The sequence below is a fragment of the Pongo pygmaeus genome, chromosome 5 (genome assembly GCF_028885625.2).
Source record: "Pongo pygmaeus isolate AG05252 chromosome 5, NHGRI_mPonPyg2-v2.0_pri, whole genome shotgun sequence".
NCBI lineage: Eukaryota > Metazoa > Chordata > Mammalia > Primates > Hominidae > Pongo > Pongo pygmaeus.
This window is the reverse complement of record NC_072378.2, coordinates 154,146,391-154,218,479: the sequence shown is the minus strand read 5'-3', so window position 1 is coordinate 154,218,479 and position 72,089 is coordinate 154,146,391. Positions and strand designations below refer to the sequence as shown.

General features: G+C 34.1%; 1 non-coding gene and 1 pseudogene across 1 annotated transcript; both read right to left on the bottom strand.

Annotated features, from left to right (window-relative positions):
• Window positions 1-950: 950 nt before the first annotated feature.
• Window positions 951-1,057, bottom strand: LOC129039674 (U6 spliceosomal RNA). Its single transcript, XR_008503397.1, has one exon. It is a non-coding gene; the product is annotated as a U6 spliceosomal RNA (small nuclear RNA).
• A 14,099-nt stretch (window positions 1,058-15,156) lies between these two features.
• LOC129039140 (ATP synthase subunit a-like) lies at window positions 15,157-65,426 on the bottom strand (annotated as a pseudogene).
• Window positions 65,427-72,089: the final 6,663 nt, after the last annotated feature.

The following is a 72,089-nucleotide window of genomic DNA, read 5'->3' as shown; positions in this document are numbered from 1 at the left end:
ATTTTAGAATAATTTTTTCTAATTCTGCGGAAAATGTCATTGGTAGTTTGATAGGAATAGCATTGAATCTGTAAATTGCTTTGGAAAACATGGTCATTTTAACAATATTGATTCTTATTATTCCTGAGCATGGAATGTTTTTCCATCTGTTTGTGTTGTCTCTGATTTCCTTGAGGAGTATTTTGTAATTCTTATTGTAGAGATCTTCTTTCATGTTAACCTTGAAAAGTCTGATGAGTATATGTCTTGAAGATGCTCATCTTGTATGTTATCTTGCAAGGGCTCTCTGCATTTTCTGAATTTAAATGTTGGCCTTTCTAGCAACGTCAGGGAAATTTTCATGAACAATATCCTCAAATATATTTTCCAAGTTTCTTGCCTTTTCTCTCTCTCTTTCAGGGAAGCCAATGAATTGTAGATTTGGTCTCTTTATATAATCTCATGTTTCTTGGAGGTTTTATTCATTCTTTTTTTTTCTTTGTTTTTGTCTGACCGAAATAATTTGAAGAATTGGTATTCAAGCTCTGAAATTCTTTCCTCAGCTTGGTCTATTCTGCTGTTAATACTTAACAATTGTATTATGAAATGCTTTTGGTGAGTTTCCCAACTTTATCAGATCAGTTTGGTTCTTTCTTGAAATGGCTATTTCATCTTTCAGCTCCTGTATTTTTTTCCTGAATTCCTTAGATTCCTTGCATTAGGTTTTGGATTTCTGCTGAATCATGATGATCTTCATTTCTATCTTGATTCTGAATTTTATGTCTATCATTTCAGCCATTTCAGTTAAGGACTATTGCTGGAGAACTAGTGTGGCCATTTGGAGGTAAAAAGACACTCTGGCTTTTTGAGTTGCCAGAATTCTTGCACTGGTTCTTTCTCATCTGTATGGGCTGATGTTCCTTTAAACTTTGAAGTTGCTATCCTTTGGATGGGTTTTTTACTTTTATATTAAAAATATGGAATGCTTCACAAATTTGCATGTCATCCTCGCACAGGGACCATGCTAATCTTGTCTGTATCCTTCCAATTTTAGTATATGTGCTGCTGAAGTGAGTGCAAACAATTTTTAAATTTTAGTTTTACTTTATGTTTGTGATGCATATGGCTCATTATATTGAGAGAAGTAAGAGGCAATAATATAATTTGTCAAAAATGGAAAATAGACTCAATCATGGTTTGCTATTATCATGTCAGTGTTAAAAATGTGGCATACACCTTTTATTTAATTTGATTCTATTAGATTAGTAAATCAGGTAAAATATTTAAATCTAATTGGGATGCAAGCATTTGTACTTCTAATGAAGAAAAATGTACTGAATATAATCCAGGGTAAACCATTAACTTTTCATATTATTCTATTACAATTTTATATTATTTTTATAGATTTAGAAGCTATAACCACAGTTTTGTTACATGGATATATGACATAGTTGTGTTGTCTGAGCTTTTAGTGTAACATTGAACTCATTAATTTCTTATCCCTAATCAACCTCCCATGTTTCTGAGTCTCTGATGTCTGTTATTCCACTCTCTATGTCCATATGTACACATTATTTAGCTCCAATTTATAAGTAAGAATACCTGATATTTGACTTTCTGTTTCTAAGTTATCTGACTAAAGATGATGGCCTTCAGTTCCATTCATGTTGCTGCAGAAGACATGATTTCATATTTTTATGGCTGAGTAGTATTCCTTGGGGTGTGTGTGTGTGCATGTGTGTGTCTATTACATTTTCTTTTTTTAATCATTCATTCATGGACACTTAGGTTAATTCCATGTATTTGCTATTTTTAATATTGCTACAATAAATATATGAGTGCAGATATCTTTTGGATATAATGATTTCTTTTCCTTTGGGTATATATTCAGTAGTGGGATTGCTGGATTCAATGGTAGTTCTGTTTTTAGTTCTTTGAGAAATTTCCATACTGTTTTTAATAGAGATTATATTAATGTACATTCCTAGCAATGGTGTGTGTTCTGCTTTCTTTGCATCCGCGCCAACATTTTTTTTTTTTTTTACATTTTATTAATAGCCATCTCACTAGTGTAAAATGGTACTTCTTTGTGGTTTTAAGTTACATTTCTCTGATGATAAGTGATGTGGAACATTTTTTCATGTGCTTGTTGCCTTCTTATGTATCTTCCTTTGATAATTGACTGTTCATGTCCTTTGCCCAACTTTTAAGGGGTTATTGGCTTTTTCCTGTTGAGAAGTTCAAGTTCCTTGAAGATTCTGGATATTAGCCTTTTGCTGGATGCGTAGTTTGCAATTATTTTCTCCTATGTTGTAGGCTCTCTGTTCACTGTGTTGATTATTTCTTTCACTGTGCAGAAGCTTTTTAGTTTAAAAATCCCATTTATTTATTTTTGTTTTTGTTATATTTGCTTTTGAGATCTTGGTTATGAATTCTTTGCCTGGGTCAATGTCCAAAAGAGTTTTTCTTAGGTTTTCTTCTAGAATTTTTATAGCTTCAGGCCTTATGTTTAAGTCTTTACTCCATTTTGAGTTAATTTTTGTGTATGGTGAGTGTTACAGGTCCAGTTTCATTCCTCTGCATGGGGCTATCAAATTTTCCCAGCACCGTTTATTGTATAGGGTGTCCTTTCCTCAGTGTATGTTTTTGTTGACTTTGTCAAAGATCAGTTGGCTGTAGGTATGTGGCTTTTTTCTTGGTAATTTTTTATACTAAAAATATTGACTAAATCACATGCAAAAAATCAATGTTTATGGAATGAGTCACATGCAGTTAATATGTAACAGATCTTTTCCATTCAAAGTAATGCTTTTTAAAACTATCTGATAAGTCAAGTTCATGATAACCAGTATTTATTGAGGGCTGAAATAGTATCAAACATTGTTCTAAGCACTTTACGTGAATCAAACTATTTAATCATACCAACCCCAATTTGCCAATGAGAAATTACGGCACACAGAGGTGAAGTGATTTGCTCACAAAGCCAACATTTAACACCTGGCAGTCTAGCTCCAAAGCCAAAGTCTTAAATTATCTAGTCCATAAACATATTTTTAATAGAAAGAATCAAGAAACATCTAATATATCCTTAATAATTACTATTGCACATTGTTTTTGTATTTATCATTATAGTTGATATGGTTTAAAAGACAGGGTGGGTAGTGTGCAATTTGAGAAATCATGTAAGTGGATCTTATAATAAACTAACACATTACTAATAGAGACCTCTTATATTACAAATTTAATGACAAAAAAAAATGTGTGCTGATTTAAATGCAGGTGGAATTCACATACCAGAGCCTCTATCAAGAAATGCTGTTAACACTATTTCAGCAAAACAGTGGAGAACAGACCAACAAACAAACTTATTTAAATGTGATACTTTCCAATATCTTAATCACTGCATCACAAGATGATTTTCCCCAAATCATGCTGCTATAAAGACACATGCACATGTATGTTTATTGCGGCACTATTCGCAATAGCAAAGACTTGGAACCAACCCAAATGTCCAACAATGATAGACTGGATTAAGAAAATGTGGCACATATACACCGTGGAATACTATGCAGCCATAAAAAAGGATGAGTTCATGTCCTTTGTAGGGACATGGATGAAGCTGGAAACCATCATTCTGAGCAAACTATTGCAAGGACAGAAAACCAAACACCACATGTTCTCACTCATAGGTGGAAATTGAACAATGAGAACACTTGGACACAGGGTGGGGAACATCACACACTGCAACCTGTCGTGGGGTGGGGAAAAGGGGGAGGGATAACACTGATGAATTAATGGGTGCAGCACACCAACATGGCACATGTATACATATGTAACAAGCCTGCATGTTGTACACATGTACCCTAGAACTTAAAGTATAATAAAAAAATACAATGCAAATCCAATGAATAATGGAATTTGCATTACAATTTTGGCATACATTCATCTTGTTGGAATGAATGATTTTTCTATTTTTCAAAGTGTGTACAGTCATGTGTCACTTAACAGCCAAGATCTGTTCTGAGAAATGTGTCATTAGGCAATTTTGTCATGTGAATGACATAGAATGCACTTACACAAACCTAGATGGTATAGCCTAATACATACCTAGGCTAAATATTGTAGCCTATTACCCTTAGGCTACAAATTTCTTCAGCATACTGCTACACTGAATACTGTAGGAAATTGTAACACAATGATGAACATTTGTATATCTAAACATATAAAAGGCATAATAAAAATACGGTATTTAAAAAAGAAAAAAAAGAAAGTGTTAATTTTTCCCCAGGGGAAAACAATTCACGAGCTATTACCTAGGAAAATGGGTTAAAACTGAAGCATTCAGCCTTCTGAGATTACCAAGCAGTAAGGTGAACTGGTATACCTGCCCTCCACGAATGATTTCAGCCTCCTAGTCCCTTAACCAATTTTGTTGTAAAGTGTAGCATAGTAATAGTCACTGCAGATGGCTCTTCCAAGGAAAATGGGCAAAGTAACTAGAAATTCAAACAAGTTAATATAGCGTGACTTAATTTATTGCATTTTAATTAGTTTTGTCCAGTGTTTCTTCTTTCTTTTTCATTTTTCAAAGTTTATTTTTTTCTACCTTATAGGGAATGTTCTGTTAGAGACCTACTAATTTTTCCTTCTTTAAATTTGTGGGGCATACTTAGAATTCCTCTTGTAGTTCTAGTTCTTAATCTTAAAGAGAAAAAGATAGTCCAGATGCCAGATGGTCTGTATGCATTATGTGATTCATTGAGTGTCTTCTTTATTCCTCCCTTTAATAAAATCTAAGTTGTTTTACATGATCTCATTTGCATTCTGCAGTCTTATTAGCATTCATCATAATCACCGAGAGAAATCACCAAGATAAATCATCCCTTATTTCTTAGGACTTCATCAGTTCCTTGCTTCATCTCACAGAGCTTTTATAGAACAGGAAAGCTTGTAAAAAGATCATTTTTCTTTTGTGAAATCTCATTATATCTAAAATGTTGTGAGCCTTTTTTTTAAGCTTTTGGGTTTCAAAGAACATGAAGAAATGTCTTTTCCTCATATCTTATTATGGGCCGTCTCACGACATATCATTCTTAGATGTTCTGAATAATCTCAAAGTAAAGGGGGAATTTTGGATATCAAATATTAGCTGAAAAATTAAAAAGTGATTGTTGAAATATGGAGCACAATCAGTAGCACCTTTCTAAGAGAATGCACTGATTTGCTCCTCCTTGCAGAACTGAGATACTGTCTTGATTCCGTCGATAGTTTTTCAAAAGAAGATTTTGTTACATAACTTCTTAAAGTTCCCAACAAGTATGTAGGAATGATATTGAGCATAACTGAATAAACTTTTCTTTTTAAAAATGTTATATTAGTCTCAAGAAAGAACTTATATTTGGAGGTTAGATTAAGTTTAAAATGGAAAAAAAAGTTCGATTAGAATATTGTCTTTATAAAATTCGGTTAGCATACAGGTCTCAAGATTCAGAGCTCAAAATCTGAGCCTACACTTTAAGGAGTATTAAAATAAACTTAGTGTGAGTTTATACAGCCTAATAATGAGAAAACTATTGCTAGAAAGGACAGTGTCATTGAAAGGGTTATGTACTATAGCAAACATTTCTAAAATGAAAACAATCCTAAAATTCATATCCTCAAAGCAGTGGCATCAACCGTTACAGATATTGTAATAGCAACATATGCAATGCAATGTAATACATTATCTGCTCGTGATGTTTCCTCGGTGGCTTTATGAAAGAACCACTTTAAAATTGCATTGTTTTGATTCTCATCTAAGTGGCTGTGGGTTCTAACCTAATTTTTTACCCAATTGACTCTATAGGAAAATGGAGACAGTTCAATTTCAGACCTCTCAACATGGAGTGCTGATGAGAGCCGGTAAATCAAAACAATGCTTGGGCAAAACTGTATACAGCAAACACAGCAAACAATTTCATGTTTTCATTATTTTCATTGTTTTAAATTTTAAACAAGGCAAGATAGAGATAAATGGACTAGGAGAAAATCAAGAGATTACAAGGAACTGCAAATAGAATTCCATTTGACCCAGCAGTCTCATTACTGGGTATATACCCACAGGAAAATAAATCATTTTACCAAAGACACCTGCTCTTGCATGTTTATTGCAGCACTATTCACGATAGAAAAGACATGGAATCCACCTAGGTGCCCATCAGTGGTGTATTGGATAAAGAAAATGTGGTCACCGTGGGACACTACACAGCCATAAAAACGGAAATCATGTCCTTTTCAGCAACATGGATGCAGCTGGAGGCCATTAGCCTAAGTGAATTAACACAGAAACAGAACATCAAATAGTGCATGTTCCCCCTTATAAGTGGAAGCTAAACATTGGATACACATGAACACAAAGATAGGAACAATAGACACGGGGACTCCAAAAACGGGGAGGAAGGGAGGAGAGAAAGGGCTGAAAAACTACCTATTGGGTCTACTTATTGCGTGTTGAAAAGCTACCTATTTGAGTGACAGGTTCAACTGAAGCCCAAACCTCAGCATCATGCAATGTATCCATGTAACAAACCTGCACATGTACCCCCAAATCTAAAATTAATAATATTAAAAATAAAGATGCAAAAAAAAAAGTTTGAAAAATTCCAAAAAAATTAAGCTCGTATAAATCAACTTAAAGGAATCATTGCTAAATTTTTATGATACTTATTTCCAGTCTTCTAGTCTTCTTCTAATTCTTTTAAAAAATCTTAGTAAAATACATATAGATTATTTAGCTTTTTTATGCATTGTTTACTAACAATGATGACATACTTTTTCTAGAGTTGATCTATAATACTGTAATTATCTATAACATAATTACATCTATAACATATAATTAAGTCATAGAACAATTTTTAGAAAAGTGACATCTTCAGTGTTTGATAAGTGCATCAAATCATCTTAGTCAGCGTTCTGTTCCCTACATATATAGTGGGGATGCACATTCGTATCACTCGAAGGAGTATCCTTCTTTTTCTCCACTAGACAATTGTGGATCACCTATGTGAGGGTTTTTTATCTGTGCTGATTCTTAGTGTCATTGTTGTTTTATATGTGGTTCAAGATGTGGGAAAGGCAAATTACTAGGACTGTGTATAAGGTGAAGTTAATGTATTCAGGAGCAAGGCAGGAAGTTCAAGGTCAGAGAAATCCTGATATCAAAAGTGCTTTGTTTCTGAACCCAGATCTGTTACATCACAAGGGTGTCAATAAAATTTGGAAATATCAAAATATATTTGCAGATATGACATATTGCAGAATGAACCATAAAGTAAGCAAAAATAAGTAAATGAGACAAAAGACAGAGATTTTCATTAGCTTTCACATTTTATAATTCTCAAGTCCAAATAGAAAGATATTACAGTCAGCTTTGCCTTAATTCCTATTTTGAAATCAAATTTGGTCCAATGTGACTAATATATTAGGGAACCATTTGAGCATAACTTGAATTTCATGTTTACTTATGCTTGATTTTATCTGCAAGAAATACTCTGAATCAAAAAACTGTACCTGGATGAATCCAAGGGGTAGAAACACATAAGAAACACACATGTACTCACCTCAAACACCTACCAGCTACCTCAGTTCATTGTGCATATTTTGAGCCACGCCCATCCATATCTGGTGCTGGAAATTTCCATCTGATTTCAGATAACCCTCCTCCATCACTTCACAAAAATTCATAACCCGTAATCCCTCAGATACCCACTTCCAATTTTTCACCAAGTAAAATGTTATATTTACTATACTAGTTATGTATTTTTAAACAATCAAATATGTAAAATTATGCTAAAGTTTTTATTACTTTCTTTTCCTATTTTTTATATATCACAGAGTTGTTTGGTGTTATGCTCCAAAGCCCATTTTTCCTTATTCTCTCTAAAATTTTATTATTGATTTTGCCTAGAGCAGAAATTTTTAGGAGTTCATGTCAGGTTGCAGCAGAACTGTTTGGATTTTATGCTGAGGATCTCAATTAGTGTATAAAATCTTGTTTTCTTAGTTGTTAAATGTAAACAGATATTAAAAATAAATTTTAAACTACATAAAAATTGGGATACAGGTCAATTATAGAAACTTTCACTTGTTAAATTTAGAAACATTAAAATACGTTTTAGAAACAATTGGAAAAAGTCTCACTAGATAACTCATCTCAATTTTATTTTTTAAATGCTTAGGAAAAAATGTGAAAAATTATTGGCTTTAGAGAAAACTATTATGGAGACACATTAAAGTCTAGAATAATCATGGCTATGCTAGTATCATGAACTGTACCATAATATCTGAGTCTCATATATAATTTACTTAATATGAATCTTTAAACTTAAAAAAAGGAAATTAACATAAATAAATAGGGACAAATACCATGCCATTTTATTCTGTTGGTAAATTATTTGTAGAGTCACAGAAAATGTTGAAGAAGAAAAGAGAATACAAGGTAAATTGAACCTGCAAGCTTCCAGCAACTTCCAAAATTAGCTGATTTAAACTAAATTAATGCTGATGTCTCTAAAATATGTTTTGCAAAATTTTAGAAAAATGGTAGCGTTTTTATTATTCATTAAGAAACTGGTTAATGTTGATCAAGTTTAAACTGATTAAGTCCTAAAGCATGTATTAGCACCTCATCAACATTTTCTTTATGCAAGGGCTGAAGGTTTGATAGGCAACTTTTATTAGAAAGCTCAGATGCCACAATTTGCATTAATTATAATTTTTTTTTTCTACTTTTAAAGGTATTTTCTACTTTTAAAGGTTTTTCTGCTTTTAAAGGTACCTTGCTTACTGATGTTAAATTGCTTAAAAATAGATCGTGGATATTATTGTCAACCTTAACTGTTAAATATCGAAAGATATTGTTGATACCCATCATCCAAAGACCACCAGGAACAAATCTATAGTCAAATAAATGTGTGCTTCTTGACTCATTGCAATGAGAGAGACAATATACTATGGGCAATGATGTGGTATCTCAGTAATAGGATGTTAGGAGGAGTGTGCTACAGAATTTGAACTTGTATTAATGATTTGTAGAACAATTCAGACAATAGTGGTTTTTCTCAGGATTGCATCATATTAAAAGTGGAGGCAGTTCTATCATTGAATCCTTATATTTTTTATCTAGAAGGCAGGATGAATGGACTGGAGCTAAACACTAATTAGCAAAGCAACAAAAGTTTTTCACACTAGCCAAGAGAGAGGCATGTTTGACCAGTTTTGTGGTTGGTGCATTGCAATCTTGTCTGGTGTGGATATTCTGTGAAATTGTTTATAATCAACAGGAAAACACTGTGGTCCAGCTGTTAGTGCCAGACCAGCTCCCATCTAATAGCTTTCATCTCCCACATGCCACATTTATTAATTTTTGCTTTATATACTTTATACATAATGTTATTTTCTTGCCTATTTTTAGTTTTCAGCAGATTTTTCCTTTTATTATTATTTAGGGTTTACTTTGAAATAAATACATTTTGTATAATATAATACCTGATATGAATATCATACATAGTTTTTTGTTGTTTAGTGTTTTCTAGGTTTAATAGTTGCTATGATTTTTTCCATTCCTTTATTTTCAACAAGTATATTTTTTTCCACAAAACATGACTTCTGTAAGCTTTATATAGCTGGATTCTAATCTCTCTCGTGCATCCTCTCTCAATCTCTTTTGCTCAGTAAATTAGCTTACTCCAGTAACATTTACGTGATTAATGATCTATTTGTATTTTTTCTGCCATCTATTTGTATTTTTAATTACCATGATAGTATTAGTTATCTACTGGCTATACAGCAAATTATGACAAATTTAACAGCTTAAAATAATACATATTTATTAGCTTATGCTATGATATAAATGTTCACATCCCCCCAAATTCAGATGTTGCAATATTAACCCCTAAGGTGGCAATATTAGGAGGTGGAGTCTTTGGGAGGTAATTAGTTCATGATAGTAGAACCTTCAAGAACGGAATTAGTACCCTTATAAAAGAGACCTCAGAGAGCTAGCTAACCCCTCCAACTGTGTATGGACATGGTACATGGTACATGGTACGAAGGCAGTGTCTATGAGGAAGTAGTTCCTCCTCCTGAGACACCAAATCTGTTGCTGCCTTGATCTGGGACATCCTAGTTCCAGAACTGTGAAAAATAAATTTGTTTTTTTAATAAACTACTTAGTTTATGGCAGTTTTTGTAGCAGCCGGAATTAACTAAGATATATTACAACCTGTGGGTCATAAATCCAGGCATATCTTAGTTGAATAAATCTTCTGCTTCAAAAAACTGAATCCAAATGGTGGCTGCAGCTGTCTGAATACTTGACTGGGGAAGGCTTCACTTCCAAGATCACTCATATGGTTTTTAGTAGTTCCTTAATGGTTGTTAGAGTGGGGGCCTCAGTACTTATCTGTCTGTTGGTAAGAAGCCCTCCTTCAGTTTCTTGCTATGTGGACTTCTTCATACAGCAGCTTGCTGTATCGGAGTAACATAACACATCTTGCTTTATCGGAGTAAGCATGAAAGAAGAGCCACAGAGAGAGAGACACAGACTGAGACAGAGACAGAGACTGGAGAAAGGGAATATGCAAGCCAGATGAAAACTACCATCTTTTATTACCTAATCTTGAATGAAACATCCTATCACTTTGCATGTTAGAAGCAAACCACTGAGTGTCAGATAGCTAGCAAATCAATAACAAGATCTTCAGCTGAGTTGAATCTGCCTGATAGCATTTAAAATTTTGTTTAATTGTCACTATGGCTTGAATGTTTGTGTTTCCCTATATTTATATTCTGAAACCTTAATCCTCAATGTGGTGGTGATATTTGGAGATGGGGCCATTGGAAGGCAATTAGATCATGAGAGTTGAGCTCTCATGATGGGATTAGTGCCCTCATAAAGAAAAGTCACAAGATAATTCACTTCCCTCCAATCTCTTCCATGTGAGGACACAAGACTTCCATCTGGAAACTAGGAAGAGGGCCTTCACTAGAAATATAATCAATATTCACCTTGATGTTGAAAGCCTTGAACTTCCCAGCCTCCAGAACTGTGAGAAATAAACATTTGTGGTTTACACCACTCAGTCTATGGTATTTTTGTTATAGCAGCCTGAACTGAATAAGACAGTTTTAAATAAGGTATTTTGAACAATTATTATTTAAAATATATTTTTTAAAATTGATGTATTATGTTATAATTAAAACAATAAATATTCAGAGTAAAAAAGAGACTTAAATATTGATTACTGATTCAAATATTAAGATTTATTTTTAACTAAAAGAATGTTTGATGGTCCAAGGGATTATTTTAAAATATCAGGTCTATTTTTCCAGATTACTGTGGCAACTTGAACATTACTAATCATAGTAGCTGGCATTGACATTATATGAAACTTGATTAATAAGAGTAAGCTAGCATTGTCTGACTCATAGTTCACCAAGAAGATATGCTTGAAAAATGGGGGCACTGCTGAAATAATTTCTTTTGTTTGTAGAAATATCAATCGCAAAATAAGAGTGGCAAGCAATCATCTTTATCATTTGTCTTGGATAAAAAACTCTTCCTTATTCATATTATTTATTGAAAGCCTTTCAAATTGTTTAACTAATCAAATCATTGCTAGAAACATGTGCATTATTTTTAGCTGATAAGCAGTATAAAATGAACTGATTTTCATTTTATCTGGACTTCCTTTAATTGAATGCCTTTAGAATGAATGAGACAATTGTTCATATAATTATGAAAAAAATTTACTTTCCATGGTACTTTCTGTTTATAAGTCTTCCTTTGTTTTTCAAATATGAAGTCAGATGTTGTCTTAATTGATTCTTTCAGTAATCTTTTGAAGTGGGTGAGGTAGCTATTGTATTTAAACCTCAGTTCTTCCTGTGAAATTAAATTAAAATGAAGTCATTCTTTCTGAAGAAAAATAATTCATTTTGCACCATGTATAACATCTTAAAGTTTTCTGCCCTGTAGTTAAGATGCTTCATTTGAAACTAGTAATCTTTATTGTTCAATCATCCCTGGAGGATTAAGAGCATTAACATACAATATTATCCCGATGCAAAGTTCCTATTTGTATATAGACTTCTTGGTGTTGATGATTGCCAGTGTTTCTTTCACATTCTCTAATGACATACACTTGTGAAGGAAAATAAATCTTGGGACCCCAGACTCATTAAGCCAAAGGGAAAAGTTAAGCTGGGAAGTGGGTCACGCAAACCTGCCTCTCCCTTTTTGTTCCTAAATAAGATGGCTACAAGATGAAAAGCTACACACCTTCCTCATATTTTGCCCACAAGGAAATTCTTAGTGACCTCCAAGATATTTACCCTATAGTATTTCTGTTAAAATTCACCATGGCAATGTAAATGGATAGCTTGTCTTTATAGATGCAGTCACTCCTCTGCCCACCTGCCACAAATGCATATCTGATTGTTCCCCTGCCCCACTTATCTTTGTTGGCTTATGTAAAAACACAGAATCCCTGCATTTTCCCCTGTTTGTCTATGCTACCTTATGTGAAAATGCAGATTCACTGAGTCAGACGAAAGCATGAATATGTTCTTTCTAGTCCCCTCTTACATGAAAATTGTATACTTCTCAACATCTAGCATTTTATATAGGCCGTGGTGCCTATAAAACTTCAGGCTGCTTGAATGAGACTAGCTACCGTAACGAGTGCCATGTGGCTTATGGAGGAGTAAGCAATGAGTGACTTTAGATCGGTTTGGCATAGACAAATGGAGCCTGTCATGATTATTCCCCATAGGGATAGTATGAGGAAAGAGTAGGCTATGTATTCTGTCATGGGATTAAAGATTAGAGTAAGCCCTATCATTCCGTAGCCGCCTCATTTTAGGAGTACTGCTGCAAGTACTACTGAGCCAGCAATGGGGGCTTTTATGTGGGCTTCAGGGAGTCACAGGTGGAGTCCAGAGAGAGGCATTTTTACCAAAAATGCCATGATGTATGCTAGTCATAGAAGGTTGCTGGATCAGGAGGTTGCCAATTCTTGGGAAGTATATGTTGTTATTAATATGTTTAGTAAGCTGAATGCATTTTGAGTATAGATAAGTGCTACGAGCAAAGGTAAACATCCTACCAGTGTATAAAATAAGAAGTATAAGTCTGCGTTAAGGCGTTCTGTTTGATTACCTCAACGAGTAATAATAATTAGGGTGGGGACTAGCGTGGCTTCAAAGAGAATGTAAGATGTGATTAGTTCTGTGGCTGTGAATGTTATAATTGAAGATATCTGTAGAGAAACTAACATTAAGATATAAAGCTTCTTTTTTAGGAGTGATTCTTTGGGTAGATGATATTGGCTTGCTAAAATTATAAGGGGCAGTAACCGGTATTAGAATTCAGTAACCAGAATTAGAAGGGGTGATGACAGTGGATCAGGAAAGAAAGTTAATGAGAAGTTGGATGAATCATCATTAAATTGGTTGAAGAATAGCAGGCTGATGAGACTGATGAGTCAACTGTGGGAGGCTGTATTAATTCAGATTATAGAGTTCTTAGAGCATCATGTTATTGGAAGTAGTATAATAGTTGGGATAATAATTTTTAACATTGGAGTAAATTCAGGCTTTGTACATAATCTAGACCATAGGTACTGGAGGACATAACCAGTAAGACTAAACCTACAGCGGCTTCACAGGCTGCCAAAACTGATTGGATAATAGGTATTATGGATGCTAGTGTGAAATGTATGTTTAAAGTTATGAGAGTACTTATGATAAATATTGATAGTATTATGCCTTCTAGGCATAGTAGGGACGATATCAGGTGGGATCGATAGATTATTACTCCTATTAAAGACATAATAAAAGGTAATGTAATGTTAATATAAATAGAGGGCATTTGGTAATTATAATCTATCATAATTTAATGAGTTGAAATCATTTATTTTGACTTAAACTAATTATCAACTCAGTTCATTCTAATCCTTTTTGGGTTCATTCATAGGCTAAGCCTAAGATTAAAATGATAATTAATATGAGGGCTGTACTAATTATTAATTTTAGGTCAGTTGTCTGAAAAGCTCATGGTAGGGGTAGTAGTAGGGAAGTTTCTAGATCAAAGAGGAGAAATGTGTGACTACTAGGAAAAACTTCATGGAAAAGGGGAGGCGGGTAGAGCCTATTGGGTGAAACCCACATTCATAGGGGCTGGATTTTTCTGTATAGATGTTAAGTTGTAGGAATCAAAATGCAATTGTTACTAGTAAGAGTGTCAGTAAGGTGTCAGTTGCTAGGGCTAATGTTAGATTAATTACTCTTTTTCACATAATACCAAAGCTAATTGTTTGGAAATCAATTGTACTATTTTGTACTAAAAGAGTAAGATCCTCATCAATAGATAGAAACATATAGGAATAGACGTACTGTATCTACAAAGTGCCAGTACCAGGTAGTGGCTTCAAATTCAAAATAGTGGTAGGATGAAAGGTGAAATTTTGGTGGGCGGAATAGAGAGACAGTAAGAAATGTTGATCCAATAATAACATGAAATCCGTGAAAGCCTGTAGCTATGAAGAATATTGAGACGTAAACCCTGCCAGAGATAGTGAAAGGGGCTTCGAAATACTCTGAGGCTTATAGAAGTGTAAAGTAAATACCTAAGGCAATTGTGATGGACAGTGCCTGAAGTATGTGACTTTGGTTACCTTCTATTAAGTTGTGGTGAGCCCAAATAATTGAAACTCCAGATGGAAGTAAAACAGATGTATTAAGGAGAGGGACTTCTAGAGAGTTAAAAGGGTAAATGCCTGTTGGAGGCCAGCATCTCCCTAGTTCTGGAATCGGGGCTAGGCTAGAATGGTAGGATGCTCAGAAGAAGCCAGTGGAAAAAATCACCTCTGAAATAACAAGTAAGATTATTCTGTATCGAAGGCCTTTTTGGATGATTGATGTATGGTGGCCTTGGAATGTGCCTTCTTGGATAACATCACATCATCATTGATGTATTGTTAATGTATTGGTTAATAGGCCTAGAGTTAGTTAGGAGAGGAGTAGAGTTAAAATGAAATCATATGGCTAGGCTGGATGTTATCAGTAGTGCTGAAAGGGCTCCCGTTAGCGGTCAGAGGCTAAGGTTAACTATGTGGTAAGCATGAGTTTGGTGGATCATTATGTGCTGTCGTGTAGGCAGAGGCTTACTAGGAGTGTAAAGACATAGGCTAGAATAAGGGCTATAGCAAAGTCGAGGATGGTTAGTAAAGCTAGAATAATAAATGTAATTGAAGCTGTGGGTAAACTAATAGTTGATAATGCTAAAGTAGCTTCTCCAATTAAGTGCATTAGTAGGTGGATGGCTGTAATGTTGTCTATTAATCATACAGCTGGTGCTATTGGTTTAATGAATAGGCTAATAGTATCAATGATTACTAATATGGGGATAAGTGGGATAGGTGTGCCTTGTGGTAGGAAATGGAAGGAAGTGGGTTAAGAAAGCTTTTTTCTTAAAGTGGAAGCTGGTGATCACTGCTCCAGCACACAAAGGAATTGCTATCCCTTAGTTTATTGATAATTGAGTAGTTGGTGTGAATGAATGAGGTAGAAGTCCAAGAAGATTAGTTGAACCAATAAAGAGAATCAGGGAAATTAACATAAGGGATCAGGTTCGTCTCTTGATATTATGCATTGTTATTATTTGTTTAAATACAAGTTGGATTAGTCACTGTTGAATAGAGGTCAGTCAGTTGTTGACTAAATGGCTAAGGGTGGGAAGTAGCAGAGTGGGAAATAAAATAATTAAGATTGCCATAGGTAGACTTAATATTTGTTGGGGTAATGAACGAGGCAAATAAATTTTCATTTATTTTAATTCTCCAGGGGTTGAGTGTTTTTGCGTCTTAATTGCTTTTGGTGTGGGATTCAAAGGGTAAATAAAACTTGAGACTTTTAATTGAAAAATGATGAATAGAGTTATGATTATGGATAAAATAGTAATGAGTCACATGGATGTGTCTAGTTGGGGCATTTTACTGCAGGGGAGTTTAGAATCCTGAATCTTTAACTTAAAAGGTTAATGCTAATTAGCTTTACAGTGACATTGGAGTATGGATGTAGATCAGGTTTCAAAGCATTTTAGGGAGACTAATTCTAGAACAATGGGTATAAAGCTGTGGTTGGGTCCACAGATTTCTGAGCATTGGTCATAGTAAAGGCCTGGCCATGTGGTGGTCAAGATCATTTGGTTTAAGCGCCTGGGGATGGCATCTGTTTTGAGGCCCAGTGATGGGACAGCTCATGAGTGTAGAATATCTTCTGATGAAATTAATACACAATAGCAATTTCTACTGGGAGAACTACTCGATTGTCAACTTTGAGGAGTTGTAGTTCTCCTGGTTTTAAGTCTGTTGTAGGGATTATGTAAGAATCGAAGCCTAAGTCCTCATAATCTGTATATTCATAAATTCAATATCACTGATGGCCAATTGTTTTGACAGTGAGAAAGCGGTTATTAATTTCATCTATCATATATAGGATATGCTGAGATGGGAGGACAATTAAAATTAGGGTAATAGCAGGCAGGTAAGATATTCCATATAGTTTCTACTTCATGGGCATCTGTAGTGCTGGTGTGTGTTAATTCTGTTGTCACTATGAGGGAAATAACATAGAAAACCAGAGAACTAATTAGTAAAACAATTATAAGAGTGTGGTCATTAAAATTAAGTAATTCTTCTATAGTAGGAGATATAGCATCTTGAAGACCTCATTGAAATGGATGAGCCATTAAGACACATAGGGTTTTAACCTATAAATTAACTTTGACAAAGTTATGTAATAGTTTTACCAATATCTCATGGAAAAAGTCATAGAAGTTATGAGATTGGCTTGAAACCAGTTTTTGGGGTTCAATTCCTTCCTTTCTCCGTTTAAATTTGGAGCCCTCAAAACCATCTTCAGAGAAAGGGATAGACTTGTCTTCTGGGAGTGCATCCTTAACTTTGGCAAATAAACCTCCTAAAATGACTGAGACCTGTCTCATCATTTTTGTCAACTGACACACTTATAACCAAAATTCTTTTGGAAGGTAAAGCCAGTTTGTATTATAGCCATTATCTTCTATGCACAGACTGTGTATGCTTACATAATGTTCTTGTCAAATGTACAACTTGATAAAATTGTTTTATTTAGTCCCATTGATGATGAGGATTAAAGTTGTTATAAAGAGGTTATTAGCAAAGTCAATTCAGGCATGGATAATTTATTAATATGGATAATTTATTCAATACATTATAGATAATTTACTGATTTTTTTAGTAAATGGATAATTTATTAATTCAACACATTATGTTATTTAAAGGGGATTATAAAAAGAGGAAGCAAATATATTCGTAATAAATCATCATGAAATTCAAACTTGGCAATATTTTATGTTACACTTTGAGCATAAGTGACAGTCTTTGCATCTCTTGTTCCAAAATAAAGCTAAATGATTCGGAAATTCAACAAATAAATAAAATCTTCTTAATCTTATATTATGTGTTGGTCTCTACTCCTTCCTTGCAAAATTTATTCAGACAAATAGATTTAATAGAGCAAGTAATGCATGACTATGCTTTATACAGCCACAGAATAAAAAACTTAGAAATAAAACTAATGTTTAATAAAATACACTTTTTGATGTATATTCCACTTTGCATTATCCTGTATTACTTAATGTTTTGATACACGAAAGCAACATACAAATAAATAAAACATCCCAATGAGATGAGCCTTGCTGTGATATTTTACCTAGTGGAAAAAATAGTTTATTATCAATTTTAGTTAATATGGTATAAGTTAAAAATTAAACATTTAATAATTTTAGTGTAGTGCACAGATAAAGATTGTATAAGAATTTCTATATTGTGGTAAAATGTTGTCTTTTTCTTCATTTTAATATATCATTTTTTAAAATATAAGGTTTAAATAATCAGCTAAAACTAATATTAAAAGTATAAAAACATATTACTCTTCATTTTTTATTTGAATAGTTTACAAGGTCCATTAGACTTTTGAGATTTTTGAGACTATATTATAATCAAGTACATTCAAAGTAAACTTTGAAAGGGCTGTTACACTATGAAATACCCCATGGAACCTACGAACCCCAAAAATCTGAGACAGGTCTCAATTAATTTAGAAAGTTTATTTTGCCAAGGTTGAGGACACACACCCATGACACAGCCTCAGGAAGTCCTGATACATGTGCCCAAGATAGTAGGGGCACAGCTTGGTTTTATACATTTTGGGGAGACATGAGACATCAATCAATATGTGTAAGATGTACATTGGTTCAGTCCAGAAAGGTGGGACAACTCAAGGTGAAGGCAGGACAAACAAGGTAGGGAGGGGGCTTCCGGGTCATAGGTAGATAAGAGACAAATGGTTGCCTTCTTTTGAGTTTCTGATTAGTCTCTCCAAATGAGGTAATCAGATATGCATTTATCTCAGTGAGTAGAGGGGTGACTTTGAGTAGAATGAGAGGCAAGTTTGCCCTAAGCAGTTCCCAGCTTGACTTTTCCCTTTAGCTTAGTGAGTTTGGGACCCCAAGATTTATTTTCCTTTCACAAACTGAACTAAATAATAACTAGTAAAGAAACATGAAATCAAATAATTTAAAACTGTATAAAATTCAATATACCTTGAATTAATTTTGGCCATTGAAATATTTTGTTGCAATACTCCCTTATAAATATGTACATTAAAATGTTTTTAGATAGCTTAAGAATTAAGATAAGAAATATTTGTATTAAGACAAAAAATATTTCCAATTCAGGTACACTTTTTAACACAAGATAATTGTATGTGAGGAATGATGTTAACAAGTTGGTAGAACAGAAAGCCCCAGACCGTTTTCCTCCAAAGACAATTGATCTAACAGCAATATATTTCCAAAAAGCTTCTATAGAAACTTCAGAAACCAGTTAAGAATTTGTAATCCACCAAGCAAGCAAAAAAGCCAAGAATAGCCACATTGGAAGGGGTAAGAAAAACCGTTGCATTTTCTCTTTGATGGCCCTTCCTTAATCTGGCACAGCTAGGAATAACCAGGAGAAAAGGTTCAATTTACAGCTATTCTCTTGTGAGGAAATGTAAAGAGTGGGTCTAATGTTCAATGTCCTGGTGTTTGGGAGGTGCAGAAGGAACTGGTTTCTGTTTTGCCTGATTTGTAGCATTGATGGAGAACTGGCATAATTTGCATGGCTGGAGGCTTCTGAGAACAAAGGAGAGATTGGTGGGTTCTTGAAACACAATAGAGCCTGGACTACTGTAGACAGACACCAGAGGGAGGAAGAGAATACGAGATGCTAAAAAATAAACTTTGCAACTTTTCTAATTGGAAAGTTAGATCTGCAAGCCAAGAGAAGTCATGTCTCCAGAAAAAGTTGGAGAGGGCTCCAAAATGTTAAGCTAGATTGATTAGTGAAGCTCTTCCACTCTGTGAATCCAGTCCTTGAAGACTGGGAGAAGTAACTGTTTTGTTTTAAGTGCCAAAATCCCAGTAAAATTTAACAAGACATATGAAGAAACAGGAAAATCTGATCAAATCAAAAGAAAAAGAAACCTCCAGAAAAGTATCCTAAAGAAGTGAAGATCTATGAACTACTTGACAAAGAATTCAAAGCAACCATTTTAAAGAAACTCAATGAGCTAAAAGAGAACAGACAGACAAGTAAACAGAATCGGGAAAATAATGCACTGACAATGAGATAGGAACTATATCAAAGAACCAAATAAATTCTGAAGCTGAATAATGCAATAACTTAAAGAATTTACTAGAAATGTTTAACAACAGACTTGATCATGTAGAAAAAAGAATCAACAAACTTAAAGACAGATGATCTGAAATTAGCATTCAGAGGAACAAAAAAAAAGTATGAAGAAATGTGAAGAAAGTCTAAGGAACTTATGGGACACCATCAGGCAGACCAATACGTGAATTATGGATGTATCAGAAGGAAAATAGGAAAAGGGGCAGAGAGCTTATTGGAATAAATGGTGGCCTAAAACTTCCCAAATCTGAGGAAAGAAATGAACATTCACATTTGAGAAGTTCAATGTACTGTGACTAGGATAAACTCAAGAAGGCCAATATCAAGGCAGGTTATAATCAAACTGTCAAATGTCAAAGACAAAGAGAGAATCCTGAAAGAAGTATGAGAAAAGCAATTTGTTACATACAATAGAACTTCCATAAGATAATCAGTAAAAAAAAAATAAACAGAGCAGAAACAAACAAGATACAGAATAGAAAACAATATAAAAAAAATCAGCAAAACCAAGAAAGGGTTTTTTGAAAAGAACAACATATAGAAAAAATCTTTAGGCTAATTAAAAAATAAAAGAAGACTCAAATAACAAAAACTAGAAGTAAAAGAGACATCACAATACCACAGAAATAAAACGAATTTATGAGACTATCGTGAACAATAGGCCAACAAATTGGACAACCCAGAAGAAGTAGATAAATTCAATACGTAAAACCTGCCATGATTGAATCACGAAGAAATAAAAAATCTGGATAGACCTATAAATAGTAAGGAGATTGAATCAATAAACAAAAACCTTCCAACAATAAAAATGGCAGGACCAGATGGCTCCACTGGCAAAATCTATCAGTCATTAAAGAGAGATTAACAGAATCATTTTCAAAGTCTTTCAAAAACTGAAGAAGGGAGAACATTTTCTCATTATTTGAGGCCAGTATTACCCAAAGCCAGACAAAGATACTACCAAAAAAAAAAATTATAGGCCAATATCCCCTGATGAGTATTGATGCAAAAATTCTGAACAGAATACAAGCAAATCAAATTCACAAGTACATTAAAAGAATTATACAACCATAAACAAATGGAATATTAATATAATCTTGCAATGAAAAGATAGTTCAACTTGTGAAAATCAATGTATAAAGCACATTAATTGAATGAAGGTCAAAAACTACATGATTATCTCAAATCATGCAGAAAAAGCATTTGACAAAATTCAACACCGTTTCATGGTACAAAAACTCATCTCGTTAGAAATGGAAGGAAGTTACCTCAATATAATAAATATTGTATATGAAAAGCCCACAGCTAGCATTATACTTAGTGGTGAAAAACTCAGAGCTTTCCTCTAAGATCAAGAACAAGGCAAGGATGCCTACTCTTACCACTATTATTAAACATAATACTGGAAGTCTTAGAGCTATTAGGATAGAGAAAGAAATAAAATAAATCCAAATGGAAAAGGCAGAAGTAAAATTATCTGTTTGCAGATGATACGATCTTACACGTAGAAACCATAAGATTCCACAAATTTATCTATTAGAATCAATAAACAAATTAAAGTTATAGATACAAAATATATCTCCAAATACACCTCCAAATTAGTAGTTTTTGTTTATTTGTTTTTTTGAGACAGAGTCTTGCTCTGTCGCCAGGCTGGAGTGCAGTGGTGTGATCTTGGCTCACTGCAATCTCTACCTCCCAGGTTCAAGCGATTGTCCTGCCTCAGCCTCCCAATTAGCTGGGATTACAGGCGTGCACCACTACACCCAGCTAATTTTTTTATTTTTAGTAGAAACAGGGTTTAACCATGTTGGCCAGGCTGCTCTCCAACTCCTGACCTCCTTATCCACCCACCTTGGCCTACCAAAGTGCTGGGATTACAGGCATGAGCCATTGTACCTGGCCTAGTAGTTTTTAATACATGTACGATTAATAATCCAAAAAGAAAATTATTAAAACAATACCATTTCTAATAGCATAAAAAATAATACAATATTTAGGAATAAACTTAACCAAGCAGGCAAAAGACTTGTATACTGAAAACTGTAGAATATTGCTAAATGAAATTAAAGTCATAAGTGAATGGAAAGGCATTCCCTGTTCATATATGGAATATTTAATATTGTCAAAATATTTATACTACCCAAAGCAATCTACAGTTTCAATGCAATTCCTACCAAAATCCAAATGGCACTTTTTGCAGAAAAAAAAAAAAAAAGAAAAAACTAAAGGACTCACACTTCCTGATGTCAAAACATGTACAAAGCTACCCTAATTAAAACAGTATGAGCCAGGCACAGTGGTGTGTGCCTGTAGTCCCAGCCACAAGCAAAATGGCAAAATTCTATCTTACATTGGAGATGAGTGTTTGAGTCTCTCATGTATTTTGCATGTGAGTGGTAAGATTGGATGTTAATTGGGGAAATGTATTGTCAATATGATGTCCTTTGTAATTTAAATCAGTACTCCTGATTTGCAGAGGAATCTTCAGATTCATGCTGGAATCAGATTCATGGCTTCATGCTGGAAGCCAGTTGAGTAAGTTTAAATGTTTTTCTGAGACTATAGCAAAGTCCATGTAAAATGTTCACTATTACTATATAACAAACTACCCCAAATCCCAGTGATTAAAGCAATAAGAATTTAGCATTTGTCATGAGTTCACTTATCAACTGGGCAAATCTCCCTGTACGGTCAAGTTTGACTGATCTTTTCTGGACTTGCTAAGGTATCAATGATCAGCTGACAGGGTTGGCTAGTAGCTTAGCTGGCCATCTAGGATGGCCACTGTAATATATCTGGCTGTCGCCTTGGGTGATGGGTGTGAATAGCCATGAGACTCTTAACATCTAGAAAACTGTTTTTTAGTCAGTGGTTGAATTTCAAGAGCAACAAGGGGCAAAAGGCAACATTTAGAAGTACTTTGCCAAGTTTCTTTTTAGGTCACATTTAGTACCATCCTATTGACAAAAGCAAGCGACGAGGACGGCCCAGAGTCAGGAGCTGAAAAGTCATGTTGCAAAGGACAAGTATTTAAACAAGTTTGAACAACTGGGGGGAATTCTTGCAATAAATCTTCCATCAATGTATGCAATTTCAAGATCTCTCACGCAATCAGTGGCTATGGGGTCAAGGTATAAACATGCCAGAGTCAGGAATATACAGGGAAATTTTTAAAGAGTTTTCCAATGAATCAAGTAGAATGAGAGCACACTTGTGCTTTGAATTTGCTCTGTCATTCCAGGATTTCTTTTTATCCATGTAAGCTTAGAACAGCAGACTGTAACTTGGAATTATGGTGTTTTTCTCAGCAGTATCAAGGATGATTTTTTTTAAATAAAAGATTGCATTAAATTATATTTAACAAAGAAATGAAATCTGTAAACTAATTTTTATATCAACTAGATTTTTTTCAAAGTTTCAGGATAAGATTGAAAAATTATGTTTGTCTAAAAGTAGAACTATAATCCACTTATCTAAAACAATTTTCATGAGAAAAGTAAATTTCAATTAATGGCCTATTGGTTTAAAGAAGAAAAACATACATGTGTATTTTTTAAAGCAGGCACTGATTGATTTAAGTTTGAAAACTGTACTTCTAAAATGGATTTAGACACAGAATGATATGTCCTCAATTTATATATGAGAAGCATTTTGATGCCTAGTTATCCATGAAGTGTTTTTGGAAAAGAAATTTATACTCTCATCAAAGGTACTTAAACTTGTACAACTGGGGCTTTTGGAAAGAGAGGGGAAGGGGGAAGTAGTATACTTAATGTGAACTGAGATTTTCAGAAGAGTGGATATGTCTCTAGAGAAAATTGGCTAAAAAATAAATTTCATGGAAAGTATGAAAAATAAATTTCATGGAAAGTATACTTCATTGGGAAGTATGGTGGTGTAATTAATTATTTAAATCAGTAGACATGGAGTAAAGCAGATTACCCTCCATAAATGTGGCTGAACTTCATCTTATGAGTTAAAGGCCTTAAGAGAAAAAAACTGAGGTCCCTTTTGGAAGTTGGATTTCTGCCTCCAGACTTTCAGACTGCGACTGCAACATTAACTCTTCCCTGCTCTCATTTAAGATTTGCCAGCTCCCCCACAATCATGTGAACTGACTGCTTAAAATAAATCTCTCTCCTCTCTCCTTCTGTCTCTTTTTCTCTCGATAGATAGAGGATAGATAGATAGCTAGATAGCTAGATAGATAAATAGATAGATAGATAACCTTCTATGGGTTCTGTTTCTCTGGAGAACCTGGATTAATACAGGGAGTTAAGAAAGGACACACTACACTACCCATGGATGCAGTAATATTTTCAGAGTCTCAGGGTCAACATTTTATAGAAGCAATACTAATTTGCATAAGAAGTTGTTATATATACATTGTTTATCATTTAATTTATAGAAGTGATTCTAATTTGCATAACTATTTAGTGAGTACATCCTGCTTTTCATTATATTTTAAAATTAAATTTACTATTTATTCCTTCCCTAGAAGAACCATTATATATGGTTGTACATATTTTTTGCTACACAAGAGCGTCTAGCTGAAGGGGCAAATGGGATGGGAATAAAATCTCTGCTCCACATGTAAATTGATTACCCTGGGAATAGGATGCACTCACCTACAGAGATCTCTTTTCCGTATAAAATAACTTTCACTTGCTAAACTACGATTAAATGACACTTTGTTTACCTACAGTAGGTGGTTTTTTTGAATTTGCTCGAAGATACTTTATGTGGTAGAAACAGTCTTCTCCCTCCCTAATTATTGAGAACTTGATTCCATTTGTATTCTTACATTGTATGATGACAAAGCTACCTCATGTTGTTTCATGGAAAAACAATATATGTGTTTCAAGCCAAACTTAAAAGCTGTGTTTTCCAAAGTGAATAAATATGAACCCTCATGTAAAAACTTATTTATTAGCTAAAATATTGATTTGTGCATTTGCAAAAAGATATGTAGGGTTTACTCAGGTTTGGATTAAAACAATTATTTTAAATGAAATTTTCAGTAGAATTAATAGAAGTCAATAAAATGAAATCAAATCATTGTATAAGTCAGGTTATTATCTTGCCATAATTGATTAACATTGATATTTTTAACTCAAAGAAAAAAATAAAATTAAGTGCATCATGTTCTAAGCCTCAAACTTGTCGTTTAATTTAAGCAGTCCCATTCTTTTAATGATCTGGTTACATTATATGGAGCTTGTGTTGTGGTGGCAAAATGAAATGACATTTTAATCATTTTTCAAATTATGTTGAGCCAAGCGTATGATCAGTTCAACATAACTTTTTTATCAAGTACAAGACTTCGATGTTTCCTCATAGTATTTAAATGCTTCTTTAACTTATTTTCCCATGGCTTTAAAATCACTTAGTCATTCCTATGAACATATTCAAAATTAAATAGTCATTTTCTTATTGACTTTGCTCATAACTTTTTACTTCTGTTTAAAATGTTAAGAGCATTGACACAGTCACAAACACATTGCATCCTCTCCACCTCCCTTTCTCATTTAATCATTATTCCTTTCAATGCTGTCTCCCGTCTGCTTGCTTGATCTTTCTCCAACTTCGCAATCCTACTGCCGCTTCATTTTCGTAACAACTGTTGAAATACTTTCCTAAATGATCTTTCTGCTGTCTAGCCCTAATACTTCAGTGAACAACAGCCAAGCAATAAATAAGTGGTGTGGCGTGTGTGTGTGTGTGTGTGTGTGTGTGTTTCCATGCATGTGAGCATACTGGCATTTGTTTGTATGAACAAAGGTGTGGATGCAGAATGATACTATTTATACTAGTCTGTTAGCATTGGACACCTGCAGGGGATGGCGCTGAGAGAAATAGTAATATTTTATTTCATAAATCTTTGTAACATTTGACTGCTAAAAAAGAAAAAAAAACCTAAACTTTTGAAGATGCTCTATTAATTACCTTTATTGTGACCATTTTTAATACTGTATTAAAACGACAGTATGGTGCCAATTTCTTAAAAGCTGTCTTTGTGGCAAGGTTAACAGATAATTGCCAAATGAAAGCCAGGCAAAGTCAATTCAGAGTGGAGCTTTTTCTATCAGCAAAAATAGGTCTAATGACTGAGAAATTTGGCTTATAGTCTAGAAGAACGAATAAATAACCCAGGTGATTATGTAATGATTATGTTTAAAAATGCGTGTAGACACAGTATCTAAATAACACAACACCTACAAATATATGTGCATACTTCTATTAAAAACAGAATTCACCATTTTACTCCAGTTTGGCCTAAACATTTCTAAAGGAAAGCTCACTGTAATTATCAATGGGGATACCTGATTTGGCACTATTATCGTATAGATTCTTTCAATGGAAGAACTGAGGATTGTGCACGAGGGAGGGAAAAGGAGCATGACTTCTGTTAACAACGTATCTGGATGTAAATCTACTGAGATGGTATTTTCTAGTGTATTTACACACATTTAATTTATTCAAAATAAAATTACATTTCTGAGTTCAACCTGAAATGTTTAGGGAAAGGTAATGAAATGTGTATGTGGGCATTTATGCATGAACACACATATATTTGTGAGTATTGTTAAAAAAGAATTGCTCAGAAATTTGCTTGTTTCCCCTTCTGTTTTACCCTGCAGAATATATATATATATATATATATATATTTTTTTTTTTTTTTTTTTTGAGACGGAGTCTCGCTCTGTCAGCCAGGCTGGAGTGCAGTGCAGGATCTCGGCTCACTGCAAGCTCCGCCTCCCGGGTTCATGCCATTCTCCTGCCTCAGCCTCCTGAGTAGCTGGGACTGCCAGTGCCTGCCACCTCGCCTGGCTACTTTTTGTTGTATTATTAGTAGAGACGGGGTTTCACCGTGTTAGCCAGGATGGTCTCAATCTCCTGACCTCAAGATCCGCCCGCCTTGGCCTCCCAAAGTGCTGGGATTACAGGCATGAGCCACTGCACCATGCCTACCCTGCAGAATATTTAGTGATGACTCATCAGTCTCACAGGCATCATCGAATCTTCTACAGCCTCAATAACATTTTCCAACCAAATAGGACACAGTTATTTAAGAAATCAGTTTAAGGAGGGTTACAGTGAATCATAAAATTGTTGATTTCTGCAAACTTAAGCGAAGTTCCCAGTTTATTAGAAAGAAAAAATCAATACCAATATGAAATATTACAGGATGTGAAGTGTCTTTTAATTTCAAACTGCAGAGAATGCTTGGGTATTCAGAAGATAATCAGATTTGATGTCTGTTAGCTAACTTTGGCAATGCAAAAGAATTGCTGAAGTCTTGAATCTGACAAAATAGGACTCAAAATCAGCAGAACAGAATTTTGCTTATTGACTCTGGTTTTCCCTTTGTGACTCAAATTTAACTCTGGCAACAACCACTGAGTTCATTTAGAACAATCTTCTCGTTTTACAAATGAGGAAACTTAGCTTCATCAAGCTTAATTGTCAAGGTTATGTCATGGCACATCACAGATTAGAACCCTGGGCTTCAGTAATGCTTCAATTTCAGTGTAAAAAGGTGGATGGGGGAAATGAGGGTGGGATAAATGGGAGGGGCAGGAATATTCCTTACATCCCGCCTGGAAAAATATAGTGTGGCTGAAGCCCTATCTTTGGAAAACCACTGACAGAGACAGACCATGGACCTGGTCAAGGTTTACCTACAGGTCTTCCTCCTGTCAAGCTTCAGCAGTCTACAGTCATCCCTGGGTATTTGCAGGGGATTGGTTCCAAGACAAGTCAGTGGATACCAAAATTTATGGATGCTCTAGTCCCTGATGTAAAATGGTATGGTATTTGTTTATAACCTATATATATTCTCCCATGTACTTTAAATCATCTCTAGATTACTTATAAGGCCTAATAAAATGTTAAATGCGGTGTAAATAGTTGTTATTGTATTTTTGTTTGTATTATTATTATTATTATTATTATTATTTTGAGACAGGGTCTCACTCTGTCATCCAGGCTGGAGTGCAATGGCACAATCTGCACTCACTGCAGCCTCGACCTCCTGGATTCAGATAATCCTCCCACCTCAGCCTCCCAAGTAGCTGGGACTATAGATGTGTGTCACCGCACCCAGCTAATTTTTGGTAGAGAGGGAGTTGTGCCATGTTGCCCAGGCTGGTTTCTGACTCCTGTGCTCCTCCCACCTCAGCCTCCCAAAAATGCTAAGATTACAGGTGTGAGCCACTGTGCCTGGCCTTGTTTGCATTATTTTTTATTGTTGCATTATTATTTATTATTATTTTCCAAAATATTTTGTATCAGTAAAATCTGCAGATGGGAGCCTATGGATCCAGCGGGCTAACTGTAAATTGACTATAGGCAGTCACCAGGGGAGTACTTTTCCTTACAAAGAAAGCTGGTAAGAGCTCCTTGCTTAGGTTGGTTAGAACATACTCTGAAACATAATCTGACTCTTGGTAAAATCCTATGGGTTTGTTAAGAAATTATCAAATAAATATTAAATATTTATTTCAAATTCTAAACTTTATAAACTGCCGTTTTATAGAATAACTTTCAGAGTTTCTCAAAAATATTTCGCTTAAAAAATCAAGGATATGACAAAGATTACTAGCTGTCCATCAAATATTCATGTTCTTCTTTCCATAGCAGATAGCTATTTTTTAAATGGTTTTTCTCCAAGAACATCATATCCCAGGTATCTCCAGTTCAGTGTGAGCACGTGGCTTAAATCTAGTCAACGGAGTGTACTTAGGATACTAGGCATCACTTCTAAGCCTGTTTCATAAAATCTTCCCCGAGATGTTTCTCCTGGTCTTTTGTCCAGCTGGCTGCTTATCACGGACATCTTTTCAGGACCACCTGCGAACTCACAAGTAGATCACACAGCCTTGCTCAGCCTGAATCTGTGGAATATTGCATGGAAGTACACCCCTAGCCTACCAAGCCCCTAACCCCTTAGATGTGCTTAGCAATTGGCACTATCTATTCCATGATCAGGAAGTAAACTTACATTGTGTTTGAATCAATATATACCATGAATTCATAGTATACATAGCAATCAGGCAGCCTGAGCAAATGCAAAGTAAAATTCAAGATGGACACAGTTGTATCAGATTCAAATATTGTTTTTAAGGATAAAATGTAATTCTTTTAACACCTACTGTTCATAATTACAAATATATGTACCTACAACTTAATTACCTTCTTACGTCTGTGATCATTTCAAAATTTCTTTGATATGTTTTATATTTACTCTAACCCCACCATTATAAAAATAGAAAATGTAAAAGCACTAGAGATTATTTAGTTTATCTCTCCAATTTCATCAGTCAAGGAATTAAGTTGTTAAGATATGTAATAAATTATGGAATGTCATACTAATGAAGTGATGAAATCAGAATTCTTTCCCTGATTCCTAGAGTGTTTATTACAATAGATTGATCTTCTTCCAGAATAATAATTGCACCTACATTTCCTTCTTAACAATGGTTTCTACACTGCTCTTAGCATAATGGGTATTCGAAAAATGTCGTCTAGATGTATCAATGAGCTTAGGAATTAAATAAAAATTAACAAACTAGATTTATATAAATTTCTGCTGGGAATGGATTGGGTTACTAAAATGGTATTCTCTAAGCAAACTTAAGCTATTTCATGACAAAATGAAAATTAAATTTTGTAACCACATAATGCATTTTTGGGCAAAGCTTGTTAAATATTAGACATTATTCCTTTTAATGAAAGTTCAATGCAAATTACATATCTTGCTCATTATTATAAGTTGATTTAAATATCATTATTTTCTAAGTTGAAATGTGGACTGTCTTTTTTGAACTTGGCACATCTAAGCAGCAAAAAATTTGAAACTAGCTCTAATGAATACATTTTATCATTTGTCAGATTTTTAAATTTGTTTTCTGTATATATGTTTAAAACTTGTTTACTAGTTAAACCTGCCAATAATATAAATGTAATTACTGAATTGTACGTCTCTGTATAAATGAACATACTTAGAAAGTAGTAAACATTAAGTATGGTTTTCAGTTGTACAATTCATGATAAATGATTTGGTTGGTAAAGGATAAAGTTATGGCAAATTTCCAAAAAACTTGGAAAATCTTTGGTTAGAAGGAATGCTTACATGATAGCTACTTTAAAAAGTAAAACCTACATCTAACCACTTATACATTTAAAGTTATATTTTTGTTTTAGAATATTTTCATAGTGTTATCTTTTAGAAAGATTTTTTATAGATAGAAAATTGCTTTTATACAATTAATTTAGGTGTTACATATTTAAATATCATATGAAATAACCTACTTGTGTCTTTAGTAGTATTGAATTTTTCAGTATAAGCCTTGTTTCTTTAATTGTCTTATTCATTTTTATGGTATAAAATATATTTTACTATACATAATATCTCACAGTACCACTATACTGTTGAAACATTTGTATGGCGAAAGTTTTGAGAAAGCTAAAATGTACTTGCCACTTCTACTCATCGTTTATCACAAAAATTGCCTTACATGAGATAATTTGAAAATCAGTGACAAAATCTAAACCCCTTCCAAGAACAAAAATAAATTAATACCCTGAAATTATGTTTTATCCTTTTCATCTGTATTTTCCCTGTCTTCAAGATACTAAAAGGGGAAGCTCCTTCAGAAGCATTTACAACCTCTGTTATGCTTGAAAACAGTCACCTGAAAGGTGAGCCTACTCTTTCAGGCGCTTATTTTTAGGAAAGGGTTTACTTCCAGGGACCAACAGATGGATGACAGATGAGCCTTTTTAGGTGACATGAGGGTGTGATCAGAAAGATATTAAATGAGATACAGCCTCATTAGTCATTGGAAGAAAACTGGGCATATCTTATATTCACGTGTTAAAATACTATTTAGTAGTGAAAATGAATAAACTACCACTTCAAAAGGATAAATGCCACAAATATAATGTTGAACAAAAGAAATGTCACTCAGTTCAAAAAATATTTTTAAATGTAAAGTCAAATATGTAGAATGTTGTATATTTAAATATAAAATACATACATTAATGTATGTTTATATAGTAAAGCTAAAATTTAAGTGAATGACAAACACACAGCCCTTCATGATAGCCATATATATGGGGGTGGGGAGGTTGGTGTTAATGGCAAAAGGGATGAATTCACCAATTGACTGGATAATCATCTATATCTTAATCTCTGTGATGGGCACTTTGGGGTCCTTTTATTGTTACTAATTTTGTGAATAACAGTATGCATTATTTTATCTGTATGAAATATTTTATTACGAGCAATAAGATAGATTGAAAAATTAATGGAAAGTTGATTCCTCAGGAAAAATGTGAAGGAGCCACTAATGAATAAAATATCAGATGCAGCTTTTCTTGAAGTCTTTCTTTTTCCTAAAGAGAAAAATGAGCAGTTTATTACCTGTTAAACATGGTATTTAAATTAATGGGTTTGCCTATTAGTAAGATAACCATTGAGAAAAATATATAAACCTAGATTCCTTTTTTGCTACTTCTATGTCTCAGGATTCCAGATGCCCTTAGATGACTAAATGTAAAAATATAAAAGCTATTTAAAAACCCATAAGTAATTAATTTTATAATTTTGAGAGGGGAGATCTTCCAAATCCAGGGCTGGGCTAGGATGAACTGAATGAGGCAAATGCCTCACTGACCTCTTGTGCACAATTAGAGGGGATGCCAAAAAGCTCAGTGATCAAGATAATACTTAAAACATTATGCGAAATATTTTTAATATTTAAACATTCTAAAAATCAAAGCTATCTATCATGAACAAAATTTTAACTAAGGAGAGGATTATTATTATTGATGTTTGAATTAAATCGTTGCCCTAAATCCAGAAGCCGTGAAGAAACAACAAAGAACAAACATGATAACATGAAAATTAAATGATGAATGGTGATGATAAACTATGTATGCCCACATTTTTACCAAAAAAAATCAAAGGACAAGAGAGAATTGAGTATAAATTGATTGTAACATGTCTTACAAATGTTATAACATATCTTACAATTCAATATAAAAAATTGGAAAATGATATAAAAGTTTTAAAAGAATAATAAATGTTCAACTAATATATAAAAATGTTTAACTCCAAACATAATTAAGTAAACACATATCAAATCAATAAATTATCATTTATAATGTAATCAGATAATTTATAAACTATTATAGGTAATACATAATTAGTATATTCTGATAAATAATAACAAAGATATATATGTACATATATATAAAACAAAGTTGATATCTTGAAATATGGTCACTTATAAATTGCCATGCAAACTTGAACAAATAAAATGAAATTTAATTCAGTTGGACAAAAATAATTGTTTAACCATTTGATTCTAGAAATCAAAGAACAGAAATTATTACAATAATGAGAAACTAATCTCATACTCTAGATGAGAAAAGAACAATAATTAATGATACTCACTCTTTGTAAACCGTGATTTAAGGAAAGTCTGAGATACTTCTGCTCAGTGTATGGTAATTTCAATTCTGGAACTTTCCCCAAGAAATAGTCAAAAGACAAATGTAATGGAAGTTCATTTCAGTGTAAATTATATTTGTGAAAAATAGAAAGAGATATTGATAAAATAAAAATTAAAAACCTGCACATTAAGACATAAGTTTTATTCCTGTTGATTAATTTGGAAAGATATTAGTAATAAAATCTTATCTGAAAAATCAGGTTACAAAATAGCATGTATAACATGATGTCATACATTTTATGAATATAGATGTGTGTGTTCATGTGTTCCTAGAACATTTTGGGAACATGTTCACTAAAATGTTATCGTAAGACATCTGTTTGGATAGATTAAAGGTGGTTTTCACTTTCTTATTACTATGTTGCATTATTTCCTGTATGATTCATTTTGTAACTTGACTAAATTACATTAATTAAAATGTAATTTAGAAATTTAAGGGGGGACTTTTATTAAAATACTTGTCAAAAGGAAAGCTAGTCATCAAAAGTAATTAATTTAACCAAAGTTTGGTGACACCTTACCTGTGCTTCAAGCAGTAACAGTTGAAGAATATCATTTCAGCTGTTGAACTGGGATGATGTAGCCTGAATTCCTTTGTCTCATGTATTTTTTTCCTGTAGTGGAAAGCTTGAGTGTGCTCTGCTTAGCATGGTGCAGGTTGGATTTATGATATAATATATGTCAGGCAATAGTACCAGTTTATATGCTTAGGATAAGTGAAAATGAATAAATGCAAATGTGACGCATTTCTTGATAAATAAGAGGACAAGAACATTTAAGCAACATGTCTTAATATCCCAAGCGAACAGGCATACTTGTGAAATCCAGCATCTAGATTGTAGGACTGAGCAAAGCAGCTCTATTTGCTTTCATGGGTAAAGTCAGGAAAACTAAGGGTATTGGGACTGTAAAAATATAATCAGATATATTCCATAAAGCAGCTATCATGATGGTAATAAAAATCTCTTATTCTGAAGAATAAGGAAATGCTGGCACACTGGAAAGACAGCTCAGCCAAGTCGCATTATTGGGTGTTTAAATTATTGTTGTTGTTGTTGTTGCTGTTGCTGTTGCCATTTTGCCATTATTGTTGCATTGTTGTTGTTATTTTAAATATTTAGGGCATTCACCTTGTGAAAATTGAAGATTTGCAGACAAGATAAACAACCACCCTCGTACTATGCCCCCAAGAATTCTAGTTCCCTGGCTTACAGGCCAGTACCCTTATAGATTCACGTAATGAACAAGGTAAGGAGGTAAATATCTCCATGATACTTCATAATTATCACATAAGCCTTCTTTGATGTTTATATATTTGAGCTTAATGATCTTATTTGCCACCTTTATCATTTTCTGAAACTGTTCTGAAGACAGAAGAGATTTTTAAATGAAATTAACCATCATTTCCTAAAACTGACTTAAAGATTAACTCCAGTTTATTATTATTATTATTATTGTTATCATTATTTTACTTTTTTTGTTTTTTGAGATGGAATCTTGCTCTGTCACCCAGGCTGGAGTGCAGTGGTGCAGTCTTGGCTCACTGCAACCTCCGTCTCCCGGGTTCAAGCAATTCTCCTGCCTCAGCCTCCCAAGCAGCTGGGATTACAGTCATACACCACTGCCATGCCTGGCTAATTTTTTGTACTTTTGTAAAGATGGGGTTTCCCCATGTTGACCAGGCTGGTCTCAAACTCCTGACCTCAGGTGTCTGCCTGCTTCAGCCTCCCAAAGTGCTGGGATTACAGGCATGAGCCACTGCGCCCGGCCAAGTTAAGTGTTTTTTACCACAATAAAAACAAAAACAGTAATCAGGTCCATATTCTTAATTAGCCATCATTCTAAATAACAGGCTATAAATGAAAATTAATCAAAATTGGTAATGATATATAAATAAAGTCAAGGAATTATTCATTTAAATGCAACCAGAAAACTTAGTTACCAGATTCATGAAATTGGCCATATAAGCTCCTCCTACATTATGACATTTCAAATTATGAATTTTCATAGCTAGGAAGTAAGATTGTTTCCTGAGGAGAAATATCACCTCTGCCAGCCATCAAATGCCTTATAATTTGCATGCTGTCATTTTTGTCTCCTCTGTCACACTGTTTCTAATCATACTCTGTGCTCATTTTGTCCTTAGTGTAGAGGTGCTTTATAAATAATTTAAACCCATCACATCCAATGAATATGAAAAACCATGAAAAGGTTGAAAGTGCTAATAAGATCGGTAGTGCAGTTAAAATGAAAATGCAAGTAGAGATCATTTAAAAGCCCAAAGGAATTAGAAAAATCACACATGTTACCTGGGCTTATGGGAAAAATTATCAGAGTAAGAACTATTTTGAAAAACAGAGCAAATGATGCAGCATGTAAATAATTTAATCAACAATAATCAGCGAGGGGTGAGGAAAGCAATTAATTAAATAACAACATTTTCGAGTGTGGGCCTAAAGGATTATCGCCAAAGTTAGAAACTTATTTGTAAAATGTTAATTCTGAGGAAGTTCAAGAAGTTAAAAGATAGGCAAGCTGAAAATGCTACCAATAGCAGATTTTACTGAAGAACATATGATTGTACATGCTCAAGTTTCAATTCTGCCAATAAAAATGAGTGGCAAAGCAATAAGGTATTAAGCAATTCTTTGGAACACCTATGGGATGATAAAGAGAGTGCTACTACTCTCATTAGATACCTTAGCACAGAACACACTGTTCTATTTTGGGAGAGGTTCAACAAGGAAATGTGCATCTGTGAATAAGGGAAGGGCATTCTATTTGAATGACTCGAAGGGTAGGTCTATTTCTATTTGGCCTACAAAGTTAGAGCAGCCTTTGGAACCCAACCTTTCTCCAATATAGTCATGCATCACTTAATGACAGGAATACTTTTTCAGAAATGCATCCTTAGACAATTTCATTGAGTTGCTAACATCACAGAGCGTACTTACACAAACCTAGATGGTACAGCCTACTACCCACCCAGGCTACAAAGCTATACAGCAGTCTATTGGATACTGTAGGCAATTGTAACACAATGGTAAATATTTGTGTATCTAAACTTAGAAAAGGTACAGTAAAAATAAGGTGTTATAATCTTATGGGTCCACCTTTGTGGGTGCAATTCTTTGACAAAAGCATCATTATATGGTACATGACTGTAATTAAAAATATAAGTATAGATATAGATTAATATAGATGCATTGTTATCCATAATTTATTTTTAAATAACTATAATTTATAGATAATATAATGTGAGCCAAAAAGGCAAACCACGTATGTAGTTTCTTTCTTTTTTGAGATCATTATAAATCAACATGCAGTTGAAAGAAATAGTACTGAGAGATATCTTGTTCCCTTTACCCAGCTTCCTGCATTGGCAACATCTTGCAGATGTATAGTGCAGTATACAATCAAGATATTGACATTACATGGAACATTGCTCATAACAAGCATTTTCATGTGGTCGTTTTACAGCCACACCGAATCCCCACTCACCTTCACTGACTTCTTAACCTTAATCCCTGACAACCACTAATGTGTTCTCCATTTCTATAATTTTGTCATCTAAAAAATGTGATGTAAAAGGAGTCATATAGCATGTAACCTTTTGGTTTGGCTTTTTTTTTTTTCCATTCATCGTAATTCTCTGGAGATTCATCCAGGTTGCTGCATGGATTAGTATTTTGTCCTTTATATGGCTGAATGTACTACAGCTGTGTTAACCTCTTGAAGGACTTTTGGGTTGTCCTCAATTTTGGCCTACTACAAATAAAAAGTAAATTAGGTACAAGTTTTAGTGTTAATATACATTTTCATATTCCTGGGATAAATGCCCGGATGTTTAAATGCTGGGTTGTATGGCAGTTGCATGGTTAGTTTTTAAAGAAACTGCCAGATGGTTTTCCAGAGTGACAATATTGTTTTCCATTTCCACCAGCAATGTATGAGTGACCTAATTTCTGCAAATCTTTGCCAGCATTTGGTAATTGTCACTATTCTTTAGTTTTAGCCATTCTGATAGGAGTGTAAAAATACTGCATTGTGCTTTTCGTTTGCACACTTTAATAGCTGATGACGTTGAACATGTTTTCATGCTTATTTGTCGTTTGCATTTCTTCTTTGGTGAACTCTTTCTTTGTATATTTTGCCTGTTTTCTAGTTGGATTGATTTTTTTACTGTTAAATTTAGAAATACATGCATATATGTATGTATACATATATATGTTCTAGATATTTGTCCTTCACTATATTCACAAATATTTTCTCTTACTCTGTAGTTTGTTTTCTAAAATCTTTTCAACTAAGTACTTTGCAGAAAAAAGGTTTTGATTTTGATAATGTCAAATTGATCAGTTTTTTTTTCTTTTATGGACTATGCTTTTGGTGTTATGCCTAAGAATTCATTGCCAAGTCTTAGATTTCAAAAATGTTATCCTAACTTTTTCTAAATGTTTTATGTTTTCATTTAAGTCCATGATCCATTTTAGTTAACGTTTTTTTGTTTTGTTTTATTTCGTTTTTTTGAGTAGGAGTTTCGCTCTTGTTGCCTAGGCTGGAGTGCAGTGGCTCGATCTCGGCTAACTGCAACCTCTGCCTCCAGGGTTCAAGCTATTCTTCTGCCTCAGCCTCCCAAGTAGCTGGAATTGCAGGTGCCTGCCACCACGTCCAGCTGTTTTTTGTTTTGTTTTGTTTTTGTATCTTTAGTAGAGACGGGGTTTCATCATGTTGGCCAGCCTGGTCTCAAACTCCTGACCTCAGGTGATCCACCTGCCTCGGCCTCCCAAAGTGCTGGGACTACAAGTGTGAGCCACCGTGCTCGGCCCATTTTAGTTAACTTTTAAGTCTTAGTGGAGTTTCATTTTTTGCCTATGAATGTTTAATTGTTCCAGCAGCATTTGTTGAAATGGCTATTATTTTCCCTGTGTAGAATTGCTTTTGCACCATCTTTGTCAAAAGTCGGTTGGGCATATTTATGAGAGTCTATTTCTGGTGTTCTGTTCTATTGCTTTATGTGTCTATGCCTCCAGCACTTAAAATCAGGTAAACCAATTCCTTCTACTTTATTCTTATTTTTCAAAATTGTTAAATTTATTCTAATTTCCCTGTCTTTCTATATAGATTTTAGAATAGTCTAGTCTATAACTACAAAAAGTCTTGCAGGGATTTGATAGGAATTGTATTAAACCTGTATATACTTTTGAGGATAATTAACATCTTTACTATGTTGGATCTTCCAATCCATGAACAAAGTAAGTTTCTTAATTTATGTAGATCTTCTTTCATGTCTTTCATCACTGTTGTGTACTTTTCAGTGTATAAGTCCTATTCATGCTGTTATGATTTGGATTTTTGTCTCCTCCAAATCTCATATTAAAATGTTAACTCTAATGTTGGAGGTGGGTCCTGGAGGGAGGTGTTTGGGTCACGGGGGCAGATCCCTCATGAATGGCTTGGAACCCTCGCCATGGAAATGAGTGAGTTCTCACTCTATAGTTCACATGAGAGCTGGTTTTTTAAAAAAGGCTGGCACCTCCTCCCCTCCCTCTTGCTCATTCTCTCACCATGTGACATGTCTGCTCCCCCTGTGCCTTATGCCATAAGTAAAAGCTTCCTGAGACCTCACCAAAAGCCTAGCAGTTACTGGTGCCATGCTTGCACAGCCTAAAGAACCATGAGCCAAAAACACCTCTTTACATAATAAATTACCCAATCTCAGGTATTCCTTTGTAGCAATGCAAAACGGACTAACACAAATGCCTTATTAGATTTACACACAAGCAGTTCATTTTGTGAAGTAGTTATTGTTTCTAATGCATTTTAATTTTGATGTCTGTCCGTGTGTTCATTGCTAGTATATAGAAATAGAATTCATTTTTGTGTTGAACTTGCATTTTGTGTGTGACCTTGCTGAATTCACTAATTAGTTCTAAGGCCGTTTTTGTTGAAAAAAATAGATAATTATAATACATGCAAATATAAATAGTTTTACATCCTCCTTTCTGATTTGTATGATTTTCTTTTTTGTTTTTGGTGGGGGGCTTATTCCAATAGAATTCCAAAGAAGCGTTTCCTGCTCTTCTGTTATCTGAAAGAGATTGTATAGAATTTGGATTAATCCTTTAAAAGTTTGGTAAATTTTTTCAGAAAAACCATCTGGGGCTGAATATTTCTTTCACTGGATGTTTTCGACTTTTGAATTCAATTTTGTGAATAGTTATGGGGCTATTCAATTCAAATTTTTTATTGCATATTAGGTGACTTGTGATAAATTGTGTTTTTCAAAGAGTTGGTCCATTTAGTTTAAGTTGCCAATTTTTTAGTGTAGTCATTTTTGTAGTATTTTCTTACTTATCTTCTTGATGTCTGCAGGGTCTGTAGTGATATCTCCTGTTTCATTTCGGATATTGTTAATTTGTATCTTCTCTCTTTTTTTCTTTATCAGTATTGCTAGAGTTTGTCAATTTTATTGGTCTTTTTAATCAACCAGCTGTCTGTTTAATTGATTTTCTAGATTTTTCTGTTTTAAATTTCAGTACATATGTAGTTATAAATTTTCTAACAGCCGCATTGAAAAAGTAAAAAGAAGTGGGTGAATTTAATTTAATATCATATTTTATTTATTCCAACATAGAATCAATGTAAAATGTATTACTGAGATATTTTAAATCCTTGTTTTTCTTCTATGTCTTTGAAATCTGATATATAATTTAAAATTATCACATATTTTGACTTAGATCAGTACATTTCAAGGCCACTGGCTACCATATTGAATAGTGAAGATCTGCAGACCTTTTTGCTGTAACAAAATGTCAAAATGTAGTGCATTTCTGTGCATCCTTTTAGAATTTGGGAGTAGCAATGGGAAAAAGAAAGGATAGATAACATTCAGATTTAAATAATAGCTGTCAATTGCACTGTCACTTAAAAGTGCTTCCTGGGGGATAGATTTATTGTGATGTCACAGCTTCATTTATTCACTTATTCACTCTTTCTTTCCTAATTATTTATTGCATAACAACATGTGCCAGGTAAATGGGACAAAGTAGGGGACAGGGGAATCAAAATGTTTGATTGTTTACACTTTCATTTTATTGGAGAAGCACAATGAACAAAATAAATTCTAGTATGTTCAGTTGACTTGGTGGTCATAAGAGTGATGAAGAAAAATTGGGGAAGGTGGAGTTAGTGTTGAGACTTTTCATTTGAGTTAGTTATAAAGGGCCTTACTGAGAAGATGACTCTTGAGGAATCACTTTATAAAGCCAAGCCCTAATCTAACCCTCAGACCCTTATGTTCCCTTTATACTATGTATGTATGTCCCAACTATAACCTAAAATTCAGAATACCTAAAACAGAAGCATATTTTTCTTTTAGTTTCCCATATCTTCATGAATGTTACCTGTCAACCATCTAGTTGTTTAATCTGATATTAAGCCTCCCATCTACCATCATTTCCCACTGGGCTTAACAAAGTGATTTCCTGCATCCACACTTACCCCACCTGCAATGAGAAGTCAAATTATGTTAATCAGCTCCTGACTGCCTTGTGAGTGCACACCACCATACACACACATATACTCATCATAATCATTTACAAACAAAAGATTTCCAATCCTTCTTAGGATAAAGACCAAAACTGTCCTAACACATATAACAACCCTTTACATTGTCTGTCTCCTTCCACTTCCCCACCTTCAACTAAAATTTGTTCCCTCTATCACTGTTATGTGGACATGTTATGGCTACATTACAATTGATAATTTTGTTTTATTGTTTTGGTGGTTAAACTTTATATTGTTGTCAATTATTTGCTATAAAAATCAATTCTATCCAAAACATTATTTTATATGTGTCCTTGAACATACTTGTGATATTCCACAAAACAGGGTCTTTCAGATTTTTTTACCTCAACTCAGGGTAAGAAACATAATTGATATCAAGTTTCAGCACAAAAGTACATGCATGCACATAAATAGGTGAACTATAACTTTACAAACCAATGCTTTACTTTCTTAGTCATAATACGTTCTGATTTTTCAATTTTAATTGTATATTATTAGAACCGGTTAAATTAATTTCATAACACACTAATATGTCAAGACTTGTGGTTTGGAAAATACTCCTCTAGGATATCGATGGAATGGAATTGTTAGGTGAGTGGGCATGCACAATCTTAAATATACTATGTACTGTCAACATATTCTACCAATCTACATTTCTACTAATAAGCATATATAAGCATTCTGATTGCATCATATACATATCAAAACAATATTCTGACACACAAGATTTATGCCAGCTTGATCTATGAAATACCATCTTATTTTTGCTTTAGTTTGCAGTTTTCCACCCATGAGGTTGAGAAACTTCTCATATGTACACTGGATATTCTAGCGTCCTCTTCTATTAGTTTCCTATTGATAGATTTTATCTACCCTTTTTTAACAGTTATTTCTTTTTTGGCATTTGGAAGATTTTTATATATTTAGGATATTAATTTTTATGAGGTAATTCTATTGTAAATGCTTGTATTTGTTTGTGATTTACTTTTATTTCAAATATGCATTTTATCTGTGGCTTTTCTGTTCAATTGCTTGGTAATGTCTTTTGATTCATGATTAAAAAAATTTTTTATATAATCAAATTATCTGTATCATTATTGTTTGTGGTTTGTTTTGTGGTTTTGTATTATAATACTCCTTTGTTATAGGATATATTTTTACCTAATGCATTTAAAGAATGTTTAAAAATATTTACTTTTTAATTCATAAAGAATTTTTTGTTACATAGGATTGGAGATAGAGATCATACTACAAACATATTTTTTTCTTAAGAGTAATTAATTGTTTTGGCAGCCTTTACTGAAAAAAATATATACTTCTACTAGAATACACAATGCAATTCTTCCACATATTAAATTTACAGTTATAAATGGAATTATTTCCGGACGTTTTTGCTCATTATTCTGTTTTTATTACAACAGCCTTTTTTCTGAATACATAATAAAGTAAAGTACTTCCCTTACTACCGTGCTATATAAATATAAAATTTTGGATCTATAGCATTAGAAAAGCAACAACTGACTGGGCATGGTAGCTCATGCTTGTGATCCCAGTGCTTTGAGAGGCCACGGCAGGAAGATCACTTGAGCCCAGCAATTTGAGACTAGCCTTGGCAACATAGTGAGATCTTCTCTACAAAACAAAACAAAAAAAAATCAAAATACTAGTCAGGAATGGTGGCATGCATCTGTAGTTCCAGCTATTCAGGAAGCTGAGGCGGGAGGATCAGTTGAGGCCAGGAGGCTGAGGTTGCAGTGAGCTGTGTTGGTGCCACTGCACTCCAGCCTGGGCCACAGAGTGAGACCCAGTCTCAAAAAAAGAAAAAGAAAAAAAAAAAAAGAAAAGCAAAGAAAGAAAGCAACAACTATCTCTTCTTGGAACTTTAGGAGTTTTTAGGGGAGGTACCTGTCATTATGATACTGGAACTTATTCAGGAGTCCAGCATGTTTCATCATACATGTAGGTATTATTTAAACGATTTTGAAGAAGTTTATCATCTGCTCCATATAGTCTATTTATTTCTATTATTGGATTTCTTCCTAGTTGACTTATTTTATTATTATTATAAATGTTGCCTTCTGTAAATATTACATTATGCATATATTTGTTACTTTTGTGTGAGTACGCTATTGATTTTTGAATATTGCTGAACAATATAAAGGAATGTTGAACTCTACATTAATTTGAATTAACTTTTCTATATTAGATGCAGTCTCTTATGTAGAAAATATTGTCCTTAGTAAATAATATCACAATTCATTCAAATTTATAAGGCTTTTGTTACTTTCCTCCTTTTACTGCTCTGGTTAGCACCTCAAGTTCCATGTTTGGATATATAGCGAGAGTGGAAATACTTGTCTCATTTTAAGGAGATTATTCCAATAATTCACTGCAGAATGCAATGTTTATTTGATTTCTGAAACCAACTTCATTTAGATTTAATTTACGTGTGATAAAGCAAAGGTGCCTATTTTAAGTGTCAATGAGTTTTGCCAAATATAATTAGCTGTGTAATAGCCATCTAAGCCATGGTATATAAAATGTTCATCACCCCTCAAAATTATCTAGTGCTCTTTTCCAGTCAAATCACCCACAGTAGCTGGCTTAGGCTAACAGTGGTCTAATAGCTCCTGATTGTAAATCAAACAAGTGTGTATTCTTTTATGTCTGGTTTCTTTTACTCAGCTTAATATTTGAGAGGTTCGTCCATGATGTTATATACTATCATTTGTATTGCTGCATAGTATCTCTTTCTAAGAGTATACCATAATATATGCCATATTTCACGGATATCTATTCACCTGTTGAGGGATGTACTTCGTTGGGATTTAAAAAAATATTTAATGCAGTATTTTTAAAAATTAAAATTAATTCCGAAAAAATGATGAACAAATATGAACATTTTAATAATGACGAGACCAGTCACAGTGCTGTGTAGAGCCACAGTGTAGTTGGAGGTGAAAGGAAACATCAGTAATATGGAGTCCCTTTTTATTTAAACTTCTCATATGTTTTTCCTCATTGGAATTTTAATCTTCATTTCCTTATGACTGGCTAAAAGCTCTTAAAATTATACATGAATATTAAATTGAATTAAATGGCTATTCTGCCTCAATAGAGATGATTATAAAATATTATGTGAATAGCAAATTTTCTAAAGTTAAACTACCTTTTAATCTCTCATGTGACAATATTTGCTTATGATGTATAATTTTTAGAATTGCTGGATTTAGCCTGGCAAATTTTTGTTTTCATATTTTGCATCTATGTGAAAGACAGCACTTTTTATTTCTCAAATTGTGTTTATCTTTTTTTTTCTGAAACAGACAGTTTTCTTGAAGATGTATGAGGCTGTGATTATCTGTTAAATGTTTAGTAAAGCTTGCTCATATATGTATATACATCTTTGCATGGTTTTTTTTTCCTATTTTTATATCTGTTTTTTAGATGTTTTAAAATGACTCATTATATTTTGGGGCTATGTTCTGTTTAGATTTCCCATATATTTTAAAATTCATCTTAGTAAGTTAAAGTTTTAGAGAAAATTGTCTATTTATTCTGCCTCTCAATTATATTTGAATAAAGTAGTTCATATAATTATAATTGTGTTTCATTTGCAACTTATCTACAACTGTTTGCCTTTTAATTTCTTATTTTTTTACGTGAGCTTTCTTTTTTCCTTTAGCAATATTGCCAGAAATTTACCTAATTTATTGATCTGTTCAAATAATCAAATTTTGGTTTTGGCAATATTCTATATTAAATATTTATCTGCCTTAATTTTGGTGTACATTTTCTGTTTTATATTATTCCTTCTACTTTCTCGGGCATATTTTACCTTCTAAAGTTGGATGCTAATAACATTAATGTTGTCTTTCTTACTAATACATGCATTTGAGTTTGTAAATATCTAAATACCACTTTACCTGCTTCCCACAAGTTTTGATATATGATATATTTACTTTTGTCCTATTTTGATTATTTCCCAATTTTAGTGATTGCTTTTTTATTGACCAATTAGTTATTTAGAAATAGGTTACGAGATGCTAACAAATAGTGTTTTTGTATTCGTATATTTTTAAATACTTGCTAACTTAGTTGCATTTAAGTAAAAGAATGTGCTCAGGATGATGCTCTGAAATTTGTTGAGGCTGGAATTCACAGCATTACACGTGATCAGATTTTACATATATTTCATGTGAGCTTGGGGAAAAAATATTTTTAAGTCATTAATTATATATTCCTCTAGATATGATTTTCAGATAAAACTTTGTTCATGTGTTGTTCAAATATTCCATGACCATACTATTTATCTAACTGTTCTATCAATTACTGAATGAGGAAATATATAATAGTTTTCTGCATAGATTAATAAATTACCTCTTATACTTTTGTCAATTTTTGCTTCTAATACTTTGAGGCTATTTTATTAAGTGAATGCTAGTTTTGAATTATTGTATATATGCATATATATATATATATATATATATCCTGGTATATTGAATTTTTCCCTAATACTGCCTTTTGGCTTATAAACTCTATTTTTGAGACGTGCTTCCTCTTATTTGGTATTCATCTGAAATATAATTTTCCAACCTTAAAATTCAAACCTTTTATGTCCTTACATTGTAAATTTGTACAATGTAAATACAAACATGGTAATTATAACAGATACGGATAGCTGTTACATTAATTGACAAGTTCAATCCATTTATATTTATTGAGATTGTACATATGTGTAAATTTTTTCTTATCATTTTATATTATGCTTTTTATTTCTCTGTTTCAAAGCATCTTGTTTTTCTCCTACCAGTTTTTTTTTCCTTAAATTGAGTTTTTAAAACATTTGCTTACCTCTAGTAATTTAAAATTATATGCAATTGCTAGTTTGGGTCATTATGATTAAAAATAATAGTTACATTTAACCACATTCTAATTTTAATCAATATCTTTACTTTCTTCCCAAATATCATAAGAACTTAGCATGCTTAGCTCTAATTATATCTGTCCAAAAAAAACAAATTATTTTATTCCGGAATTTTGTTTGCAGATTATTTTTTCTTATTGAATTAAACATTACTATTACCATTTTGTACAGTTGATATTTGTTTAGATCTACTTACATGTTTACCAATATTTACCTATAAGAAACACACTTCTATAAAGACACACATAGACTGAAACTAAAAGAATGGAAAAAAGATATTCTATGCCAATGGAAACCAAAAATGAGCAGGAGTAGCTATATTTACATCAGACAAAAAAACTCAAGACAAAACCTATAACAAGAGACAATAAGGGTCACTATATAATGATAAACAGGTATATTCAGCAAGGGGATATGCAACTGGCATATGTTGCATGTACATAATTTTAAATATAAGTACACCCAACACTTGGGCACCCAGATATATAAAGTGAATATTATTAGAGCTAAAGAGAGAGATAGGTTCCAATACAGGTTTAACTGAACAATTCAACACCCTGCTTTCAGCACTGGACAGATCTTCCAGACAGAAAATGAACAAAGAAATAAGAGACTGAATCTGCACTACAGACCAAATGGATCTAATAGATATTTACAGAACATTTTTTTTCAAGAACTGCAGAATACATATTCTTTTCCTTAACACATGGATCATTCTCAAGGATAGGTCATATGATAGGTGACAAAACAAGTCTTAAAACATTCCAAAAGTTGAAATAATATCAAGCATTTTCTCTGACCACATGGAATAAAACTAGAAATTAATAACTAGGGGATTTTGGGAAACTATAAAAATATATGGAAATTAAACAATATGCTCCCAAATGACCAATGGGTCAATGAAGAAATTAAGATGAAAATTGAAAAATTTCTTGAAACAAATGATAATGGAAACACATATGCCAAAACCTATGGGATACAACAAAAGCGGTGCTCAGATGGATGTTGAAGCTTATAGCTATAAGTGCCTACATCAAAAAAGTAGAAAAACTTCAAATAAACAATGTAATTATGCATCCTAAAGAACTGGAAAAGCAAGAGCAAACCAAACCCAAAATTAGTAGGAGAAAAGAAGTAATAAAAATCAGAGGAGAAATAAATGAAATTGAAAGAAAAAAGCAATACAAAGTTCAATGAAACAAAAAGTTGATTTTTAGAAAAGTTAAACAAAATTGAGAAACCTTTAACTAGACTAAGAAAAAGACAAGATACAAATAAATAAAATCAGAAATGAAAAAGGAAACATTACAACAGATACTGCAGAAATTCAAAGAATCACTAATGGCTACTATGGGCAACTATATGCCAGTAAACTGGAAAATCCAGGAAAAAAATAGACAAATTCCTAGACACATACAACCTACCAAGATTGAACCAGGAAAAAAATCCAAAACTTGGACATATTAATAACAAATAATGAGTTCAAAGCTATAATAAGTCTCCCAGCAAAAAAAAGCCTGGGACCTGATGGCTTCACTGCTGAATTCTATCAAACATTTAAAGAACTAATACCAGTACTACTCAAACTATTCCAAAAAATAGATGAGAAGGGGTAACTTCCAAACTCATTTTAAGAGGCCAGTATTGCCTTGATATCAAAACCAGACAAATGCATATCAAAGAAAGAAAACTACAGACCAATATCTCTGATGAATATTGATGTAAAAATCCTGAGCATAATACTAGCAAACCAAGTTCAACAATACATTAGAAAAGTCATTCATTATGACCAAGTGTGGTTTATGCCTGGGATGCAAGGATGGTTCAACATGCAATTCAATCAATGTGATATATCATATCAACAGAATGAAGGATAGAAATCATATGATCATTTCAATTGATGCTGAAGAAACATTTGATAAAATTCAACATTGCTTCATGATAAAATCTCTTTAAAAACTGTGTATAGAAGAAACAGACTTCAACATAATAAAAACCATGTATGACAAACCTGTAGCTAGTATACCAAATGGGGAAATATTGAAAGCCTTTTCTCTAAGATCTTAAAAATAACAAGGATGCCCACTGTCATGACCGTTATTCAACATAGTTCTGAAGTCCTAGCTAGAGCCATCAGATAAGGAAAAGAAATAAAGGTCATTCACATTTCAAAAGAAGAAGTAAAATTATCCTTGTTTGCAGATCATATGATCTTATATTTGGAAAAACCTAAGTAACCCACACATGAAAACTGTTAGAACTGATAAACAAATACAGTAAAGTTGCATGATACATAATCAACATACAAAAATTAGTAGAATTTTTATACGCCAACAGTGAACAATCTGAAAAAGGAATAAAAAGGTGATCCCATTTACAATAGCCACACATAAAATTACATACCTAAGAATTAACTTAACCAAAGAAGTGAAAGGTCTCAATAATGAAAACTACAAAACACTGATGAAAGAAATTGAAGAGGACACCAAAAAATGGAAAAATATTTTGTGTTCATGGACTGGAATAATCAATATTGTTACAATGTCCATACTACCCAAAGCATTCTACACATTCAATGTGCTCACTATCAATATACTAATGACATTTTTCACAGAAATAGAAAAAAATCAATCCTATAATTTATATGGATCAAAAAAAGACCCATAGTAGCCAAAGATATCCTAAGCAAAAAGAACAATATTGGAGAAATCACATTACCTGACTTCAAATTATACTACAGAGCTTTAGTAACCAAAACAACATGGTACTGGCATAAAAACAGACACATAGATCAATGGAACAGAATAGAGAATCCAGAAACAAATCCACACACCTACAGTGAACTTGTTTTTGACAAAGGTGCCAAGAACATACACTGGTGAAAAGACAGTCTCTTCAATAATTGGTGCTGTGAAAACTGGATATCAAGATGCAGAAGAATGAAAATAGACCCCTATCTCTCACCATATACAACAATCAAATCAAAATGAATTAAAGACTTAAATCTAAGGCCTCAGAATATGAACCTACTATAAGAAAATATTGGCAGGGCACGGTGGCTTACGCCTGTAATCCCAGCACTTTGGGAGGCCGAGGTGGGCGAATCATGAGGTCAAAAGATCAAGACCATCCTGGCCAACATGGTGAAAACACATCTCTACTAAAAATACAAAAATTAGCTGAGAGTGGTGGCACTCGCCTGTATTCCCAGCTACTTGGGAGGCTGAGGCAGGAGAATCACTTGAATCCTGAAAGTGGAGGTTGCAGTGAGCCAAGATCGTGCCACTGCACTCCAGCCTACAGGACACTGTTCTGGGCAAACATTTCATGAGCAATACCCCCACAAGCACAGGCAACCAAAGCAAAAATGGATAAATGGGGTCACATCAAGTTAAGAAGCTTCTGCACAGCAAAAGAAACTATCAACAAATTGAAGAGACAACTAATGGAATGGGAGAAAATATTGACAAACTATCCATCTGATAAGGGATTAATAACCAGAATAAATAAGGAGTTCAAACACATCTGTAGGAAAAAAGTCTAATAATCTGATTTTTAAAATGGGCAAATATTTGAATAGACATTCCTCAAAAGAAGACATGCAAATGGCAAATGGGCATAAGAAAAGGTCCTCAACATCACTGGATTATCAGAGAAATGCAAATCAAAACTACAATGAAATGTTCATCTCATCCCAGTTAAAACGGCTTATATCTAAAAGACAGGCAATAACAAATTCTGGTGAGGATGTGGAGAAAAGGAAACCCTTGTATACTATTGGGGGAAATGTAAATTAGTACAACCAATGTGGAGAACCGTTTGGAGCTACAATATGATCCTGCAATCCCATTGCTGGCTATATACCCAAAAGGAAAGAAATCAGTGTATCAAAGAGCTGTCTGCACGCCTATGTTCATTGTAGCACTGTTCACAGTAGGTAAGCACTGGAAGCAACCTAAGCGTCCATCAACAAATGAATGAGTAAAGAAAATGTGGTACATATACATAATGGAGTAGTATTCATCCATAAAAAAAAATGAGATCCCGTCATTTGCAACAACATGGATGAAACCAGAGATCATTATGTTAAGTGAAATAAGCCAAGCACAGAAAGACAAACATCACCTTGTCTCACTTATTTGTGGGATCTAAAAATTAAAACAACTGAACTAATGAACATAGAGAGTAGAAGAATGGTTACCAGAGGCTGGGAATGGTAGTTGGGGGTGGGGGAGGGAGAGGGGTTGGATAATGGGTACAAAAAATGGTTAGAAAGAATGTATAAGACCTACTATTTGATAGCACAGCAGGATGACTTATAGTCAAAATAACTTATTTGTACATTTTTAAATAACTAAACGAGTATATTTGGATTGCTTGTAACACAAAGGATAAGTACTTAAGGGGATGGATACCCCATTCAAAAAATAAAATAAAATAAAGAAAATAAAGCTAATATGCATGACAAAAAATTTAAAAAGCAAAAAACAAACAAAAAACTACCCAATGCAAGCCTTTTGGTTATACATATCCAAAAACCCACCATGAAACTGCATTTTTTGTATAAGTTTATCACTCAGGTTGCATGTTTTTTGTTTTGTTTTCTTTGCTTGTTTGCTTTTGTTTCTAATTTGTTTTGTTTTGCTTTTGCTTTTGCTCTGCAGAATTTATTTACTTTCTTTGGAATCCTGTTTTGCATTTAAACATGTTTACAGTAATTCATCCAGCATTTCTAAATGTTCTGTACACAATTGCCTTTTTCTGGTTATATCTGACTATTATATTATCAATTATTGAAGTACAAAATCTGCTTGTTCACCCAACAGTACATGTTATTTATCTTTTCTATTTTGGTTCACAAGAAATGTGCTTCCGTTTTTTTCTTGTGACTATAATACCATAATATGAACATTGACAATTTTAGTCATTTCTCCAGCGATGGGCATCCAGATTATTTTACTATTTATTACTACAATATGTGACAAAAATCAACACCCATATATATGCCTTCCTGTGGAAAAGTGGAAAGGTTTTTCTAGTGGAGAGAGAGGAATATTGGAATCATACAGTGTGCTCATTTTAATTGTAATGAACTTTTATGTTGCCTTCCAAAGTGGCTTTGCCCAATTATATTGAGGGCAGGATCAGTTTCCTGAAGCCTCTTCAATACTCTCAAAGATAAATTGTGTTTTTTCTTAAATGGGTAAAATATTATACTACATTTGTCTTTTAAATTTGTCTGATTACTATTAGACCAAATGCTTACACATACTGATTAGCCATTTATATTATCTTTTCTTTTGAATTACCTATTTTCATCATATGTCCATTGGGCTGTGTTTTCTTGATGATTTGAAATCACATGAGTCTTATGTTTGTAATATGTTGCAAGTATTCATTCCCAGTCATGTACTTGATTTGCATCAGTTCACTGTGTCTAAGAACAAGCAGAAGAGTAAAGATTACTTTGGGCTGATTTCACAATGGTTTCAGATTTCTTTGCTCTGTTGAACTGATTCTTCAGAGCAAAACAAAACAAAATATTGAATAGAATTTCATGGGTAGTGATGAGCATTTCTCTGCAATTTCTGAAAAGCTGTTAGTGCTTCCAGCATTTCTTTAAGCATTTCTGATGGTGTTCATACATTGTAATAAGGCAGTCTGTTCAGAGAAAAAGATGAGGAAGAGTTTTCTTATTTGTTGTTTGTCTTTGTTTTTGTTCACTGTCCCTTTATGACAATATCATACTCTTCAAGTCACTCCACTACCAGGATCTGGGGAAATGTATAAAATGACACATTAACATTATAACTACAATCTATTTGTGCACTGTCGACAGTCCATGAGATATACTTTTTTTTCTCTTTCTTTTCCTTAGTAAAAGATTTAATAGTGAAAAGCCTTCCTAGAGCTTTAAATCTTTTCCACAAATGAAAAAAAAAAAAGTAAAACAATACAGACTTCTATTTCTATCTATCAGAACTGCAGACTATTTTAACTGTAGAATATCAGAAGCTGTAATCCTATAGGCATGCAGAAAGTCTTGTCATAGAAATATACTGGTTACTCATTTAATATCACAAAAAATTAGGACCATAATAAATTGTCTTAGTCCTTTTCAGATAAAACTGTAAATAATACTAATGCTTAGGAAATGAAGAATTATTTAGATAATGAAAAACTTAAAAACAAATTGCTCTAAGAGAATAGTAGCTTATTATGGCTTTGCCATTCCCACCATACCATTTCAGAATTTAGTACAGGCACACCTCAGAGATATCGCACGTTTGGTGCTAGACCATTGCAATAAAGTGAATATAGCAATAAAGTGAGTTACACAGATTTTTTGGTTTCTCAGTGCATATAAAAGTTATGTTTACACTCTACTTGCTACAGTCTGGTAAGTGTACAATGGCATTAGGTCTTAGAGAAAACAATGTACACACCTTGTCTAAAAAATACTTTATACCTATCCCAAATAGCCAAAGTCAAGAGCATTGGCATAGATTATGTGGAAATTTAATAATAATGATGCTGATGAAAATGATAATAATTATGAAGCAATCCCTTTTTCTTAAAAGCAGTGAAAAAATGCAGAGCAGATGTATCAATTATTTATCACTTCAGTAATGCTGCATAACAAACCACATGAAAAATTAGTTGTATACAATGGCCAATGTATATTATTTGTCATAGCTTTGTGGGTTAGCAGACTTGCTCTGCTAATCTGAGCCAGGACTGACTGAGACTGGCTGGGTTCTCTCATGCATCTGCAGGTAGTTGGTTTGGTAGGCTGGGGGCACGCTGTTTTAAGATGGCCTTTGCTGGGCAATTGAGTGCTCTTCCACATGTCTCTCATAGTACTCTAGGAGGCTAGCTGAGCGCATTCTTGTCATAGTGGCAGGGGTCCAGAAGAGAAAGTAGAAATGCGCAAGTCAAATTCAAGCCTCTGCTATCATTGTATGTGCTAACATTAATTGCCAAAGCAAGCCCATGGACCAGCCAGGAGTCAGTATGAGAAGGAACTGTAGAGCTACAAGACAAAGGACTTTGATTCATGAAAACCATTAAGGTGGGCCCTTAATACAAACAATCTACCTCAGTAGAAATTATATCATATATAGAGTTTTTAAATTTTATTTTATACATGGAATTGTAAAATTAAAAGTTTTAATTCATGCTATGCCTCTTTAAGTGGGACTTTGATCAGCTAATTGCTGAAATATATTTGATAATATTTTATGTGAAATGATTTACTTAAAGGGCTTATCAGACTGGAGCCATTTTGATTTATTTGCAGAGTATTAGGGTTGGCTTTATAAATAGATTCTTGCAAAAAATATGAAGGCCTATTATTATTGGTTTAAAAATGAAAATACCAGCCAGGGGTGGTGGCTCATGCCTGTAATCCCAGCACTTTGGGAGGCCAAAGAGGGCAGATCACCTGAGGTCAGGAGTTTGAAACCAGGCTGGCCAACATGGCAAAACACCGTCTCTATTGAAAATACAAAAATGAGCTGGGCACGGTAGCGGGCACCTGTAATCCTAGCTACTCAGGAGGCTGAGGCAGGAGAATTCACTCCACCGGGAGGCCTCAGAAATAATACCACACATCTACAACCATCTGATCTTTGACGAATCTGACAAAAACAAGAAATGGGGAAAGGGTTCCCTATTTAATAAATGGTGTTGGGAAAACTGGCTAGCCATATGGAGAAAACTGAAACTAGACCCCTTTCTTACACCTTATACAAAAATTAACTCAAGATGGACTAAAGACTTAACTGTAAGACCTAAAACCATAAAAACCCTAGAAGAAAACCTAGGCAATACCATTCAGGACACAGGCATGTGCAAGGACTTCATGACTAAAACACCAAAAGCAATGGCCACAAAGCCAAAATTGACACATGGGAATGGGATCTGATCAAACTAAAGAGCTTCTGCACAGAAAAAACCAAAAAACAAAAAAAACTATCATCAGAGTGAACAGGCAACCTACAGAATGGGAGAGAATTGTTGCAATCTATCCATCTGACAAAGGGCTAATATCCAGAATCTACAAAGAATTTAAACAAATTTACAAGAGAAAAAACAAACAACCACATCAAAAAAGTGGGCTAAGGATATGAACAGACACTTCTCAAAAGAAGACATTTAAGTCGCCAACAAACATGAAAAAAAAACGCATCATCACTGGTCATTAGAGAAATGCAAATCAAAACCACAATGAGATACCATCTCATGCCAGTTAGAATGGCAATCGTTAAAAAGTCAGAGAACAACAGATGGTGGAGAAGATGTGGAGAAATAGGAACGCTTTTACACTGTTGGTGGGAGTGTAAATTAGTTCATCCATTGTGGAAGACAGTGTGGCAATTCCTTAAGGATCTAGAACCAGAAATACTATTTGACCCAGCAATCCCATTACTGGGTATATAACTCAAAGGATTATAAATCATTCTACTGTTAAGACACATGCACACCTATGTTTATTGCAGCATTGTTCACAATAGCAAAGACATGGAACCAACCTAAATGCCCATCAATGATAGACTGGATAAAGAAAATGTGGCCCATATACACCATGGAATGCTATGCAGCCATAAAAAAGGATGAGTTCATGTCCTTTGCCAGGGACATGGATGAAGCTGGAAACCATCATTTTCAGCAAACTAACACAAGAACAGAAAACCAAACACGGCATGTTCTTACTCATAAGTGGGAGTTGAACAATGCAGGGAGGGGAACATCACACACCAGGGCCTGTTGCGGGGTGGGGGACTAGGGGAGGAATAGCATTAGGAGAAATACCTAGTATAGATGACGGGTTGATGGGTGCAGCAAACCACCATGGCACGTGTATACCTATGTAACACACCTGCACGTTCTGCACATGTACCCCAGAACTTAAAAGTATAATAAAAATAAAAGAACCATCTTTCAGAAGTTTTATCATCGAGCCAGGAAGGATGATCTTAATTGGTAACATTGAAAACTACAATTCTCTTTTGGAATGATGTCTTTTGAGACTAGAATTATCAATGTTTCTAGTTTGGCCTGAAAATGGTCTTACATGACTTTTTAAAATATAATATTATAGACAATAATAAATCATATCGTTATCAATCGCTATTCTATTTTTAACTTAGCAAGATAAATTTAGAATTTTAAAATTCAGTATCTTGTTCTGTATATATTTTACATAAATGATTTCGTTAAAAAAAAAAAAAAAACCCTTTCTGGAATATAGGAGCCTGGCTCCGTGATGCTAAGATCAAAATCAACACAGGCTGAGGAAAAGCTCTGTCTAAGATAGAATCATATTTTCTTAAATGTATGTAGAGCTGATTAAATGAGAATTATGAGAAAAAAATCAGTGTTAAACTCAAGATATTACATCAAATTTGTAAATGTTAGAGGCCAGACTGTATTAACAATAAGGAGACTCTCTCAAGCTTATAATGGAGGCATTGGTAATGCTCATACTGAAAAAAATACATTTTATAAGAATCAAATATGAACTTTTGCTTCAGGGATTATTTTATGAATTCAGTTTAGTTAATTACATAATTACTTAACTTACTAAAACACATTTGAGACAGACTTCTTGATATTGTGTGCATTTGAATGCATAGAACACCTAGTCATGCTATAATGAAATACTCATCTATGATGGTACAGTTATTTGTGGATAGGGTCAGCACTACTTTTATCAAACACAGAGTGCATGATATTCCTCTATGATTCAATTTCAAGAATACTCTTTTTCCACTAACAAAATATCTCCTACCCTAAGTATAAAATGCCTAAATTTAGAATTTGTATGTGCTCCTTTTATTGAGGATGTAGTTAACTCATTATAATTTAAAAGCTCTTGGAAAAGGCCATGCATTGCATTAGTATTTCTTGGCTTATATTTAAATTAGGTTATTAGATCTTCCGGAAGCAGATATCAAAGTGTGTTCAGTAACAACAAAAATTAGGTGCTGTAAAGAAAGGAAAGAGGCAGCATTGCAAGGCTGAAGGCACTGGAAAACAAACTTTCTTCTCAGAGTTGTCTTTTCTCAAAGTTTATATCATATTTGGACAGTAGGAGTATTGGTTCTCTGGTTCTACAGCTTAAGTCTAATTGCAGTTGCTATAATTTATAAACAGTGGTGGTCTTGGGTTCAATAATTTTTCTAAGCCTGTATCCTTTTGATAAAATATGGACATTATTGACTTTCGGAGTAATGCAAGGATTACATAAAAGTTTCTCTCTAAAGCATCTGATGTACACGAAGTCCTTGATGACACCAGTTCCTTTTCTCGGTTGTAAGATATGTAGATATTATTATGCAAACACAAAGTCTTCAATTTCTTGAAGATCACATCAGAGGTTAGATGTCTAACTCAGATTGGGTTCAGTGATGGGTTAAAAGCTGGCATTGAATCTACGAGGATTGAGCTGAAGATCATTTTTTAGGCACCCTTCAGGGAGAAACTAAAAATTAAACCCAAGTCAGAGAGTAAAGTCATATCAGTTGGCAATGGCCTCAAAGAAGCAGAACCCAGAAAGATCACAGAATACTGTGGCAGAGTAAGAATTTTTCTAACAGAAGATAGGAGTCAGTGAAAGAGATATCCTGTGTCCTTCAGCAGAACTGTGAATTTCTGGAATTCTCTTTAGGGTACTCACAGACTCAGCTCTGGGTTGGTAGAGCAATATTAAGAACACAAAGCTAGCTGAGTTAGATTCAATTAAATTAAAATATAATGTGAACTGGATTTATTCTGGCAGGATCACTATCATTGAAGTCCAGTAGAAATAAAATGGAAAGTACTCATATCATCTTACTTACAAGTTGTGCATCTTCAATTTTTCAAAAAAATAAAAAAGCAGAAATGTAAGGGGATCTAACATACTTCCACAGTTCATTATGAGAATTTCACATCTGGGAAAACATTATTGAGAGAGTCAGCTGGAGAGATGTTTGGCATTGTCTTTCACAGTGAAGGTGAGAGGTAGAAAGCAGTGCATTTTGAGACTATCCCTCTTTGGTTAAGGATTGATTTCTGGGAAAGTTAAACAAACAAATTAACCAGCAAAAACAACCTGACAAAGACTTATTATATTCCCCAAAGTTCAATATGTGCTGAGAAATATTGCCTGAATATAGCATCACTGCTCTACCTAGAAGTCCTCTGTTCATGAGGTTAAAATTCATGGCTAATGTGATAAAACTAGTTTATGTATTTATTTTCAGTCTAATTGCTTCTGTACTTTTATTGGAAAACAGGAAGTTCTGAGTATCGATGAAAAGATATGGTAAGCTTTGCGAAAATGCTTACAAAGATTCTAATTTTGTAGGCACTGGGCAGCCTGGTGAGATTGATTCATTTGCTTGTTCAACAAATATTTACAGAAAACCTACCACGTGCATGCCCCATGCCAGTCACTGGAGATATTGTAGGAAACCTCACTAACACATTCTTAATTTGTCCTCTCTGTGCTCACTTTATCTGTTGAAAAACAATGAAACCATCTGACTGCCGGCGTCAAATATCTCTGGTTCATATGAGATGAAATAAGTTTTAAGTGTCTTGTAAAATGTAAGTTATGTTGGTAAAATATATGCTTAATAATAATTTAGAAAACTTGTTAAAAGCATTTCAATAACCAAGTCAGAAAAATTAATATCTACCAACTACAGCAAGGGTGAAACAGATTTCTAAGTCATTATCCAATTATCCTGTAATTATACAGTTGTAAATCCACCATCGTACATCATTTTCAAAGACACTTTATAAAAGAAAACTTCCTGACTGTAATCAAAGCTTTGGATAAAATAGTATTTTTGTAAACCATCTATGTCAGTTATGAGATAATAAATTACATTTTGTATCCCCACATAATAAAGACGCACAAGAATACCTATAAACTGTCATGCTGCAACAAATATGCTAAATAAATGATTAACACTCTTGACACATACATATCTCTTGGAAATCAACATTTAATAACACTAGGTTTTATATTAGACAGTTTTTATTTTGTCTACCTCATATATCTTTTTCTGGGAAACTAACCCCATTTCTACTTCCATGATTCTGGTAAGCTACCAGTCCTGGCATCCAAACCATGACCAAAAAGGTGGCCTCATATAAGGCAATTGGACTGTCTTCTGAGACTTGAAGGTAGTGGAAGGCATTTGGGGTTATGACATATAATGTTTCTAGTCTCCAGTTCTGAGATTCTCAGAGCTACCCTGGTTCCCATCTACCCTGAGCCTTGATTATTATTCCACTCTGCCTGAATCTGTGAATTACTTTCTATTACATTAATACCTTTGACATTGTCAGTGTAAGTTACCCAGAATTGCTTTACGTTGTGGGCAAAAAAGAAAACCTCACTCAAAGTCAACAAAATAAATTTCAAAATTTCACGTTTCATAAAACAGTTAAGTAAATTACGTTTAAGAACAAAATAGTCAACCTCATTAGGAATCAAAGATATGCAAATAAAATCAGTAAGTCAGATTAGAAACCTGCCATCCTCTCCAAATTCACTCAGCGTGAAAGCCTAGGTCCTACAAGTGGCCTACAAGACCCTTCATAATCTGTCATGCATTTATACTCTGACGTCTACAAGTTTCCCTCACTTTCCTCTGTCTCACCCACTTGAGCGTTCTTACTGTTTCTCACACACACTAAGCACAGTCTAGTCTCAGGATCTTCCCTCAAGCCATTCTTTCTGCCCCCCTCCAGCCTTGACCAGTCCCCTCATGCATTCTTGGCTTAAAGCTTCCCTACTCGAATACTTCAAACTGTCATCCCCTCCAGGTCTTTCTTCCCTGTACCCTATTCTAATGTTGCTTTTATATCTAGCACTTATTGCATTTAACATAATATCTAGTGTACTCAGTAATTTATAAGTAATTTATTGAATGAGGTGTGTGTTATTTTAACTCATTCAGTTAGCAATTTTTTAATGATGCAGATGAGGTGAAATGGAAAAGGGAATGTAGCATAATGTAGAAGCATCCAGAATCCAGGACCAGATTCCAGAACCCAAGACCGGATTCTCTTCTTTCAAACCTTAGCTCCCCCACCTATACTCTGTCCAGCCTTGAACAGTTCACATATTTGTGCCACGGTTTATGCCTGTCTGAAATGCAAAGGATGACAAAATCAACATTATATTGTTCTTGTGATGATCATATATAAAGCACTTAAATATTATCTAGCATATAGGAAACAATAACTGTTACTTATAATAGCATATAACTTAGGCAAATGATAATTTATTTCTGGAAACCCAGTAATGGTCATAGCTCAGTAAATTTGGGAGTTAAACTTAAAAATATACGAATAAATATGAGCAAAGCATAATGAAATATTGGAAAAATCTAGATATTTAACAATATAGAATAGCTATATAAATGATATTTTAGGCATTAAATTCCATCTATAGAGATGTGATAATAGCTGGATAAGCTTCTGCTATGATGGTATGTGAAGAAAGTAGGATATATTTTATAATTATGTCATCTAAAGTATATACAACGTGAATGAAAAACATTTTTTAAAGTAGCAAAATATGAACAATTGTCTTTCTGTTATACATTTGTAGGGAATTTTAAATACCACTTTTTACAGTTTTCTTTTGTTGTACTAGTTTTAAATCATAATAACATTTTTTAAGTAATTTGTCTGACTATGCAGGAAACAAATCCATTTCCCATATGTAGTCTCAATCACATGAATGCATGGTTTAATTCAAAAGTTCCAAGAAAAAGAACAAAATATAACATCTTATGGGACTAACATATATACGCTTCTAGCAATGTTTTCTTTTTTAAAAATGTGGTGTTGCCCAGGCGCAGTGGCTCACGCCTGTAATCCCAGCACTTTGGGAGGCCGAGGCAGTGGATCACTTCAGGTCAGGAGTTCAAGACCAGCCTGGCTAACATGATGAAACCCCATCTCTACTAAAAATACAAAAAACTAGCCAGGCATGGTGGCGCACATCTGTAGTCCCAGCTACTCAGGAGGCTGAGGCAGGAGAATCGTGTGAACCCAGGAGGCGGAGGTTGCAGTGAGCCAAGATCGTGCCACTGCACTCCAGCCTGGGAAACAGAGCGAGAGTCCATGTCAAAAAAAAAAAAAAAAAAAGGGGGGGGTGCTGTAGTAGGAAACCTCATCATATTGCGTTGCATTCCACGGATTGAAAAAGTAAACCAAAGTCTGCTTAGGTATTTTGAATAATGCTATTTTCTGATTAAAATATTTTCTGTACCAGAAATATAATTAGGAGTTAGGACCTGTATTATTAAAGGTCCATGTAAACCTCAATTTCATAAACTTATTTGTTAATAAATAGTTGAATCTTCGATATGAGTTACTGTGAACACTTTAAACATTTCCTAAACTTAAAGACAGCTATTGTCAACTTCATCTTTGATACATAAAGAGCTTAGAAGTCATTACTCCCATCCCTACAACAAGTAAAACCTGAAAGTCAATTGTTTTTATTGATCCCATAAGAAAACTGAGGTCCCAGGTCAAATCACTACCCTAAATCTAAAGAGGCAGTTATTTCCAGGGATATATAGCAACCAAAGTCCACTTGCCTGTAGCAAAAGCCAAAAGAGCTATAAACCGGGAGGCAATCTTAAACGTGTGAATTGCTCAGCCTGAGTGAGAGCCAGCACGAGACAAAGAAACTCTGCAAAGTGTAGTTTTAGGGGGCCTCAAACACTTTCACTGGCTTTCTCATCAGGACCATCCCAGGTTCTCATAGTGAGGATCCCACAATGATCTCAGTGTGGCCCTGACAGGAGGAGGGGAACAAGAATAGCTATTTTGAAACATTTTCAGAGTCTTCTCCTTGGCAAAGACCTAATCTCCAGGGGAAAGGACCTTGCCAAAGTGCAATTCTGAAATCTTATCTGAGTTGGAGGAAGGGCAGTTCTCCCCATCCTTGCCTCTTCTGGTCTTTCTTTCTTACCTAAGGAAGTTCGAGAAACATCTATAGTGGGAGTTAGGCATTCAAGGAAATCCACTGGAAATGTGCCAGCCAGGGAAGGGAGTAGTGGGCAGGGCCCAAAACAGCTCTACTACTAGAGGAGAGATTGAAACACGTGAAGACTACAGCCCTACACATAGGCCCACTAAGTGACTGCGATTTAATTGAACTGGCAAAGAACACTCCCCACCTCCCACTCCTTATAACCCTACCAATAGGGATCCAGAAAAATGCATAGTGGATTAAGGTGTAAGAGCTGCCAGCACAGACTCTCTCTGAGAAGAAGTGTTTAGGGAAGAACCAGAGCAAAGATAGATTAAAACAAAAACACTGGACAAAATTGTATCCTCTGGTATCCAAAGCTACAACAATCACTAAACACAGAAAAACTGTCGGCCAAATTAGCATAAATCCTCCTGCTAAAGGACTATTTACCTCAGTCTATTTTATTTAATAAGTCTGGATTTCAATAAAAAATAAGGCGTGCCAAAAAAGCAAGAAGGAAAACAGTGTGAAGGGATAAAGCAATCATCAGAGTCACATTCTCATAAAATACAAACATTGGAACTATTAGGCAATTTAAAATAACTATGATTAATATGGGCTCTGATGGGAAAAACAGATAACCTGCAAAAGCATATGCATAATATAAGCAGAGATGGAAACTCCAACAATAACAGGAAGTGTTAGAAATCAAAAACACAGCACCTGAAATGAAAATTGTCTTCAATGGACTAATTAATAGACTACGTAGAATAGAAAAGATTCGGTGAGCTCAAAGGTAAGTGAATAGAAAATTCCCTAAGTGAAATGCAAAAAAAAATAGTAAGAAAGAATCAAAACAGTACATTCAAGAACTGGGGCAAAATATCAAAAATTGCAAAATACATATAATTGAAATACCAGAATGAGAGGAAAGATGAAACAGAGCAGAAGAAATATTTTCAAAATTATCGACAGGTATGAGACAACAGACCCAAGGAGATGAGAGAAAAACAAACAACATAAATAAAACAAAAACCAAAACAAAAAAATCACATATATGTATACCATATTCAAACTGCAGAAAATCAGGGCAAAGAGAAAATCCTGAGAGAAGCCAGAGGGAAAATGTCTTACTCATAAAGGAACAATGGTAGGAATTGCAGCATATTTCCCATTAGAAACCATGAAGGAAAAAAAAAAAGAGAGAGAGAGAAAGAGTGGACTGAAATATTTAAAATGTTGAAAGAAAAAATATTAGGTTGCTGCATAAATAATTGTGGGTTTTATCATTACTTTCAATGGAAAAAAAAACGCAGTAACTTTTGCACCAAACTAATATCTTACCAACCTAGAATTCAATATCCAATGTAATAATTCTTAAAAAGTTGAAATGAAATATTTCCTCAGACAAACAAAACCGAGGCAATTTATTGCCAGCAGACCTGTAATGTCAGAAATGTGAAAAGGAGTTATCAGGCATAAGGAAGATTATATAAATGAGAAACTCATATCTATATAAAAAAAGGAAAAGTATTCAGCAACAAATAAATATAAAAATACTTTCTTTTTAAACTCTTAATTTCTCTAAATGATAAGAATTTGCTTAAAGTCATAACAGCAACATATTTAACTTATAGCATTGGAAAGCTGGAAAGCTGCCTTGGAAAGTCCCTGGCTTCGAAGTCACCTCTACATAATTTGACCGTACAATTCTAGCACACTCCATGAGATTCCTTCTTTTTCTCTACTTTGAAATCTATATTTTGTCTAATTTGTCCATTTTTTCTGGTTTGTAGAAAGGAGAGGGAAGTATTCCAAGTATTCAACTATTGTCCCTCTTGGGCTATATTTTTAAACTGGCTTTTGTTTCTAAACAGGAAAGGAACACATTTTTCTGTAGTCTTAAAAAGTATTACTTCAAATAAAATGATATTTTACAATAATGTCATGACAATAAAAATTCTTATTGCTGTTCCAATTTTTCCTTTTTCTAATTTTATAGCTCAATGTAATTTTCTCTAAAAAAAGATGAAGTCTTGATTTGAGACCTCATCTGACCAAATATCAACATTTCATCATTGAACTTGATGCTTACTTCAATAATATTTGATTTTAAACTGTTCGACATAAGCATGTTTTGAATTAGGCTAAAGTTAGGTAAGTTTTAAAATTTTTGTGCAATCAAAATAGCCAAAAGTGTCTATCCCTCATAGCCATATATTTAAATTATGTGCCACAAAAATAAAGATTTTTCTAAAGAAATATTTCATTGAGAGCAAAACTGGAATATGAAATTAATCTTATAGTAGGTTTCTTAACAGGTATCAAGCCTTATAATGACAGTATATTTTTAATTCCATTTTTCTTATCTATCAGAATATAGCTTACATATTCTGACCAAAAAAAAAAAAATCACCTAATTTCTCTAAACTTTCGCTCTTTCCTTACTATGCTTTCATGTTTATTGGTCAGGATAATTGATTTTAACTAATATAATAATTAACTCCAGAATTTCGGTAGCTTAGTACAATAATGCTTAATTTCTCACTCATATTACAATTCATTTGTTGTTATTTTTTGTTTTTTTTTTTTGTTTTTTGTTTTTTGTTTTTTGAGATGGAGTCTCGCTCTGTCACCGGGCTGGAGTGCAGTGGCGCAATCTCGGCTCACTGCAACCTCTGCCTCCTGGGTTCAAGCGATCCTCCTGCCTCAGCCTCCTGAGTAGCTGGGACTACAGGTGCGCACCACCACGCCCAGCTAATTTTTTGTATTTTTAGTAGAGATGGGATTTCACCATGTTGGCCAGGATGGTCTCGATCTTTTGACCTCATGGTCCACCCACTTGGGCCTCCCAAAATGCTAGGATTACAGGTGTGAGCCACCGCACTTGGCCAATTCATTTGTTTTTTAATCATTTCTCCATGCAGTAATTCAGAGCTCCTAGGACCTGTCATCCTGCTGGGCCACCACACTCTTTGGGCCTCCTTGGGTTTCTCCACTGCTCTGTGTTCAGTAGGACTAGGGAGTAAAAAGAGAGAAAGAGAGCAAGGATGATTATTTGGGGTATGTTAGAGTCTCAGATCTAATGGTAGCATTTGTCCCTTGAACTCACATTCTACTGGCCAAGCCTCTGCCATGTGGCTCCAAACTCACTGCAAGAAAAAATGGGAAAATTAGTTCCTTTGTACCTAGGAAGAGGAAATAGAATGAGGTGGCTTTAAACTAGGGTCTGCCAAACTTCGGTTAAAAGCAAATACTTGGGAGCCATATGGACTGAGTTAAAATCTTTGTCTTACCACTTTCTTGTTGAAACAAATTACATAACTTCTATGGATAATTATGGAATTTACAAGGCTGTGAAAAAATTAAATGAGTTAATTTATATAAAGTTTTTAGCAAAGGGCTTTGCACTTCCTTGTTAGGTACTCTTATGGGCTGAATCGTGTGCCTCAAAAGTTCACATGCTGAATTTCTAACCCCAGTGCCTCAGATTGTAACTGTGTTTGGAGATACAGTCGTTAGACAAGTAATTCAGTTAAAATGAGGCCATTAGAATGAACCCTAATTCAACATTAGGCAAACTTAGAAGAGGGAATTTGAACACCGGCACACACAGAGGAAAGAGGATGTGAAGACACAGAAAGAAGACAACCATCTACAAGCCAAGGAGAGAGGCCTGGAACAGATGATCTCACAGCCCTTAGAAGAAACGAACCCTGCCAACACCTTGATCTCAGACTTTTAGCCTCCAGGGCTATGAGAAAATAAACTCCTGTTGCTTAAGTCACCCAGGCTGTGGTACTTTGTTACGGCATCCCTGGCAAACTAGTATGGGCGCTACAATGTGTTAGCTATAATTAGCCATTTCTTCTGGCAAACAGGCCATTCAATCTCCCTATATAAATTTTACCTTTATGTATAAGGTAATTGGAAAATGCTACTCTTTTCTAGAGGATAGATCTTATGTTACACTTTTATGAGACTAAAGCCTTTCTCTCTCTCAGTAAAATCCCAAATATCCAAAGCACATAACACAATGCAGTTCATGTTGTGGACAATCAATAATTCTCTCCCACTTGTTTCTACAGTTACTGCAACACCCACGTTTTATTCCCATTCCTCCAGCTTGAGTTATGTGCACTTCTCTGAATCAGTCATGATGTGTTAGAAGCCAGAAAAGACCTTAATCCTCAGTTTAGGAGCTCAGTCAACATTTTATAACCATAGCTAAGGCTACAGTTTCAGTTCAGAAATTCTCTCTCTGTTTTCCGTAAATCCTTATAAATGTCATGTATTTTATATTGCAGTAATCCACCTTTGAGGGATTGTATATGGTTTGCTTTCTGAAATATTTCATAGAAGGCAGTTAAGGGCTTTTAAGTGATAACAATAACAACGTTAATGATCATAGTATTTTAGAGTTTAAAGTAATCTTCAGAATCATCGTTCATGCATTGGACTGATGTGGTCAGCAAGCTACAGAAACGGTAAATAAACACCTTGCCTGCTCCCCACAGATGAGCAAGAGGATTACTTAGTTCAGGTCCCCTGACTCTTGGCTCTTGTTCTTCCCACTCATCACAACATCAATAATGAAAATGAAATGCACTTTCTGCTGAGAAAGACAATTAGTAGTATGAAAAATTGAAATTGTTACTTTTCTCCCTATCAAAAGAAATCAGATTTTTTGTTTCACTCGGCCTCGTGCATGACTAAACATAATTCTTCCGTGACTGCAAATGATCGCTCTCTGAACACTTTGACAAACTGAAGCAGCAGAGCAGGGAAGGGACGTCAGTGATTTTTAAGCTCATCGTTTTCAAAGCTGAGATGGCTAACAGACCCCAAAGATGGTGATGATGGTAGAAAAAGAAATATATTCTTATTATAGAGTATTTCTTAACACTTACTTTGTAAAAATGGTTTTAAATATCCCTACCTTTAGAGTCACGTCAAATTAAGACTGACAGTCCGGCCTGAACAGTGAGTCCTTATTTCCATAAACTACTCCTATCACTAAGCACATTAGTAAACTAACAAAATGCAAAATGATAGTGCTCATTCCCTCTGGAAGGAAAGAGACGTGGTGTTGTGTCACAATGTGACGATTGTCACATTTTGTTTCCTCTCCTATAACAAATGGCTTGAAATTTAAAGAGAACTATTCAAAATATTATGCTACTTTTAATAAGAAATTAATATATATATATGAATCATATATATATGATTTACCCCTTTCCCATCTGAAATACTGGAAAGTTGTGGAAATGAGACAAAGTCCAATGTTATTTTCCTCTATCTTAAGGCCTAATGATTCCATAGCCAACTACTGAAGAGACGGAAGGGAGTTAAATGCTTTTGAAATCACCTAATTCATGGAGATATTATCAATAGAATAAATGAGACCTGAAATATCAGAATGGCAGTTACATTTTATTCAAAGTCTTTCTATTTGTCTTGATGCCAGAAACTAGCAAAATTCATATATATATATGAATCGTATATTTTTTGAATGAAGGATCTGTATTGCATTAACCTCTTTCCAGGAAATTGTTCAGCTGAATGAAATCCCGGATGAAAGTGGCTGTCACAGGAAAAGGTTGTATCCGTCCCATGGGTCATCCTGGTTTGGGGAAGTGTTTCTTCTAGTGTCTCCTTTGCAAAAAATAGGCATTTCTGGCATCAAGAGAAATAGAAAAACTTTGAATAAAATGTAACTGCCATTCTGATATTTCAGGTCTCACTTATTCCATTGATAATATCCCATGAATTAGGTGATTTCAAAAGCATTTAACTCCCTTTCGTCTCTTCAGTGCTGGCTATGGAATCATCAGGCCTTAAGATTGAGGAAAATAACATTGGACTTTGTCTCATTTCCACAATTTTCCAGTACTTCAGGTGGGAAAGGGGTAAATTTTGTTGTTCAACCAGGAAGATTTTATATGTAAAAATGTTTTCCTGTGATTTTAACCTCAGTGGTATTCTGTAATTCATTTTTTAAAAAGCAACATTCCTCTTCTAGACTTTTCTAACCATTTGAAAGGGTAGCAAAATCTGAGAATGCTTTAGTGAAATTGTAATTTGATGCCCTGATCTAATCCTTTTCCTTGAGAATGACAGAAATATTTCACAAAACGGTGAGAACATGATTATTATCCTTATTTATTTGGAATCTTTTGGCAGCACAAAGAACATCTTTCTTGCCCAGCATGACTTTGAACAGGCAGGTACTTTGTTTGACAGGAAAGATTATCACATTGACTGATCTGAACTATGGGCTTCGAGACATCGATCTCCAGGGAGAAACAGCAGCTGTGCTTCAATTCCAACTCGCTTGGAAGAAATAAACTATTTCTTTAAATGGCTTTTCAAACAGTGTGCACAACATTTGAAAAGACTTTCATTTAACCATGCTTTTCTGTACATTAGTTACTTGTCCATTAATGCCACCAATATTAGCCACACATGAGCAATGGGCAAAGCTATCATAGCGATTCCAATTAGACCTGGTTATCTCTAAAACTTTAAATAGACTAAATAAGAATGTGTCAAATGAGTCACAACAGGAAAGGCTTGTCTAGTTTTTCTGTTTATTAGCAGGATGACCTTTCTCCTTTGAAGACAGAAAAGTCAAACTATAAAAAGCTTCTTATTTATTCATTAATAATGAGAAAAAAGTCTTACAGGTCCAGAAAGTCTTTCTGTTTGATGATCACAAACCTTACACTGAAAATAAAAAAACAAATCTTTTGCATGTGTTAGAGAAGGGCATGAACTTTTCCAAGTATCTGGCTGTCTGGACGTCTCTCGCCTGCCAGGACACTGCTGGCCCCTGCCTTCTTGTGTCGTGGTTAACACCTTCTTACCTTTGAAGATTCAATTCAAAGTAGAGTTCCTATACAAAGTGTTTGTTAAACACTGCCCTATGCCTCCTCATTCTCCAAACTTGACCATTTCATTCTATTTATTCTCCCTGATTTTTTTATATATATATACTATATATATTATATATTATTATATATTATATATTATTATATATTATATATATGATATATTATATATAATAATATATAATATATACTATATAGTATATAATAGTATACATCAGAAGTATAATGTGTGTGTGCATATATATATATATATATATATATATATATATATGTACTTCAACCTTGGTATCTTCTTTTCCGAATTCTCCCCTTGAGAATGTAAATTAGTTAACAGCAGGGAGCTTGCATTATTTATGTTCCATTCCCATTGCCTCATGTAATGTCTTGCACGTTATCAATAATAAACTCATACTTAATGCTGTAATAATAGATTAATGACAAAAACCCATAATTTTCTTTCCACACATTTATTCTATATCAGTGTGTATGTATACACACATTCATATATATTCTCTATATAATTGCAATCACTTATAAAATTATAAAGGATATTTATAAAATAATTATAAATTATAAAATCACTTATAAAATTATAAAGGATGTTTAATAATATTCAAACATAAAAAATAAAACTATTTGGCTAGATTGTTATCTCTGTAATGATCTGTTCTGCATTCTCTTGTTGTTTTGTCCAAATTTTGCCAGCTGTATTTGGCACATCCTACAATAATCTTGCCCCTCGCCAATTATATCATTTTCCTGACACACAGACCTCATCTCCAGCTCACACAAAGTCATTTAAAATGCCATCCGTGCTCATTGATCCCACGGAGTTGTCTCTGCCTAGCTTGCCTACTTTCCTCTTTATCTCAGGATGGTTGCACATTCTGTTTTTCTTTATATACAATAACACTATTTTTGAAAATTTTTAAGAGAAATACCTTCAGTTCCTGTATGCAAAAGATCACAATGAAAAGCAGTTTGCCTGAATGTGTAGAATATGCCTTAGAAAACTCCAGTGGTCTTTTACTATTTCTTCACCCAAAGCAAATAACTAGAAAAGCAGGAAAAAAACTATCAGGTTCAAATGGAATATTTAACTTCATGAGTACACATTCATAAGTCCTGAGTGATGTAATATGTAAATAACATTAGTGAAAAAAGATCACTTCGTATTTCATTATAATAGCCTATTTCTCCACACGTCTTGCATCTACTGTGTGCACATACTCATCTGCCGCAGATCTCGTCATTTGTGTTAATTTCATTAGGCCAGAATAACTTTCCACACGTTGAAGGCACAGTCTATGTTTTCCTAGGTCTGGTGACTCAGAAATAGCAGCCTATTTTTTCTCAGAAATCTTACATCTCTCCTTGCACATGATTTTCTCAAAGTTAGCTCTAGTTACAATCTATAGTCATTGATTTCTGCAGCATATTCCACCGTAGAACATTTCCTGATGCTCTGTCCATTCATCCAGGAATGTTTCACATTCTGCAAGAATTTTTTTTTATTTCAGATTTTTTAATAAAAATTTTGTGTAACATAGAATTATCCTTTATTTCTTTTTTTTCTTTTTTTAATTTTATTATTATTATACTTTAAGTTTTAGAGTACATGTGCACAATGTGCAGGTTAATTACATATGTATACATGTGCAATGCTGGTGTGCTGCATCCATTAACTCATCATTTACATTAGATGTATCTCCTAAAGCTATCCCTCCCCCCTCCCCCCACCCCACAACAGGCCCCAGAGTGTGATGTTCCCCTTCCTGTGTCCATGTGTTCTCATTGTTCAATTCCCACCTATGAGTGAGAATATGCGGTGTTTGGTTTTTTGTTCTTGCGATAGTTTACTGAGAATGATGATTTCCAATTTCATCCATGTTCCTACAAAGGACATGAACTCATCATTTTTTATGGCTGCATAGTATTCCATGGTGTATATGTGCCACATTTTTTTAATCCAGTCTATCATTGTTGGACATTTGGGTTGGTTCCAAGTCTTTGCTATTGTGAATAGTGCTGCAATAAACATACGTGTGCATGTGTCTTTATAGCAGCATGATTTATAGTCCTTTGGGTATATACCCAGTAATGGGATGGCTGGGTCAAATGGTATTTCTAGTTCTAGATCCCTGAGGAATCGCCACACTGACTTCCACAATGGTTGAACTAGTTTACAGTCCCACCAACAGTGTAAAAGTGTTCCTATTTCTCCACATCCTCTCCAGCACCTGTTGTTTCCTGACTTTTGAATGATTGCCATTCTAACTGGTGTGAGATGGTATCTCATTGTGGTTTTGATTTGCATTTCTCTGATGGCCAGTGATGGTGAGCATTTTTTCATGTGTTTTTTGGCTGCATAAATGTCTTCTTTCGAGAAGTGTCTGTTGACTTTGATAAAGAAAACAAGCAAACACATAAAACCCTTTTCAATTGTAATTGCTTTAATCCTCTGCTGCCCCAAGTTGAAGTGGTATAGGAAAAGTGATGTCATTTGATATTCTTTGGATCAACTGAGTGTTTTGAAAACAAATAAAGCAAACAAAAAGCTGGCATCCTAGACCACACTTTCTCCAACTCTCATGTGCATATGAATTACCTGGGGATCTTTTAAAATGGGGTGAAAGGGAGCCTGAGATTCTGATTACTTAATAAGCTCTGAGGTGACATCAACCTGCGTGCCCAGGGCCACACTTTGAGTAGCAAGGCCTCGGGCTTCCGTTACCACCTGTGTCTCACAGTGGGACCAGGCACTTTTGTTCTCAGTAAGCTGCCCCGGTGGGACACAAGTAACCAACATAAAACTTCCACAGTCCAACATTTGGGAACAAATGGAATACATGATCTTTCACTGATGTTTTGTGTTCTGTAATTGAATGTTCTTTATTTTTGTGAAGACAGCATTCTAACAAGTGCTGAAGACTTTTAATTCAATACTTCAGTTACTACAGGTGATTACTATACATTGAAATGAAATAGAAACTTAATTGTATCCTAAGGTAACTTGCATGTAAGATTAATCATTTTTCAAATTGAAAACATGAGTAGCAGGAATTAATGTGCATGTACCCTTAACTACATGTGCTGTACCAATAAGTTAACTGAAATGACTATTATTTTTCATAAATGGCTGCAATTTTCAAAAAAAGATGTTATAAAACATGCTGTCACTAGTATGTGGAATTTTTCCCTTAAGACATCTCTAGCATTATTAAGATCTCAAACCCGACACGACAAAAGCCTTTCATCAGCTTTTATTACCTAATTTCAATTTGAGAAACTTTCCCTTCAGTGAAGCATCTGAAATTATTGATGAAAAAATTTGAAAGCTAAGTTATACAAAGTTGCATTTCTTATTGGAAAAAATATCTGGCAGTGGAATGAAACAGATTGTCAAATAAATGACTACTATTAAGTGTTGTATAGGCGTCTAGAAAGATTAAGTAAAATGAATTTCTGATACACATTCAACATATAGCAGGCTTAGGATAAAAATATTTTAAGCACTAAGGCTTGAGCCTCTCTCATTCCCCTAGTGTCTGATTTTATTAGCATGGTCTTTGACTATCATGAGATTTAACTTTAGGCTATTCATCCACTTCGGGAAGACGCTAAAATGTAATTTTGTGCTAATGATGCTGTGGACATATAATTTGTATCACTCATTGGTGGCTGCTGCTATATGTGCTTAAATTTTTGTGGGGTCACTGTACTCAATTGTATCTATTACTTTAGTATTTTGTTGTGTACACAGGAATTCTTACAGTCCTATAGGGAACAGAGACAAGAACCCAGAAGATTCTTTATACTCTGCCTAGAGCCTTTCTGGATGAAAATTTTTGGAAGATTTTTATCTAAATAAGAAAGAATTTCTTTTTTAGTTTTTTAACATTGATTATATCTTTGAGATGTCTGACGGCTAAAGGAATATGGTACTATCTTTTGAGCTCAAATCATATGATAAAAATAGAGGCAATTACAGAGCATAAGAAAATTTGATCTTGACTTCAGCTACATAAATAGATATTAATAATCTTGATTTTACTCTTTCTACCTCTCACTTAAAATTGTAATTATGACTTTTGGAACTTTCTCTATTATGATCATAGTGTTAAATCCTCTCAAATTATATTTGAGAACTCCTGTATTTTTAACAATTAAAATATTTTTGATTCTTTCTTTTGTATCCTTAAGGAATACTATCTCCCATCTCATTTGTGACCATAAAGAAAAAGTAAGCAGAATATCTTAGAATTTAAAATCTTAGCAAGCCTTGATAATTTTCACTTTATTCTCTCTAAAATTCCTCCTAATCCTTCAAGCCATACTTAAATTAATAATAAGCACTGCACACTTTGGTCACACTCCTACAAATGGCACTACCATCCTGTTATACAGACTGCAAAATCTCTTAAATAATGCCTTCTCCCATGTCTACTTACTTCCTAAATTGGTTAGGAGAATCATATATTTCACAGTAATAAGAATAATAATTGGGCTGGGCATGGTGGCTCATGCCTGTAATCCCAGAACTTTGGGAGGCCAAGATGGGCGGATCACCTGAGGTCAGGAGTTCAAGACCAGCCTGACCAACATGGTGAAACCCCATCTCTACAAAAATACAAAAATTAGCCAGGCGTGGTGGCGGGTGCCTGTAATCCCAGCTACTCGGGAGCCTGAGGCAGGAGAATCGCTTGAACCCGGGAGGCTGAGGTTGTAGTGAGCTGAGATCATGCCACTGCACTCCAGCCTGGGCGACAGAGCAAGACCCCATCTCAAAAAAAATAATAATAATTGGAGAATCTTTAGACATGAAGAAATATTTTATATCTTATTAAAGGCAACTGAAATATGCAGGGACAAAGAATCTCAATCTTTAGAGAAGACCAAGGAGATAGTAAATATACTTAAGCCAAAAATGTGTTAGCCAATCGGCAACAGTTCTCAAGTATAAAATGCTTGCTGAGCTCAGGGAGGAGAAAGGAAAATAAAACATGTATCTAAGAATCACATTTGAATTAAAACATACAACATACCTGCTATGCTATCTCTAAGCTTGAAGTGGTTTCTGAGCTTTACATAATTACATATCATGAACTATTCAAGTGATGAAGCACATGAAAATGTCTCCAATGCCTCCTTGTTCTCACCTAACATGGACTTTTTCTAAGTGTACATCCGAGTTAGGTGTATTTCTTTCTGGTTTCCGACTCATGTTATTTCTTATCTATTTCTGCTTTCCTACTATTTTGAGTTTTAATTCATTAATTAACACAAGCATTTTGCTTTCCTCAAAACTGCTGTACAAAAGTGTGGCTATGGAATCTTCAGGTCTCAGTGTCTCTAAATTGGATGTTACTGATCTGTAAAAATCAGCAA